The 68,507-nt window shown below is 35.8% G+C and overlaps 4 protein-coding genes and 1 pseudogene across 5 annotated transcripts in view; 3 read left to right on the top strand and 2 right to left on the bottom strand.

Moving 5' to 3' along the window:
* LOC109722383 lies at positions 116 to 2,084 on the top strand (annotated as a pseudogene).
* Positions 7,967 to 11,598, top strand: LOC109722345 (mitogen-activated protein kinase kinase kinase MLK4-like). Of its 2 annotated transcripts, none has more exons than XM_020250377.1 (3): positions 7,967 to 8,182; positions 8,577 to 10,546; positions 11,087 to 11,598. In XM_020250377.1, exons 2-3 carry the CDS (start codon positions 8,662 to 8,664, stop codon positions 11,236 to 11,238), a joined length of 2,037 nt encoding a protein of 678 aa, XP_020105966.1. In that variant the 5' UTR covers positions 7,967 to 8,182; positions 8,577 to 8,661; the 3' UTR covers positions 11,239 to 11,598. The 2 variants fall into 2 exon arrangements, with proteins under 2 accessions (XP_020105966.1, XP_020105965.1); XM_020250376.1 differs by having other exon boundaries at positions 7,967 to 8,185.
* LOC109722359 (mitochondrial adenine nucleotide transporter ADNT1-like) lies at positions 12,089 to 41,363 on the bottom strand. The gene is made up of 8 exons (XM_020250396.1): positions 41,193 to 41,363; positions 15,749 to 15,797; positions 15,314 to 15,477; positions 14,879 to 14,916; positions 13,858 to 13,970; positions 13,600 to 13,713; positions 12,990 to 13,337; positions 12,089 to 12,591 (listed from the first exon to the last, which is right to left on the bottom strand). Exons 1-8 carry the CDS (start codon positions 41,345 to 41,347, stop codon positions 12,508 to 12,510), a joined length of 1,065 nt encoding a protein of 354 aa, XP_020105985.1. The 5' UTR covers positions 41,348 to 41,363; the 3' UTR covers positions 12,089 to 12,507.
* On the bottom strand, positions 60,023 to 60,707 carry LOC109722537. Its single transcript, XM_020250629.1, has one exon. It carries the CDS (start codon positions 60,611 to 60,613, stop codon positions 60,287 to 60,289), a length of 327 nt encoding a protein of 108 aa, XP_020106218.1. The 5' UTR covers positions 60,614 to 60,707; the 3' UTR covers positions 60,023 to 60,286.
* LOC109721885 overlaps positions 64,738 to 68,507 on the top strand; it is a 4,456-nt gene continuing 686 nt past the window's right edge. Inside the window, exons 1-4 of the mRNA XM_020249695.1 lie at positions 64,738 to 64,952; positions 65,106 to 67,464; positions 68,021 to 68,081; positions 68,161 to 68,384. Coding sequence (XP_020105284.1) covers positions 64,820 to 64,952; positions 65,106 to 67,464; positions 68,021 to 68,081; positions 68,161 to 68,384 — 2,777 coding nt within the window. The 5' untranslated portion in view covers positions 64,738 to 64,819. The remainder of the gene's footprint in view (positions 64,953 to 65,105; positions 67,465 to 68,020; positions 68,082 to 68,160; positions 68,385 to 68,507) is intronic.

Below are 68,507 nucleotides of genomic sequence, written 5' to 3'. Positions count from 1 at the left end.
TAAGCGGGAAGAGAGGGGCCAGGGGAGTTAAAATGAAAAAATAAACTTAGATCACGGACTCAATTAAAAAAATTCCAAAACTTTATTATTATTATTATTATTATTATTTTTTGTGGGTTGCGCTTCGGGGGTTACTCATCCTATAAAACACCAGCAAATCCCCAAACCCCACTTCTCTTCCTCTCTTTCCCCATTTGCGCTCAAAACCCCACAAAAACCTCATCTCGACATTTAACGAGAAAGTTTGAGCTTCTTCTGCATCATCAATCACTAAAGTACTTAGTAGTTAGTAGTACTATTTGTTCTTCATTGGCTTTATTTTTTTCAATTTAATCCCTACTCTTTTCTGTTTTTCGAGTACTTTCCTAGAAATTACCCACTCTTTTCCTTCTACGTCTCCCATACGGAGATTCGCTGTTCCCTCTCTCTCTCTTTGCTCTTCGTTGCTTTTAATCTCGCCTTATCTAAATATGGTTATTTATTTCTAACGTTACTCTCTTTTATTGCCCCCTTTATTACTGTTACAATTTTTGCCCTGCTTTAAAACCTTTATTCCCCTGCGAAGTCTCAGAGGAATCCTCTTTCTCTCTTCTTTTTTTTTTTTATTTTTCTTTTTTCGTTGGGGGTTGGGGGGAACTCCGCGATTCGTTTTATATGCTTTGTTATTGGTGGGTTTTGTTGTTATCCGAATAGGGAGTGAGCGTGACTGTGTAAAGCGGGATAAGGAAGGAGATAAAGTGGGAGATACGAACTTACTTGTTCGGAGGGATCCGGTCACCGAGAACGGTGAGGTTACTGCGAGAATGACGAGGCCGAGGACGCTCAGAATCTTCTGGAACGATCCGGACGCGACGGATACCTCCGGGGACGAGGACGAGGGCCGCCGCGTGGGGAGGGTTGTGGTGAGGGAGATCGCCGCGGAGGCGGACCCGTGCTCCGCCGCCGCCGGAGACCGGGCGCGAGGAAGAAAACGGCGGCGGCGGCGCAAACGGGGGCGGGGGCGGGGGATCGGAAGTTCCGGGGGGTGCGGCGGAGGCCGTGGGGGAAGTACGCGGCGGAGATCCGGGACCCGGTGCGCGGGGTGCGCGTGTGGCTCGGCACCTTCGACACCGCGGAGGAGGCCGCGATGGTGTACGACTCCGCCGCGCTCCAGCTCCGCGGCCCCCGCGCGGCCACCAACTTCTCCTCCCCCGCCGCGGCGGCGGCGGCGCCGCCGCCGGAGAAGGCGCCGGCGCCGGAGAAGAAGGCCCAGGCGCCGCCCCAGGGCGGCGACCGCGGCCTCGCCCCTGCTGCTAAGTAAGTGGTGGTGGTGGTGGTGCTTTGCGAGGGTTTTGGGAGGAGATCCTGTGTGGATCTCTCTCCCCCCCTCTTTACCCTTATCTCTTTCTAGGGTTTTTAACTTTAGATGTTGCAATTTTTCTGATTTTTTTTTTCTTCTTTTTCTTTTTTCTNCCGGCGCCGACGAGCTCCGGCGGGTACGACTCCGGCGGAGAGTTGCACGCGCTCCCGTCGCCCACCTCCGTGCTCCGCAAGGTCTCGTCCCTATCTTCGTTCTCGGAGGAGAACCCTAGGGCCTACTACAACTACTACTACGAAGAGGACGAGGAGGAGAGGAAGGAGGGTGAGGTTACCGGGGAGGGGGAGTGGGGGAAGCTTATAAAGGCCTCGGAGGGCGCGCTCTATGACGATTTTTTCGGGGGGGGCTACGACTACTACGGCGGGGTGTCGGAGCCGAGGATTTACGAGGCGGCGACGCGATTCGGGTTCTACGCGGGCGATTCGAACGAGGCCGCGGCGCTGGGCTCGGGATGGGGCGACCTCGGATCGGTGACGTGGCAGGGCGACGATTATTTCCGCGAGATCGGCGATTTATTCCCGATCGACCCGCTCCCCGCCATGTTTTGATGCGCAACTTTTTGAAAACCGTTATCAGTGTAACGAATTTGTGCCTTCGGGGAGAGAGAGAGAGAGAGAGAGAGAGAGAGAGAGAGAGAACTTAGTTGGCTAAGTTTTGCGTGGTTTTTTCTCTTTTTTTTTTTTTTCTTTTTGGGTTTTTCCAAAATGTATCAGAGTTTTAGTTTGAATAAAAAGCTTTTAATTTTAGATGGTTTATTCGATTAATTTAAATAAAATTATTTTAGAAGCCAGATTATAAAATCACTCTCGAGTTCAGACCAGTATGATTGCATTATTTATACACTCTATGTATATCTTTTCGTGTGTAGTATATGCGTGAATAGAAAATACAAAAGTAGAGTCCTACTGGTTGCCATTCAGTATTATTATTATATGTTCATATAATGATTTTCTATTTTTTTAATTTAAAAAGTTAGAGTTATTAACATTGATTGAGTTGGATTATAAGAAATGTGGGCTCTAGGCTACTACTTAGATCTTTAAGTTGAGCCCAATATTGTTATCTGAAATGCGGGGAAAAGTAGGGCAACTCTCACGATTAAATAGCCTAAAAATGATTGGTTTGGTTGGGTAATCCAGGCGAACCCAAATGGCCCATTTGAGGAAACTTAAGACCCGTTTGGTCCTGAAGTTTATCTAACGCTAGTAAGCAAAACGGAGTTGAAACAAAAACATATAGAAATAAGCATCTCAATCTTTTTTTTTTCTTTTTTCTTTTTTCTTTTTTTAGAAAGAGGTAGACTACTTATCTGCTTCATTCATTGAGAAATGAACTAGGCGAAACAGTATGGAAGCAGCTAGGGCTTTCGAGTCAAGAGACAAACATCAAGAAAGAACAGAAATCCAAAAAAAATCAAAAAAAAATTGGGAAAAAGGCGAAAAGGTTCCAAGAAAACTGAAAAAGTTAAGCAAAGAGGATTAAAGGTGGTGATGTGCGTTGGGTGATGCCTCAGGTTCTGTCCAAAGCTTCGTAAGTAGGACAGCACACTCTAGCGCACGGGTGGCGTTGGGGCTCTCAATCTAAACTTCATAAGCATCTCAATCTAAACTTCACTTTCGATGAAACAAAAGGCATTTCCTTTTTGTGCGTCCAAAATAGGCCCCTACACGAAGGACTTGAAAAAATAAAATAAAATTTGATGGGAGCAGCCCATTTAATTCGTTGTCCATCACGCAAAGAGCCGTAATCTTGCATATCTCAGCTAAGATGAATGATGAATTTGATGATCTTAACATGAAATTAATCCCTGTTGGAAATATTCCATTAGAAATGAGGATTCAGAATATCACACATTGATCGATCAAATAGAGATTCAGCAACTAAAAGAAAGATCGATTCTTTGGGATCCTTCCTTTCTTCAAGCGGAACGAAATGCCTTTTGGGATCTTCCTCAATATCCCAGCTATTCACGGAACGTGGTATCAGAGTAAATCACGCTTCTAACAATCCCCAAAAATATTTTTTGTTCAAAGGTTGCCCATACAACTTTTTTTAAAAAAATTTCCATGCATTTTGTTGGTGGACCATGCATGAATCTGTGAGATTTGACTAGTTAAAATCACGTATTTTGATTTGGTCCCGACCCGAGGGAGCAAAATGTCACGGTGAGTATGTAGTCCCATGCTGGGCATGTATGTAGCATTTAATAATTCAACATTATTTTTTTTTCCCAATCAGTTGCTTGTTGCATGGGATTTTAAATTTCGATTTGACGTTTAATCTTGAATATAAGATTTAGAAAACGCATTTAATTTTGAGTATTTAAAAGATAAAAATTTGATAAGCTTGGTCCTTGAATGAGAATAGCAGTGCCCTATATAGAAAGGGTGCATGAATGGAAGGTGCATTAATTATATATTCAGTTGAATTGAATGTGCGAAACTGAATCAAATTTTTTATTTTGGTATTCTTAATTATAGAGTTTTTCTTAATACTATCCTATATTTATTTAATTTTTTATTTTGTATTTTATTATTGTAGTTATGCTAGAATGCTTCAAAAAATATTAGTTTATATATGAATAACTTTTCTATTTTTAAATTTACTATTACTCCCCATTAATCTAAAGGACGCAAAAAAATAGATGTACATAAATAGTAATTCTTTTAGAAGTATTTTTAGTAGTTAGTGTTTTAGTTTAATACAAGAATCTTTAATTAAACTTTTAGTTAGTAGTGGTGATTAGGGATGCCAATCCAGCTTGTTGTTCGTTAGTTAGCTTGTATTCGGTTTGAAATTAGCTTGAGATCGAATCACTTGTTTAGTAAATAAACCGAACGCGAGCGGATCGAATTTTTTAACTCGTTTAATAAACGAGCTGAATATTTTGACTCAAATAATTTAACAAGCTAGCTCGTGTACGGCTCATACTCGCTCGTGTTTCGCTCGTTGACACCCCTATAGAGTGGCTTGTTTGGGATTTGTGATAGGCAACCCGCGTAATTCGGTGGACAACTGCACTCCCAAACTTGGCCTTAGACGTGAGCACATTTGGTGAGGCAACCCCACACATCATCTCAATAAAATATTATAATCTAGTAAATTCAAAATAGTTTGGAGAGTAGCGTTGTAACGACGGAGCCAGTAATATTAACAACTTATTTAACTTAAACCAACAATTCAAGCAATTGTCGGTAGAATTATCTTTTAAAGTCTTTCACACTATCCGATATAGAGTTTTAGCGCATTACAAGTATGGTACAGTTTGCACTTAATTATTTCGATGCTCAAAAGTTCATATATTTTTATTTTTTTATTTTAACGATGTAGAGCACTGACTTCAATATTTTTGAAAAAAAAAAAATGATGATACAGTGGTAATACACTAAATGAGGAGAAATTTTGAATTTTTTTTTATAGTAGTATAAAAAAAAAAAGAAAAAGAAAAAAAAGAAGGCAACCATGATTGAACGCACCAAATTGGTTCGGTTGGGGTTGTGGGTTGGTCGAGCCCGGTCGCTGGAGTCGGAAGCAACAGCTTATTTACAACTTTGCCACAAAGTGGGCGTGGGCCCGACCGTTACAAACTTAAGTGTCACGCAACGGTCGCATTAACTCCTCTGCCCCAACCGGCCAACCCCCCACGATGGAACGACCCCTTCAACGGTACACACGTGGCGCTCCCCCATTGGATGTCACGTCGCTCGGTGGTTAACTCTCCCTCTCGTTCCCGCGTACGTGATTATAAGAGAAAGGAAAATAAAATGCAACCAAACCAACCAACCAACCTCTTCCACGACCGGGACGTTTCGTTTGTCGTAGAAAACTATATATATATATATAGAGAGAGAGAGAGAGAGAGAGAGAGAGAGGGAGAGAGAGAGAGTGCCACAACTATACGCTTATGAGTATAATTTTTTTTGTATTTATAAATTTTCGACCATTAAATTTAATTTTTTAAGCATTTCTATCCGTTAGATTATAATATCCAACTAATCACATGCTCAACCCTAAAAGATCATTATCATTCTAACCACACATCTTTTCATCCAATGTTGGAAAACTTATCAGTACAAATGGGTTAATACTCATAAGAGTATAGTAATCTTAGTATATATATATATATATATATATAGAGAGAGAGAGAGAGAGAGAGAGAGAGAGAGAGAGAGTCCGGCTATTATATTTTTGTGAGTATTGATTCCCTTATACTCATAAGTTTTCGGCCCCTAGATTTATTTCATTAATCATTTTCATCCGTTAGATGATCATACTATTTAACCAACTATCCACTCAACCCTAGGGGACCACTATCATTTTAAGTGGGGATCACCATCATTCTAACCACACATCTAATCAATCAACGGTTAAAAATTTATGAGTATAAGAGGGTCTATGCTCATAAGAGTGTAGTAGCCCCAGCCTATATATATATATATAGAGAGAGAGAGAGAGAGTCCGGCTACTATGCTATTAATAGCACAAAGCACTTGATGCTACCAAGTTTTCCGCCGTTAGATCTACCATTTTGATCACTTTCACCCATTAGATCATACTATTTAACCAACCACCCACTAAACCCTAGGGGGGCCACATCATCCTGATCACACATCTCTTAATCCAATGGCCAAAAACTTGGTAGCACCAATAACTTGGTGCTATTAATAGCATAGTAGCCTAGTTATATATATATATATATATATATATATATATGCACTAGGGTTACTATACTCTTATGAGTATAAAGCCCTTTATACTTATAAGTTGTTTTCAATGATAGAGCTTCCGAATCGATGATCCACTCCGTTAAATATGATCTAGAGTATTTGAAACTTATAGAAAATAAATTTCGTAATTTTTGAAATCATAATAAAGTTCATCAAGTGGGTATAAAATGAACAATCAAAATCGAACGACGTCTTAAAAATGGATGATAGGATCCTTCAATTTAAGATCGGAGTTATTGATCTTTATCTATATAGCGAATAGAATTTTCTATAAAAAATTTAACTTATTCCGATTTTTTTACACCGTTAAACTAGTAAATATTCCATACCGGTCGTTAAAAATTATTAATTTTGTGACCTTTTGATCATAAAGTAAATGATGTCGAAAAACTATAAAATTTTATTTTTAGATGTTTTAAATGCTCTAGATAACGTTTAATGGTGTGAATTATCGATTCAGAAGCTCTATCATAATCGAAAACAACTTATAAGTACGAGGGCGATCGTACTCATAAGAGTATAGTAACCGGACTCACTCTCTCTCTCTCTCTCTCTCTCTCTCTCTCTCTATATATATATATATATATATAATTGAGCTAGAAAACTCTCAAAAGCACTAACCCCTGGTGCTTTTGAGTTTTTAACCCTTCGATCTACTTTTTATTACTAATAACATTTGCATTAAATACTATTCTACCTACCACCACCTACCACCATCATTTCAACCCTACATCTCTCCATCCAATAGTTAAAAACTCAAAAGCACGAACCTGTTAGTGCTTTTGAGAGTGTTCTATCTCAACTCTCTATATATATATTGTTAAAAAGGGATAATTGAAAATTAAAATGTAAGTTTGTGTGTGAATCAACCACACCGAAATTCAGTGTATGGTGGGCTGCTGATGAATCCCTATTCTCCTCAGCGACACGTGTCGCAACCTCACAGCCATCTCTACCAGAAATTAATGCCTAGTCTCGTACTATTTTGTTTCTTTTCGTAAAAATAGATTACATTGTATAGGTCGTAATTACTTCATTACAGCATAATTTTTACAGTCTCATCAGAGGATCTAAAAATTTATTCATGCATATAAAAATATATTTTCAACTCATTCAGATTTAAAATTATTAGATAGTTTTTAATACCAGAAAATTCTAAAAGAATATTATATTTTTAGTTCTCAAATTATGAGATGCGTAATATTTAAATTTTTAAATTTTAATTTATTATGTTTTCAGATAAAATCTGATGCAAAGTTGTTATATTTACAATTCTATTCTTTGTACAGCCGTTTTCCTGCTTCGGTGTAACGTTACGTATATTATTACTGACATGTGGGACCCACGAGAGTGGGGTCCACGTGTCAGCCTGATGAGCAAAGCTCTCTTCGTTGAAAAACGCTTCGGCTTCGTCAACGCGCTTGCCCACGAGAAGGGGACGCGGTTTTTTTTACTGCCACGTCAGCAGAGCGCTTCGCGTTTTGGTCCACCGCCGGTTCAAAGCCGTTATCAGCAGTTGGTAAGCACGACTTTTCTTTTTTCCCTTTTTTTTTTAAAAAAAAGAAAAAAACAAAATGTTTGTAAAATAGACGTAATATATATTTTCTAAAAATCTTACAAATAAGGGAAAATAAATTATAAAATTTTAGAATACGTAATAATACCACCAAATTATCTCAATAATAATTAATAATTAAAGAAAATTAATAACACTTGTACTAGAATAGAGCGAAATAATGAAGAAGCAATAAATAAATAATAAATGTTTACAATAACGTAAGCCCAAATCAAACGCCGGTCGTGGTGGGGCCCACTACGAGGAAACAAACCGCCACGTGTAAAGACCGCGCTTTATCAAAACGTGTATTCTTTTTTTTGGTTTTTTTTTCTAATTCTCTTCTTTATCGCTCAACACTAATTTCCTCAATTCCCATTCGCCCTCGGAAACACCTCCCTCTCCCTTGTCCCGTTTCCGCGATTTCGCGATAAAATTGAGGATCAAAATCACCCTTTTCGTGATCTCCATCGTCGACTCCGATCGAGAATCGATCTCTTTTTTAGGGTTTCCTCCCGGTGGAATTCGCTTTTGTTCATCGAGGTGGTGAGAATTTACTCTTTTTTTTTTTTTTTTTAGTTCAATTTCCATTGCGCTCTTAAATTGACGCAAATGGTTCAAAACCCTAATTTTTAGATTCCGTGCTGTAACAACGTCAAATTAATTGTTTCTTGGAGGCGTTAATTGATCAACTAGACGCTGGAATTGGTTCTAATTCGGTTGTAATTTCACCTGATCTTAATTTTCTAATAAGTTTTTAACAAATTCGCTTCATTTCTCCTTATTTTTTAAAATTTTTTTTAGTAAGAGAAATATGTAATTTTGCGTTGCTCAAGCTCTTATAGCTTCATGATTCTGAATAAAAAGTTTTTTTTATTATTATTTTTTATGTAGATTTGCTTTTGATTTTTCATTTATTTTCTGTTTCTTTGCTCAGAACCACACATAAAAGGAATCAATTCACATATACAAGAAGAAGAAGGGAAAAAAAAAAAAAACATCCCCATCTCTAGTGATTGGGGATGGAGCAATTCCGGCAAATCGGAGAAGCCCTGGGGAGCATCAGAGCATTAATGGTGTTCCGCGAAGAGCTCCGGATCAACCGGCGGCAATGCGCCCTCCTAGTCGACGCCTTCATCCTCGCCTTCGAGATTATCGCCGGCGAAATTCGCGCCCACCTGCTGTTCGATGAAAAGTTCGCAAAGTGGAAGGCCTTAGAACACCCGCTCCGCGAATTACACCGGATCTTCCGTGAGGGCGAGCAGTATATCCGCCACTGCCTCGAGCCCCGCGACTGGTGGGCCAAGGCCGTGGCGCTCAACCAGAGCGCCGACTGTGTCGAATTCCACCTCCACAACCTATTGTGGTGCGTTCCGGTGGTTCTCGAGGCCGTCGAGAGCGTCGGCGAGATTACGGGTTGCGACCAAGAAGAGATCGGAAAGAAGAGGCTCCTTTTCTCGAAGAAGTACGAGAAGGAATGGATGGACCCGAAGATCTTCCAGCTCAAGTACGGAAAGACTTACATGGTTTCTGAAGAATTTTGCGCGAGATTGGACTCGGCGTGGAAGGAGGACAAATGGGTTCTCTCTCAAATGATAGAGGAGAAGAGAAGCTCGGGGTTGCGGACAAAGCAGGAGAACCGGCTCGCGGAGATCCTCCTCGGCCTGAAGGGGAAGCTCCACCCTGCTTCGGTCTTTACGAGTGACTACCAAGTGAGGAGGAAATTCGGCTCAATAGGCCAATTCAAGGAGGTCCAATGGATGGGGGAGAGTTTCGCAGTAAAACACATGATCGGAGATATCGAGCCGCTAACTAATGAGATAGCCCTCTTATCCTCGATCAATCATCCGAATGTTATTCACTATATGTATTCGTTTTATGACGAGGAGAAGAGAGAGTGCTTCATTGTTATGGAGCTGATGAGCAAGGATCTCTCCAATCACATCAAGGAGATATGCTGCCCAAGGAGAAGGATCCCCTTTCCGTTGCTCGTGGCCGTCGATATTATGCTTCAGATAGCTCGAGGAATGGAGTACTTGCACTCGAGGAAGATTTACCATGGAGATTTGAACCCGTCGAACGTTTTAGTTAAGGCGAGGAGTTCTTCTCCTGACGGGTACTTACATGTGAAAGTTGCTGGATTTGCGCTATCGCCGATGAAGAACACCACCAAAGTATCAACAAACCAAGGGGCGAACGCGAACCCGTGCATTTGGTACGCCCCGGAAGTCCTCGAGCAAGAGCAGGTGGGCGAGGGAAAGGGGTCGAAGTGCACAGAGAAAGGGGATGTGTACAGCTTTTCGATGATTTGCTTTGAGCTCTTGACGGGGAAAATCCCCTTCGAGGACAACCATCTCCAAGGGGATAAGATGAGCAAGAACATAAGGGTGGGCGAGCGGCCGTTGTTCCCGTCCCAAACTCCGAAGTATCTGACTAGCTTAACGAAGAGATGCTGGCATGCCGATCCAGCCCAGCGCCCGACCTTCTCTTCGATTTGTAGGGTTCTTCGATACGTCAAGAGGTTCTTGATCATGAATCCTGATCACGGCCAGGCGGATTCACTGGCGCCGCCGGTGGACTACTTTGATCTCGAGATGAGCCTTTCGAAGAGATTCGCAAGCTGGCAGAGGAAAGAGGCCCCTAGGGTGTCAGAGATCCCCTTTCAGATGTTTGCTTTCAGGGTTTTGGAAAGAGAGAAAACTAGTGTGAATGTTAAGGACCGGAGTTCGGAGTCGGGGAGTGAGGGGGCATCGGTTTATGGAGATGAGAATGGGTTTGGCGCAATCCTGCATGATGATGTAGTGTCCATATCCAATGGCTCTGTGAAGTCTTTGCCTCATATTGGTTCTGACAACAGCAAGAAAATATCGGCGAAGAAGGTGGATGGAAAGACCAACAAGCAGACAGGTAATTCTATCGATCTCTTTTGCTTCCATTTGCTATGTTGGTAGTTTGATTGAATTTGGTTATAATATATTCTGCTCTTAGAGGAATCCGATATTAGCTATGCACAAAGGCTTTTGAGCAAGGGTTAGCCCTGCAGATACCTTGCGTGGTAGTAGTACTAGGGAAAATGTTTTACCATTCGACACAGATAGGGCGATTTAACGGCTAATGTAAAATCATAATTAGCCATGCCAGTGAGGGAGGTTGTCAGATTGCGAGACCGATTGATCTTTGTCTTCCTTCCTGTAAGATAGTTATGTTTTAATTATACTTCTGAAGCAAAGATTATGTTAGTTGAGTATCTAGTACTCCCATTGATTTCGTCTTTTTTGCTTATAGATGTCTCTGCATGTCATTGGTTACTGTCGGTTCATTAGTGTTCAATCTGGACTCCTGATTAAGACCAATCGCTTTCTAGCAATGACAAAGATGAAACAGGGGAAGTCCAATCTGTACACTTTTCAACTTTTTGATCATTGTTTAACTCCTCGGTTTTCCCAGGCGTGCAACAAAAGGCGAGAACAGTGAAACCTCCACAGCTAACATCGAGGCGCAGCCTAAGGATGAACTTCGACAGTCAGCTACAACAAATGGTGATGAGCCCAGGAAGGCGGAGAACATCAGGCCACGCCTCGGACTCGGAGCTAACATAAATCTTCACAAACTCGAAGTTCGATCAGAGTGCTCGTTCAACAAGCGGCGCACGTGCCTTCATAGTCCTAATGCTAGATTTCTTTCCTGCAGAGCCTCGCGTCTTTGTGGTGGTTTCCGATTAAGGCGACTTTCCGAGCAATATTACTGTGGAGGGTTCTGATTTCTCTTTTTTGCAGATAAAGGATGTGATATTAGACATCTTCTTGACGTTTCTTTCACACTTTTTGAGCCCTCCCTGTAATTGCCGCCGCAAATAGTGTACAAAACTTGAAGATAAGAAGCACCATCATAGTTGTATGTTCTACTGCAGCATTTGTAATACTCTTTATTTTGATTTGAAATAGTTTCTTTCTCGATCACCAAAGTATATACCTGATCATCCTTTTGAGTTTAGTAAGAAAACTAGAGGCCATACAGTTTCAGTCTCTACGAATAAAATGGATGCATGAAAAAGTTAGAACTCTCGTATGTCTTTGGGGGAACGTTCACCAGTGCTTCGGAATAAGTTCATCCGATTGATCGGTAGACGCTCTCAATTACCCAAAATAATAAAAAAAAAAATTCTCGATCATACCTTAAAACTGATATGTCCTGTCAAAAATCAGTATCAGATACACATAATGTAAAGACCGATTAGCCATACTGATGCACCGCCACAAATACATGTAACTCACCATCACAAAAACAGGTATTAGATGTTTTGCGTACAAAAATCACATAACATACACCGCGTATATGACACATAACATACGTCGCATATACTTGTGCCTTAGGTCTGTAGATTTTACATAAATCATGCACAAGGTTTTGCGGGAGGAGAAATAAATAATAATAAATGTTCTTCGTAACTTATTCACCGAAATTGTCGCATATAACAAAAGCACGACATCTTGTACTTACCATTCAATCAATTGTTAGAACATGGAAACAACTTGAGGGATGGCAAATCATTAAAATACAATAGCAAGAATGCTAGAATTCCACAACTAAACAGAAAAGTGAAGTTGCAGAGTGAGTCAATGCACCGTGTGATCTTAAATATGACACACCGAATAATTGGTGAATTTAGATAACTACAGAAATTCGCCTCCCTGCGGTACAGCCGATTTATTTCTTCTACGGTTCGAGGTGGAAATATTCCAGCCGTAAATTGAAAAGTAATTTAATGTATCAACATAGGCTGAGAGACCTTAAGCTGTTCCTACCTGCAAAAATGGCGATCAACGTCCCGACAAGCACAGCTCTCGAATTTGGCCTGCTTCATCCCTTCAGTCCGATATTCTCATTTCGACTCCAAGGATATCCTTCACAACCTCATACGTCACAAAGGCAATCGCAATGGACGGCACCACCTGAAATAGCAACAAATCAGAAGTTGTGAATTAGCACTAGAACATAGTATGCATTACTGCGTTGATTACTCAAGGCAGTAAATTGCACCAGGTCCAGGGATCGCGGACCTTTTCGCGAGGTTTCAGTTTGGTCCCCAGCTTTTCAATTAGTCAGAGTTTGATTCCTAACCTTTGCTTTTGTTTTATAACATCCACTGAAAGGATGCAATTGCAAGTTGCAACAAAATGCAAAGATTAGGGAGCTCAATCATAACAGCCGAAAGGTTCAGAACTAAACTGAAATAATGATGGTGATTGGAGAAGACCCCTGGTGCAATTTACCCTCATCCAAAGCCTAATTATTATGATACATATTAAGATGCCTCTAATAATGCCAGAACAATGTAAAGATAGAATACCTTTACTGAGTTCGGAACAAGGCCCTTGTATAATGCACCGAAACCTTCGTAACGGACTGTTTTCCTGAAAGCGTCCACCATCCCAGTGTATTCAAGCGGTTCTTTGCTCCTGCCTTCAGCGGTGACGATAGAAGCAGCATCCTTCCAGCCCACCATCTGCATTCTTCTCCTGATGACATCAAGAGGGTAGGCAACAGTCTGTCCCACAGTTCCAGCAGCAGCTCCACATGCGAGCCTCGTCACCACGCTCAGATCTGAGTCTTCACCAACAAGGCCAAATGGCTTGGACTTGACTAACCAGTCTTTTAAAGATTCATACACAGCAAAGTTGAGGCCGACATACGGAATCTGTAAGGAGGTGTAAGTTCCAGAACATGCATGATATCAGTGGGGTAGAATAACGAGGCTTCAATTTTCCCAGTGAAAAGTTGGATTGTTAGACTCTCTCTTAATAGCAAAAGCAATGTGGCATCAAAGTTCAATTTTTTTTTTTTTTAGACCTTGGTATCAGTTTGGTAAAGAAAAGAGAAATGTGAATTTAAGTACGTGTCACTAAGTAAGTTTTTAATTAACAAATGTTTATGAATTAATACAGAGGAAGGTAACTTACAACTCCAATAACAGAAGGAAGCCAGCCTTTGTACAGAGCACGAAAGCCTTCTTCCCGGTAGACTGTGCCTAACGCATGAAACATTCCTCGGTACTGATAGGGGGATTTCTCAGTCTGCATAGGAGTATTAATTGGAAATATTATCACAGATGTGAAAAAATACAGAAATTACAGCCATGTGCTTGCTTCAGTGCATTAAACTTAGCAAAGGTACTAGACTGGGTGAAAGCAATCCATCAAGCAAAACTTAAACAGAACCTGCACTGTAATCCTTCCTCGAACCATGTCCATGGGGTAAGTAGCAGACATAGCAATGATTCCAGCACAAGCTCCAGCTCCAAGTCGCAATACAGGAGTCAGTTGAGCATCTTCTGCAGGAATGTCAAAAGAAAGACAAGAAAAAAGGTCAGATCTCAATCAGATAACAGGAACGAAATTAACTGCCTGCATAGATGTGGTGAACTCAAGAAGTCTATTTATGCTGTCTATAATAGTGAACTGACTTGTATTATACAACTAAATAGCGGTCCCTGGCAAATGTTGAAGGATAGTGCACAAGGAAATAGCATACAAAAGAAAATCTCACTAACCAAGTCAAAGTAGCAGAATAAAAGAAAAGGAGCAACTATAGCAAAAAACCACAATTGATTTGCAAGGTATGGGTACTCATGCCCTCTATGTGAAGGTACGAGCGTTTGAACTTACACTTGAATGTGTTTTTCGGGTGTTTTCTATATCAGAATCCATTCAACTGCACGGAACAGAGGTCAAATTGGCAGCTTAGGTGACACCAGTATATATTGAATTATCCACATATGCAACCAACATCCTCTTAAAAGCATTAATAAGATCCACAGATCTTGCCAATGAAAATGTAATATGGAACATCAAAAGAATAACGTTCCCACAGCAAATCCATAAAGCTTCATGAGCTAAAGTAGCATAGCATCAATTTTGACACAGATAACCAAAAAGAATCAGACGGAATATAAATAACAACATACTTTAGATACACTCCTGATTTCTGATCAAGAAATTGATCTCTCTCTCTCTTTGTAACAACCACAACCTACTTTTCTAATTATAAAGCTAGTTAAACATTAATTGATCAGAAAATACATTTTAAAAGGATCAACAGCTTCATGCAAGAGTGCGTGTGTAACATCAAGCAAACAGATACACATACAAATGTTTACACATTGACTTGTGCATAACTATGTTACATGTAGCACTATGTTTCCTGATATTGAAGCACAGAGATATTGGAGAAAGGTCATACCATCCCCAGATTGCCGCCGATAAAGCCACAAAATTCCACTGTCACAAAAGGCATATATTAGTAACAAGGAAATACATCTGTACAACTGCATATAACTTCAAATCTTCCAGAATATGAAAATAAGTGATGGACTCGATATATTCAGACGAGCACACTCCAGGATCTGAAAACAAGTGATGGACTCAACATTTTGAGACAAGTACAATTTGACTACTATCTATTATAAAATATACATTCACACAGACAACAAGAAAGCAAAGATATGTAAGCCAGTAGTTTATTGTGATGCATAGACAATCTGTTGATATCTTGATGAATACGTTAGCATAGGAAGAAATATCCTAGAGTACTGTTTCACTTTAATCATGGGCTGGGAATGCTTCAGATGCATAAATCAGAAATAAAGGAAAATGCATTGTGCTGTGTACAACCCACCTTGAAGCTTGCTCATAACTAAAGAACTTGACTGCTGAGTTTGGAACTATTCTCGCACAATTAGTACCATTTCCTTTGAAAAGTCCACGAAAGCCCTCCGTTTTCCATATATATTTGAGACCATGGATTGTTCCATTATACTTGATATTGTGAGGATTTTGGACCTGCATAAAGCAACATGACGCAGCAGTGTTGACATGCGGAATTGATGAAGATATCAGTTGAAACTCAACTACACTTACACAGACATTTCCAACAATGAAGATGTTATCTACAAGCCAGAATAAAATATATGAGAAAAAAAGTCCAACTTAGGGAATTATAAAAAACAAAACCGTTCAAGATTAAAACGTAATGTGCAGATACATTAATCCAGTTACAACAGTGTGTAGCAATTATAACCTCAAGAAACAAGAATTATAAAGGAAACTTCACCTGAAGCAAGATTTTCAAGCGTTCAAGTGGAGCAACGGCAGTTCGCGATCTGCATGAAAAGTCACATAGCATGGGATAAAATGAGTTTGAAATGCAGAGAAAAGACAAACTTATTATAATGCACAAATGTAAAAGGCATGTTGGAGCAGTGCTCATTTATAGCAGACCCCTTGGTGCAGAAAGTTGCATCCTTTTCCCAAAACCAGAAACTCTTTGCTTGCTTCAATTTTGCAGACTTATTATCAGCATGACCAACAATATACTTACCTATAAACCTTAAGCATAACTAAATCTTCGCAATGCCATCTGTAATTTTAGTTTTGCCATGCAAAGTAGTATGCACACAGATCTCTTTTTGTTATAAGAGGCGTACAAATGCGGTTAAGGAAATATGTGCAGCATTTAATAATGATTTGATGAATCGTATATGCCAAACAGTTATTACAAGACTTCAACCACTTCATAAGGCTTCATCCATTGCTGGTTGTGCATAAAAGTTGCCAATACCATAATCTAGGAAAAATTTCATGCGATAACCTACAAAACCAAAATCTACAAAGAACCCCTTAGGATAGAACACCCTAAGGTCATAAGAAGTGGCAATTAAGTGAGATATATCTTCGTGAAGGATGAAGATTAATTTTGCTTTTGCCCAAAAAGGGGGGAAAAAAGAAAGCAAAAGAAGATTAAAAGCTGAAGGAATCAAGCTAGGTCCAACTTTCTTTTTACCGCTTACGATATTGCTCAATGAAAAAAAGTTAAAGATGACATCTACCCACACTATTATATCATTAATAATTTCTCAACAGATTGAAAGAATGGTGAATCATCTATAATCAGCTATCTTTCAGTAATAAATTTTATGCTCAACCACTTCGGCATTCTTCCTTACTTCCTTTCATTCTAAAGGTGCGCCAAGTACTAACAGGAATGAAATGTTAATCTACTACATCAATCAGTCCCATAAAAAACAAAATTAGGATGGAGATTCCGGCTTAAAGTAATTATTAGAATCTTAAGATTATGAGATGTAACTATCATCTCAAACCCCCTTATAAGGAGATCTATAGTAGCAGCCATTTGATAAGGCAAAGATTTTACTTAAAAAAGACTCCACTTGCTATATGTTATTCAACAAATCAACTACAAGTCAAATGCTGCCATCACTAAAACACATACATTTATTCAAGTTCCACCTAACATGTCACCGTGACAGACCCCACAAATTATACAAAAAGCAGCAATTTAAATGAAGGTAGTTGGCAAAATAAGAACATGGCATCAACTTAGAATAACAAAGCCATATGCCTTACTTGATTTTTTTTTTTTTTTTGATAGTCGATTGTCAGACGAAATACAGAACTAAATTAACCAAATATTCAAACATATTGTTTAGCGACACCAACATTTCTTTACATAACATGTTGTTTTTTTCTAGTAAATTACCATCATGATTGTAGTTAGGGTTTAAGGGGGCAGAATCGAACCGAATCTTACCTCGCGGCAAAGAGAAACTATCATTCTGAACAAACACAATTAAAAACCCCAAATTTCCACCCCCCAACAACCCNTTATGTCGTCTATTTCCGCCGTTTGAAAACTTGTTTACTACCCGAAACATCCTAATTACAACCCTCTAGATGTAGTTCAAATAATATGACTTTTTAAATAGGGACCGGTGTCCGATGTAAAATTTATAGCAGCGTGTAATTTTTTTTTTTTTTTTTTTAGTCTAATAAAACTCCACTTTATCAAAAATTCCTTAACTCGAGTACCGAATGACTACCAAGAGGTACTGTAGAATCAGTTCTTGCTACCAATTATAAAAAACGAAGAATGTATAAACTACACCCTAGCTTAATATTAATGTAGTTAAGTTTGTGGAGGTTTACTTTTCGGGGTTTTAAACACCTAAACAGAGGAGATAAACTTCGGGTTTTTGTTTTACCCTAAATTGAATTAAACCTTCGTAATGTAGAGAGGATAGTATCCTCTTTAAAGAACCCGAATCTGGGTAAAGCTCGAGCTCGGATTGGAACCTACTAAACTCAAAGTGTTGAGCATAGTATGACACAGCTGTAACGCCGCTTAGCCGGACAAATGAGATTCAACCCAATCAATTCGAAACAGCCGGATGAGCCGGGTAAGATTAATTACACTGAACATGTGAGATATTATTTTACATTTAAAATATGGGATTATAAATTCTTAAAATTTTTGAACAACCCCGAAAACCATTTTATTCTTTCAATTATTTTGTGTCCACATTTAAGATTAGAAACTCACCAATCCTACTTTTATAATGTGATTATATGAGCCCATCATAAACCAAATCCATATTGCACCGATTATTCGAGAATGAGGGGGCGACAAGATCAGCTTATTAACTTTGCGATAAAAGGAACAAGTATTTTTATTTTTAAGTTTAAGAGTAGATTCGTATTTTAAATTATATAGTTAAAATATAGTCCTTATTTATTCTTATTAAATAAAGACTTAGTTTACATTAGTATTTAAGGAGGAACTTATATATTTATAAAATAAGGCCTATATGAAAACTATATGAGTTCGTAAACATTATGAATCATCTATTTTTAATACTAGTTTGCACATCTTGCCTTATTATATAAGGTGAAAGATCAATTAAAAAACTGTATTCTGTTTAGTAAAATATCTATTTTAAAGAATAAAATGGTTTAATAATTACTATTTAAAAAACTTTCTCTTTTTTAAGTTTAAAAAAAGGAAGTTAGTATGTCTCTTTTTTTTTTATTTTTAGTACGGTTTATACAATAAATTCCTAAAAACTTTGAGGGAAAGGGACCACTAAAGGACTCCGAAGAAGAGGCGTACCAGTTTTTCAGTGGGTGGTCCGAACTTCATTTTATGCATAACTGTGTTAGTTTCCGGTGATTTTAGGATTAGTGTCGACTGCACCTTCTAATATTAATCAGTTTCTAATCACCAAGCGTGAGAACTCTTAACCAGAGCAATTAATAGGGGAAGAGGTAACACTTATGATGTATGGATATCTTGTTCAGTTACAGTTGAGGATTAATTTCTCTCAAGAGGATGTGCCAGTTGTAATCTATAAATTGCAATCAAGTACGCAACTAGAGCAAGTGACATCACACAGATAGTAAAAGAGTGACACAGCACGTAACGTACTTGATTGTTAATTACGACTCTAGAATTACAATTAATAAACTAGAGGAACAAACGGATTAATTAGTCAAAACTTGTTAAAACAAAGGTAAACTTAGCTCAGAAAATCAAAATTATGAGTATTCAGACTAGAGCTATAACAAGGTGTAAACGTAGTATAATTAAAGGACGTAAAAAAGTTAAGTAAACCATATTACAAAACAAGAATATTAAAACTGATGTAGATTAAACGATACTCTTAATTAATGAGGTTTTATTATGATCCAGGTTTTTTCCTCTCCTCTTTGACTGGCAGGGATCTCGTTCACCGTTTCCTAAAACACCAACCATGGGCTCTGGGTTCAAGCTTAGGCTCAACTAAGTGTAAAGGTCGATTCAAATAAAAATTTACTTTATTTGCTTTGCCTATCGTACGATAGATAGAGATTCTTCTTTCAAAATAAAAAAAAAAATTTAGAGGAAAAAAATTAATCCTTCAGTTTTACGTTCGGCCTCTTTTTTTTATTATTATTACGTGCCACCTCAATCGTTGGTAAATCTACTCCCCTTTAATAACGGATATATGATATATATTTAGCGCCGTACTTATATGAAATGTTTATAAACGGTAAAAAAAAAGGTTAATTTGTTTCTATATAAGTAAACAAAGGAAATTAAAAACTTCATATGAAAATTAAACTCTTAAGTTGAGGTGCATCTTAGGTGCATTAATTCCTTTAGAGAGAGAAAGAAAGCAAAAAAACCAGAAGCAAGAAAAATATTTTAACTTCGTCCCGATAGTAAATACTTACGTGTGCTTATGATTATGTTATAAAAATACTAAGATATACTAGTTACGTTAATTAAAGCGTGTTTTAATAAAAAATTCACTTTCAGTACATTAGATACCTTGGCCTCCTAGGGTGATCTTTTAAGATTTTTCTATTTTTTATTTTTAGAGCTGAGCCTTTCAATTGATGTTAAAAGAAGTAAAACTGTATTCTCCAACTTTTCATCCGAATGAAATTTAGTACGTCTATTATTATTGTATACCACCTCATCAACCGTAGAGTAATGGTTAATTAACAGTTAGATATTAAAAAATCTTTTTCTATCATATGATAAGTGAAACGAATAAAAAATTTTTTTATTTTAATCTACTTTTATACTTAATTATTAATCTTTCCTAAGCTTGAACGCTAGAGCTCATGGTTGGTATTTCGGAATTAACTTAAGTTTAAGCTTGTAAACGAGTTTACATTACCCGACAAGTCTCTCCAGCCTTAAGCATCTTCAACTTTGAGTTAGTAGACTGAGGAATTAATACATTAGAACATTACCGCTTTGTACGTACTTACTCCGTTGTAATTAATAATCGTCCTCTTAGCACTCATGAGCGTAGAATAAAAGGAACAAGTATAAAAAAAGTCGTTTTATCCTCTCGCTCATTTTAACTTATTAGTTTTACTATTATCCTCAACAGAGGTTGGTGGTGGCGGTATCACAATAAAGCGCAAGTGGACTAGGCGCGGAAAGCACAGCAGTGGCAAGTCAAGGGTATAGTAAAAGTGATTCAAATAAACCAGCGGGAAAAAGGAAACAAAAATTACGGCTTCTATCAACATTACGGTTGTTGGTAAATAAACTGGTTTTTAATTGTTTGGTTAATATTCGACAATTGATTAGTAGTTAGCAGATGATTTTCTTTGTTAGTGTACCAATTATTTACGGATGTTGTTTATAATGATTGCATATAATATTAAGTACACGCGTCGTCGCTTCGGTTTCTTTTCTCTCTCTCTCTCTCTCTCTCTCTCTCTCTCTAATGTCGACCTTTTGTTAATAATTAAGTATTAATATTATTATATTATAATGTAGGGTGGTTCTCGACCGGGTAGCTAGGTTATTATTATGGTTATTTTATTATAGTTATAGTTTGTGTTTTTCTTTTTTCTTTTTTCTTCTTCATATGTTCCCTTAGTTATCAAGTTATGGTTATAGGGTGTTGGTTTTTTTGGGGTAGTTTGGCTACGTGCAGGGAGGAGCTAGAGAAGAATCAAAATAAGGCAATATACTCAAATTAAGGGAAGACCCTAGCTAGCTGGCTGGCTGAAGTTTTTTATAAGTTTTTTTAGCCCCACCCTTTTTTTCTTTTTCTTTTTGATTTTATAAAACTTGTAAAAAATTAATTAATTAATAAATTTTTATTAATTAGGTTCAAGTTGTACCGTAGCACCTTCCGCCACTCCAACACCCCGCGTTGCGTGACCCACTACTCCGCACGCGGCCCGAATACCCGCCTCCCGAACTGCTCATACGTGCACCGCTACATCAGCTCCAACCAGTTCCCCTGCTGCACCTGCCCGCCCGGGGTCGGCATCAGCTGGAGCCGCTTCGGGTCCGCGCAGGTCAGCCTCTGCTCGTCCAACGCCACCAGCCTCCACTAGACCATCCCCAGCGGCGGGGCTGGCCGCCGGGTCGCCCGCTTGAGCTCGCCCTCGGCGAAGAACGGCAGGAACTACTCGGCGTGCTACAGCTGCTACCTCCGCGGGCGGTGGGACGGCGACCACCTGCTCTGCGCGTACTACATCATCGTCAACGGCATCTTCGGGGGCCGCCCCCCGTCGCGGACGGGGTCGTCGCCGGCGCGCAAGTACCGCTTCGTCTCCACCTACAGCCGGAGCCGCCCGTCCGGGTGGCGCGCCCACGCCGAGACGGTCCGGAACCGCTAGTCGTGGAGCTTCCGGCTCGTCGCGACCGGGCAGACGAGGTCCTTGACCCAGAACTTCACCCGCTACATGAGGCGGCTCTACAGGTAGCGGTCCATGAGGTCGGCCTGGGGGCTGCCCGAGCCGTCGCCCGGGCCCCGGTCGGGCGCGCCGAGGCCCTAGCGGAGCGCCGTGGTGCGGCGGAGGTGGCTGCCGGCGCGGCGGGGCGCGCGGTAGAGGGGGTGGCGGGGGTACTTGACGCGGCGGGGGCCGGGTAGGCGGTGGCGCACCGACTTGGCCTTGGGCTAGTGGCAGGGGGGCGTCCATTTGGAGCAGTGGATTAATTAAATAATTAATTAATTCATTAATTAGGTTAGGTGTTATGTATATATGTATATATATATATAGTAATCATTATTTATTTATGTGTAAAGTGTTAGCTTAGCTGGTTTGGTTAATTAATCGCGCACATGTCATGTAGAGACGCCCTTCTCTCTGTCTCTGTCTCTCTCTCTCTCTAATATTCTCTCTAGATCGATCCGTATATACGTCGATCCATCCATCGATCGATCATCGATCCCACCACCACCACCACCACCACCACGAGCCTCTAAACGCATGGACCTGCTCCTCCTAGTCCCAAAGGAGGCGCCGCCCCAGGTCAAACCCAACCCCTACCCCGTCGTCGAGCAGGAACCCCTAGTAGTCGCCCACGAGGTTCATCAGCTGCAGGAGGTTCGACGTCGAGCGCCTCCGGAGCTACTTGGTCTGGGGGAGGGGGCACGTCAGGTGGGCCTCGAGGGGGAGGAGGCCGAGCCGCTCGGCCGGCCGCTCGCCCATCATCATCTGGTCACGGAACCGCTCCCGCTGGGCCTAGTGGGCCTGGCCCAGCCCCGGCGGGAGAAACTTGTGCACGTCGCTGAGCTAGTCGCGGGCGACCCAGCCCATGGCCAGGTCGGTGCTCTCGGCCTCGCCGGGGCAGCCTCAGCGGAGGCGGCCCCGGTGGTGGCTGACGCGGTGGGCCGAGTGGCGCTACCGCGAGTACGAGAGATGTCCGGCGCGCGGATAGCTCACAAGCTATCTTACGGAGACAACTGGGGGAGGCGGGAAAAGGGGATAAAACAAAAAATCGAATGTGACTTCCCCCTCTCTTCCCTCACAACCCTAAAAACATACGGTATTACCTGAACAACACCCATGAAATATCGATCCCAAAAAAAAAAGGAAGATAAATTAAAAAAAAGTTTATAACGTGAGTGTATGATCACCTTATTTCTTTCCCAGTTCAACGATTCCAATTGTGCGTTCCTTACGCCTCCGCACAAATTTGGTTTGGCCCAGGTTTAAAACTCGTTATCGCAACCGCTACCACTCGAGGTGTAGGGTTGTTGAGGCCGAACTCCACGCTGGGTGAGATTACCAAGAAAAAAAAAAATTAAAACACCCTTTATTTATAATTATAAACTAAGCAAAATCATAACAAATCAAGAACAGTCTCCATATGCGCACACGATAAATCAAACAATCAATCACACTTAATTAATGTTTCCAACGTATAAGACATCAATCACAAATTTGAGCTCCCAATCCACTGTTTATTAAGGCTCCACGTAATGTTAGCGTAAATGTGTTGTAGTAGTCATTATTTAATTAATATATAATATAATTTTTTATATATTATTTTTATAAAAAAATAGTTAATACTACCTGGCTACTTAAGTTTTCTCTGTTAGAATAATTAATTTCTACGATGTTGCAATCGCTATATTAATCATATAAGATCTAAAAAAAAATGGTTCGTCGAGTCAATCATCTATGCTAAGTTTATCTTTAAATTTCGTGTTATACAGTGCCATGTTGACTCCCGATGTAGCTGTGGCCAACCCCTTATGTTTAGTGTTATACAGCATGCTCGGCTAATTAATATTCAGCATTAATCGTGCTTAGAGCTACTTAGAGAGAATGGGCAAGAGAAAACAACTCTAACTACCCTCTTTATCGATCGCAAGTAATCCAGTTCGAGGGAACCTTTTCCAGCATTTAAACTGGGAATTAATGAATGGAACTATTTCATCAATTAATACGTTTACCCCATAAATTAATTATATCCGTGGTGCGTTTAAAGTTTAAAGGGGAGAGTTCACTGTCTCGTTAATTATGACCCCCCAGTCAGAGTTTAGAGTTAGCTCGCTCAGAGAAATCACGCCCAGTTCGGCACACTACTGATCCTAGACGTACCTACCGCTCGCCAACCATAATAGAGCGGCTGTAATAAAATAACAAATAATTGTGAAAAACGGATGAACAACTCGTACGATTGAGTACTACGGAATATTTTTAAACTCCGTGTTTACATGGACATACCGCACGGAACAATAATTTTGAATCTAATTAATGGCTAGTAGGGGTCTCGTTCATCAATTCCTAAATCACCAACTATAAGCTCTGGGTTCAAACTTAAGATTAAAAAAAAAAAACTCTTTTTACATCGTATAATAGGCGAAGTAAATAAGTTCTCTACTTGAACTGATGTACCCGCTCAATTGGTCTGGAGGCCTCTCTATTTTTCGTCCCACCTCTGCTTTTTTTTTTATTTTTTTTATTTTTTTTAGTTACAGAGTGGTGTCCTGCTACAAAAAAGGTGTCCCTGCAGTCGACGAATTGGAATATCGTTGATGCCTAACCTAGTTAGACTAAGGAGGATTTCTAGTGTAGTAAAAACCAGAAGGTCTACTGGGTGGTCGTCCGATAATCAGATCTATTTGGTAGCGAGTACCTGGCACGAGGGAAGGAAGGCGAGGTAGACAGGGTTTGGTATACGTGTAGAAGCGGGTTTAGAGGACGAACCTATAGGAGGTTACTGTGGTGGTGTTTTTTAAATTTCTTATGTGTTACTCTTTTTTTCGCTAGATGACAAAGGTGGAGTCTAGGTGTGTCGTGTGTTAAGCACAACGGATAGGTAGGAGAAAAATTATTCAATAGATGTCATTCTCCGGAGAAAAACTCCTGCTCGGTTGTTTTGTGTCAAGCTTAGGATCAACTAAGTATAAAGATCGATTCAAATAAAGATTTACTTTATTTACTTCGTCTATCGCACGATAGATAGAGAGTTTTTTTTTTTTGAATCTAATTAATGTAGTAACCAGGGATTCAAAGCGTGTAAAAGAATGAACCCTGGGATTTTAAATTAACATTATTTTAATTTTCTAATTCTTGAAATAACAATTTTTTCCCCAACCCTGGTTTAAGTTTTGCCACGTTTCCAACCTCTGATTACCACATTAATCGAGAATTTTGAAAAACGGATAAATAACTCGTTGAATACAAGGGATTTTTATTACTCCATGTTTACATGCACGATAGTAGATTAACCTCTTTAATAACTCTATAAAAAGTTGAGTAAATAATTACTACGCAACTTTTTAATTAATTATAGTAACAAACCGTCAAATTCGAATTAAAATTTGTTTAATTAAATCAAATATAATATGCTAAAGTTTTTGGTAATTAAGTTTTAGGCTTGAATTAGTTAACGATCTTCCTAGCTGTGGGTTAATGAACAGGAAAAGAATAAGCGATCTAGTGAAGTAAAATAAAAGAATAACTAGTGTTTAAAGGAGATAAAGAGAACCTATCCTAGGTTTAATTGATGTGAGTTGATGAATTGAATCAACTTTTCATTCGTTAACTTGAATTTAAACAAGTACATTGATAAAACTAGGCACATTTTACTGTTCCATCCACATATATATAATTTAGATGCCTGTGTTGTAACATTGATTGGGCACTACCCGGATAGGGTAGGCAAGGGAGTTGTTTGTCTTTGATTGATTTGGCCCCAAGAGTTCGACCAATTAATGGACATCATAAAAGATTCTATGGATTAAAAACAGATTAAATTCTTAACCTAGGTCCTGTACAATAGATTAATATAAATTTACGTGTTCGGAAACGCAACAGCGTTCCAAATTAATCTTATACAACCTCTTTGCAAAAACCTCAAAATAAACATCAAGTATCAAATATGTCATATATACAATACATAAACAGATAACTTATGCGCGCTGGTGATTAACATATTATATAATATCTATGTTCGATGAGATTATGATATACTTTATTATACTTTATTAGCAAATAAAAACCACAAATTATAAAAATATAAGATAGCAAGTTTACACTGGTGATGAATAACTAGTTTATCATGGATGAACCTAGTTATAGTAAACAATAGTAATTATTTATCTTCTATGTATTGAGTATATACCATGCCAACCACGTTTCTAGATGAGAATTGACCAATTCAAACGGTCACAATTTATATTTATTAATTTTCGTAGTGTTAAAGAAATAATACTCAAATTCAAAGATATTGTTGTTTAATTCATTAAAGTGTATAAATTAGTATATATGGAGACGTAAAGAGAGTAATTGAAGCACAAACCGAGCCCATTATAAACACGTAGTACTAGGCGAACTACGTTCAACTTAATTAATTACAACGGGGAGGCCCCTTATATTAATTAATCATAAATCATCAATTAATCATGGACTAGACCCCTGACTTAGAATTTCTGTTAATTACATGAAATTGTTACCGACCAATCTAGTCTTATCTTTGTATATATAATAGGTTAATAGGTGAAGAGTACCAAACGTGATCAGAATAAAAGTTACCTAGTGGACAGGTTCCTACTTTACCAATGTGCATGATACAGGTTTAAAAAAAATGCGATGTTTTTAATTTAACTCAACACCATTTTTATTTTTTGACTAGTATTTGTTTAATTTTTTATTCTCGAGAACTTATTTACCCTATATTTTATATGAGGAATACATCCCTAAATAAAGATTGTAACAAGTAGAATTAATATTTAAACTCCGTTTAATTAACTAATTATGTTAACGAGAGAGTGTGCGTTGGAAAGCTGCCAGGTTACTTGCGCCCTAAGACACCTCGACAACATATAAAAAATCACCCGGTAACCTTGATTACGGTGTAGATCGGAATAACTCTTTTTTTTTAAGGGTTAGATCGGAAGAAGAATTTTTTTAAAGATTAGATCAGAAAAAAAACTACCTAATCTTTTATTTTTACTGAATTCTCGTAAATATACAATTAATCCTCTCTCTTTTAAAAAGAGAGAGAAAGGAGAGTTAATTAAGGATATTATTATTGTTATTAAATTTTTATTATAAATTATTATTACTGTAATAATAATGACTTACTATTAAAAAAATAATAATAATAATAATAATAATAATAATAATGATCATAAATCATGTTCACCATTTCATGAACCACCAACCATGAACTTCAAGACTCAAACTTAATAATAATAAGGTCGATTCAAATAAAAGATTTTTTTATTTATTTTTCCTATCGTAGTACGATAGAAAGACTTTTTTTATAAGTCATTATTATTATAAATAATAATAATTTATAATTAAAAATTATTTATAATAATATTGTTTTTAATTAATAAAAATTTATAATCATCCCACTCTCCTCTCTCTCTTTTTTTAAAGAGAGAGGATTAATCGTATATTTATGATAATTTTAATAGAAAATAAAAGATTAATAGTTTTCTTCCTATCCAATTTTTTTTTAAAATTTTCCTCCGATCTAACCCTAAAAAAAATAGATTATTCTGATATGTACCGTAATCAAGCCTGGTAACGTAAATATTATGTATGTATGTGTTAGTTAGTTAGTTAGTATATTTCCAGGTGCAGTTTATACCTCCTCAATCCACACGCAGCAATTAATAAGGTACGTTAAATCGGCGGTAGCGTGCTATGTAAAAGAAAGCGTAGATTATAAATTAAAATCCCCGGGACCAACGGGGTGAAAACATCGGATTAAGTAGATAGGTTACTTACTTCGCCCATCGCACGATAGAAAAAGATTTTTTTTTTTTTAGATTATAAATTAAAATTCTTTTTGAAATGTTTATTAAATATTTGCACTGGTTAATATATATATATCATTCACGATTGTTAATAACGAATTATGTTACCAAGAATAAACAAATTTTCTTCTCAAAAATTCACTGCCTCTAAACTTGATATGTACGCCTCTATATATAAGCCTTAACTTAAACTAGGAGTTAAGAAACCTCATATCCAATCAAACTTCACGCCGCTTAATGTCCAAGAAACCCTTTTCCAATTCTGTTGTCAGTTTTTTTCTTTTCTTTTTCTTTTTGTCGTTCACGAGTAGAATTTACTTATTCAAACTCTTTGTTTTGTTGATTTTAAAATAGACACGCGCGCGCACACATATATATATATATATATACGTCTTACAAAAAGTAACATAACCGCAAACGTAACGAGTACCCCTACGTTTTCCCTTACGTATTAATGTTTGCCTGCTGAAATTCAACTAGTTTTAACGAAAGTTATACTAAACAAAAGAGTACAATTTAATTGAAACTAATTTAAATTAACATAGCTTAGATAGTTATTTTACAAGACGTGATGACTAATGTCATTTGAGGTAGCTAGTTCTAACTATGATCAAATTAGAAGCTTGTACCTTGTAGCCCATGACTGCAGGTAGTTCGAAAATCAGTTATTCACATATCAAACACAATTAAACCGAGTGGAGTAGAGTATTGTTCACTCCACTTGTAGTAACCATGCACTCGCTATAGATTATTAAGTAGCTAAACAAGACTAATACGAAATGTAATTGCGGATCAAACTTAAACTATGAACTGGAGAAAATCTAAACTAAATCGGTATGTACGCTATAATAACCGCATATTTTTTCAATCCGTATATATACGTAGAGTTAATTCGTTGTAACCGGAAAAAGATCAACTACCAAGTAGAGTAGATGATTTGCTCCCGGCAAGTGATTAATGGAGGGTTTAGTTAAATATTAGGGTACGCACGTGTAGTTTATTTTAATTGTTTTTACCACATCATCTGCAAAGTTCAAGAGATATTTATTTTTACATATCATGTGGTGGATTAAAACTAGGTAATTTACAGTAAGGGAAGGTGAGGCAAAGGATATGAACTAGGATCGATAAGTTGAGTAATCTCAATACCTCACTTCATGTTCAATTCGAAAAACTTCGGGTAGAGTTTAAGAGTTATATATAATTGTATGGTTATATGTATGGTTCCTGTTTAAACATGCCCTTTTGTCATGACTAACACTTCCTATCAACAAAGGGTGAGCCTGAGTAATCTGTATATTTTGTCACAGAATTATTAGTATATATTATGACTGGCAAGGATCTCGTTCACCATTTCCTGAACGACCAACCATAGGCTCCAGGGTTCAAGCTTAGGATTAACTAAGTATAAAGGTCGATTCAAATAAAGATTTACTTTATTTGCTTGGCTTATCGCACAATGGATTCATGAATAGAGAGAGTTTTTTTTTTTTAGTATATATTAGTACTAATAATATATCAATGTTCACAGGTAGTTGACATCTAATTCTGCAAACGAAGAGATGTGCGGTTCCGGGAGAAACAAAAACGTACGAGTAACTATCCTTGGACGTGACTAATTTAAACTTGATATATAAGTTATTACGTTATCTCACTGTTCGTTGCTCTCGTTTTCGTTTCATTACCTAACGTTGAAGCTGCACCTGAGGTGATGATGGGTATACTCTCCAGGTTTAATTCTCCATCGCGTATATGAATCCCCCTCACGTTTAAGCACATTTACATAGGAGTTTATTGGATCGTTATATCGGTAAGGATGGGACAGTGCTAGTTAGGGTGTTCGGAAAATAGATAAGAACAAGCTAGTGGCGCCCCTCGATTCCGTTTTATCTTATTTACATAGGAGTTTATTGTATTGTTTGATATAAATTAATGACATATCTTAAAACTCAAATAATCAACTTATAAAAATAGAAGATCGATCATCGTCAATGTAAAAACAGGCATAAATTTACTATAAAAATATTAAAAGAATTTAGTTTACGTTAACTTTCGTGCGTCAAAATCAAACGTTTATTTGAGCAAAAGAAGAAGTTATTTTTTCCCATTTTATAAATGATAATAGTGGTGATAAGCATTTGACATCAAAATCAAAATTAAAAATTAAAAATTAAAATAAAAAACAAGCAGCAAATAATAAATAAAAACTCGGGTCAACGGAGTAAATACATTGGATTAAATAAAAAAATAACTTACTTTCTCTAGCGTGCAATATAAAAAAGTTTTTTTTTAATGATGATAATAACGTCATTCGAATTATTTATTTCCAGTTATTGAACCACGGAATTTAATGTTGATGTATTAATTAATGTATACATATTGAATTTGTTTCCGTGTCATTCTTGTGTTTTTATACGATTAATAAACTACACATAAATAGATAAATAAATAAATAATTTATTGGTTTAAACTCAACCGGAACTGTAGTGCCTGAGCAGGTAGAGGGCTCATTGGCCCGTTTTTCCAAAAAGAGTTTTTTGTGCTGTTTTATCAACCAAGTTACTACACGGGCAACCTACCGCTTTATTAATTTATTACTCATAATACAAATTTTTTTATAATAAAGGTATGAAAAAAAATATACCACGTACAAATGTGGAAGAATAGGCATTAAATTTTAAGAAGAAACTCATGAATGATAGTTCTTTTTTCAAGTATTTTAATTAGCTTTTTATATATTCGACAAATCTCGAATTCCCGATTCTAAATATCGGTACGTATAATATCCACATATGTTACATAACGAGTACATATATTACGAACACCATAAGTCATAAAAGTATATTAATTACGAATACATGTTATAAGTTATAGAGTGCACGTACATATATACGTCTCATCCCGATGATATGAAAATATTCATAATCCGGGAAGCATGAGTATTCAACAAAAGCTACTACCTCGAAGGCTTAACTACTAGGTAAGGCAATTTATACTAGATCTTATAAATTTTAAAAATATTTTATTTAAAGCATTAAAAAGTTTTAGTATTATTTTAGATAGTTCGCTCATATTTTACTTGTCAGTTTTAGCTTGCTGCAGGATTTTTATCTACTAGCCTCAATAACTTGAAATAGATCTATCACTTATCTTAAAAGATAGTTTTTAAGTTAGATATGGCTAAGAAAACGTGGCAATTTTATCGTTCATAAAATATGGCCGGCAATTTTTAACAGTTAAAATACTCGAAAGCTAGCATTCCATTTACTACAGTTTTTTAATACCTTAAACTAAAGATCTTCAAAATTTACAAGATCTTTTACAAATTGTCCTACTTAGCAGCTAAGCTTTCAAAATAGTAGCTTTTGTTGAATACTCATGCTTCGGCTAGCATGAGTATTTTCATATTATCGGTCTGTGTGAGAGAGAGAGAGAGAGAGAGAGAGAGAGAGAGAGAGAGAGAGAGAGAGAGATATATATATATATATATATATATATATATATATATACTCTAGGCACACATACAGGGTGTATCTTCGGAGCGTTCCTTGGTAAAACCACCCTTAATTACATCTCCTTTACTCTTCGAAGTTGCGTCATTTGTACCGGGGGTGGAATTTTTAGGCGCATATCATTATCTTCACTTACCTTCTACTCCACACGTTTCGTTGGTTTCTGAAGAAAAAAAAAAAAAAAAGAAAGAAAGAAAGAAAAAGTTTATTTCCTTTCCAAACGTACCTTACTGAGCCTCAGCAGTAAAATCTGGAATAAACCAACTTACCCAGTGTGTTTCCTCTGTAATTCAGAAGATTGTTTTAAAAACGTTAATCATATTAACATATTAACATGCTATTAGAGTACAATTTTTTATCGTTTCGTTTCGCAACGCATAACACATGAAGAAATAAAAATCGTATACTAAATCTTAGCTATAGCTTGGTTGAGTTAAAAAAGCACATTAAGCTCCCATGATTACTAAATTAAAAAGTAATCTAATCTCCTACAACATACTGAACCATCTTTATATTACATCAACACCACTATTTTTTCCGGAAGTAGTTTAATTTCTGTTAAGAAAGCAACAACATTTTGTTACGTGTGATCGATCACCAAGAGTGTAACGTACTAAACTATGGTTAGGTTTGTATTAGATTAATTGAACCTGACCTGGTTCGAACTGCGACAAATCTGATGTTATTAATTACAATCCTGGTATAGCTAAAGGATTGTATAATTCTAGATTTAGGGTTTTAATCTACTTCGCTACTTATTAGCTGGCTTTTATTAACTTGAATTAATAAAGTGGTAATGATGGTCGGTATCCCTAGCTCTTAGAAAGTCCCACTAACTACCATAGACAAAGAATGTTTCATTACTGTTGAATTTTCGCAAGGAAAGAGGTTTTTGAGGTTATGCCACTCAAAATTTTCTGTATATATATATATATATATATATATATATATATATATATATATATAGTCAAATAACATAGTACAAGAACTATTATTATAAATAATATATTCATCAAAAATTATCACAGTTAAGAATAATGACAGTGAAATGAAAATCCTTATTTTAAACCTTTTTATACACAAAAGTCTGGATTTATTGAATTTGCAACGTAGTCTTGATTACTAAACATAAATCTTTAAATTCTGTACTAGAACTAAACTCTACTAAATCCCAATCACTCTACCACCAAGTCTACAGAGGGAGCTTTAATCGACATGTCATAATAAGAACAGCTTGTGGGGGTTGGAGAAAGAAGAGTGCCCGGGGAACTTAGAAAACTCCAGTGTTGTACGAAGAGGGGGCCAGGAAAAAATCCTAAAAAAATGTTTTATTAGTAGATTTTAAAATATTAAATATTTTATTAGGATAGTTTAAACATAAACCATTTAATTGAGAGTTTTGCGCTACTTAGTAAGTGGCGTAAGACTTTCAGAGATTCCAGAAAATTTAAGAAGTATTAAAAAACCCTTTCTCTTTTTTTACTTTAACAATATTAACATGCATCTAATATGCCCTTTATTTTTTTCACACCAACAATCCTAACACACACCTTACAATCTTAAAAACAAACTAATAATCTTAACATACCTATCTAATAATTAAAAAAAAACTAACAATCCTAATATACCTATGTAATAAACCTAAAAGTTTAACAATTCTAATATACACTACAAACTAATAATGCTAACATATCTATCTAATAATCTTAGAAAAACTAACAATCCTAACATACCTATCTAATAATTTTAAAAGTCCAGCAATTCTAATGTACACTAAACAACTTTATAAATACACCAACAATCCTAATATCTTTCTTTATTATTTATTCACCTTCCGCCACTGAAAAAACTTTTTAATCCTAGAAATATTTTTGCCACTTAGTAAGTGGCAGAAATTCTCTAATCAAAAATTTTATATTAAAACCGTTTTAATAAAAAGTTTATTATTTTAAAATTTTCTAATAAAAAAATTTTTTTAGGGGAAAAATTGGGAGAGATAGCAGGAGTGCGCCGTTGGTATAAATTTTCTCCTCATTATGAACGACGTATAGATAGATGTTTTACATTTAAAATGTGAGATAAGTACGTTTCTGATGATAATAGAACAACCAGAATAGTTGATAAACATATTAAATAATATTTTTGAGTTTTCTTAAATACTCAAAATCTTGTTCATCTCACATTCTACATGTGGCTCTATGTTCGCATGTGTATTACAAAAAAAAAAGAGCCGTTTAAATACTAGAGGGAATAAAGTGAAATTTAAACGATGAACTATACTTCGAAGATGTTTGACAAATCAGTTTCGGAATCTAAGGAGGGTTGAGACTCAATTTCACAACTAAGACCCGTAAACCGCATAAGCGCCACCTCAAGTCCAAACACGAATTACCCGACTAGTTCCGCGAGCACGCCGGATAATTTGATAGGGACCGGGTCGACTCGTAATACCGGACTAAACCATTCTCGAAATCCGGGTATTATTATAACAGGGAAGGGACATTAAAAGTAGACTTATGAAACCAAATCCAGGTTTGGTTAAAAAAAATTTCAAATAAGCACAAGCTTAATAGACTTTATTCGCGCTGTAAAATATACAATTCTCTCATTTTCTTTATTAATAAAGTACGTTTATTCATCTACTTCATTTTCGACTCAAAGGGAAAGGAGAATTAGACCATTTTAGAAGCTGAATCCAACGTAAGCTCTAACGTCTAGTCTACACAATGTCCCCTCTCTTTCACTTCTATTATAAATCGAACCAACCATTTATCTCTTCGTATATAAGCAAACCAAAATAGGGTTGAGGAATACTGCGTCGTCGCAGTTCGTTTTGAATTTTGATTTGCCCGGGCTAAAAACCCGGCTGAGTATGAACCCAGTAATATGATTTTTATGCCGGGTTTTGCACCGGACCTGGCCCGTGACTCTTCTAGACGGAGCATAACCCGGGTTTTAAAATAGGCCGGGCTATAAGCACGAGTGCGGTGCACCTGTAAAATTCACCGTAGCATGTTGGAAAGGGGAGGGACCGAGACAAAGGCGCTAAATGTAAAAATTCGGTGACTGCAATAGATTACGGGATTAGAGCAGGAGCGCGAGCGAGTAGCGGTAGCAGACGAAGAAGCAGGGTCAGAGAGAGGAGGACACGCGAAGCTTTGGGATTAGGCTAGAGGAAGGGAGTTAGGGTTAGAAAGCTTTGGGATTAACAGAGAGCTAGGTAAAGGAGTAATGTGCAGCAGGGAACGTGCTCTAGAGACAGAGAGCAGGGATTGGACTATAGAAGCGGGGACAAAACTAGACCTTTAAAAGCTTCTTGGCTGCTAAAACATGCTAATAAAAAAAAGGGGGACATTAGAATGTTATTTTAGAGGAAAGCTTCCCGATTAGCTCGAGTTTAGGTGTTAGAGCTAGCCGCTTAAGTATATCTCCTAAACCTTTGGAGCCACAACTATCTAGACATATGAAGAAGACGCAGCAACCTTTGGGATCGACCTAGCACTTCCTCTACCAGCCCCCACCTTCGTCCTCCCTGTTACCGGGGGACTTCTAGCCCTGGTGCTTGCACATGCGCCGCGAGCTTAGGGACTTCTTCTTCTTCTTCAGCCTATTCCTAAGCAGGTTCTCGTTCCCGAGCAGCTTCTGGGGCTGCTTCCTCGGCCTCTTCGTCCACAAGACCCGGGGCTGCGGCGACTTGCAGTGGAGGACCCGCCTACAGCTGCTACTGCTGCTGATGATGCGGTGGTGGCTGGGCGGTTTCGGCCAAACCCCGAGGAGTCTGGTGGTTCTCTCGTTGCTGTGACGCCGCCAGCCTCTCCTCCAGAGAGAGAGAGAGAGAGAGAGAGAGAGAGAGAGTTAAAATGAAACATTTCGACACTAATAGAGTATAAAAGAAGTCATCACGTACGTAGAGAAAACACACAATGAGTAAACATCGATATACACAAGCACTATTGATATTATTCACCTAACACCTGAATAACGTATAGACACGGAACGTAAACAACAATTTACTTTTTTAAGTACAGTTGTCACTGACAACTTGTAAAAACGGGAAAAAAAAAGGATCAAAGCTACTCCCATGGTGCAGTCGTAACTCGAAAGCGACCAATATTTAAATAGTGAACTATTTGATGAACGACTACAACAACAGCGATCAATGAGGCCTGCATTCCTATGTACGAATACACACAAGAATAAACCTTACATCGTTAATCACTGCTTAGAAATGTGCACAACAAATAAACAAAATCGATATATGAGTAAGAAAGCATAGTTGTAAAACTAATAAAAATCTAGCTATATAAGTTATTACGAAAATTCATACGGAAAAATATGTTTAGTTCCTCTCAGTTAGAACCAACATTAAATGTGTTGTATTCTCACGTGAGAAAAAGCAATAAAAATAACGAAAACTATTTGTGTCAAGCAGGAACATCATTACGCTGATAAGATCCTGGATACAAAAGCAATAAAAATAACACCATTAAGTTGACAGTAAAATATCTTCGAATAAACGGTAAACAAGTACGGATTACCGTTGTATCAAAATAATTACTCATAAAATAACAAGATGACATTTACACACGGGATAAAAGGAGTCGACGTGTTGATTCGAAATCCTCGGGAGCGTGGAACTACGCGGACCCGGAAAATTTTGATACCGACATAACGATAAATAACAACGATCACGATTACACAACAATAATGGGCAACAAAAACGGGGGGATGTACAAGACACAAAGACTGTGAAAAAACAAGAAAAAACTTAAATTTTTGACCGTCTAAATAGTCGAAAACGCACAACGACGGAAAAGGTAAACCTGAGGACGAAAAGAAAATTTTTTATTGATATAGACCGTTAACCATAATCAAGAGATCCAAAAGTTATTAAAACTAACCCGAAAGCCCGCTCCAAGTCGAGTCTTTAAAGGAGAAAAAAAAAGTGGATGTTCCGTAAGAGTGGGGAAGATGAGGAGAAGGGAGGGAGGTGGGGAGAGGAAGGTGGGTGGGTGGTGGAGGAAAGAAGAAAGATGAATTTGGTAAGAAGAACCAAAGACGAAAATAAGGAAGAAGAAAGTAACTTTTCAACTAAACCTTCAGGGAACGTAAATCGACAGACGATAATCAAAAAACCCGATCCCAAAGGTTGTGTTAAAGAGTTTAACTCTTGACGTAGATAACCATAGTCATCTACAAATTGAACAGCGGTTCATATCCTTAACTAAGTTTAACCGAAATATATAAGAACCAGGGTTTGGAACGATACCTACTACGGAGCCTGACCCCGACGATCAATCTTAAAAGATAATATTCTACTTTGGATGTACGTAAACTGTTGAAGTTCCATCTTATCCTCAATAGACACAGTACATAAGTACACACTATAAGGATTCTAAATGAAAATCAACGATTTGATCTTAGGTAAGAAGAAAATATAACAGCAACAGGTTAATTGAATGTAATAATCGGACATAGATCCCGATTTAGAAATATTACACTCCCTCCGATTATAACTAGCATTATGAAACAACCAAAAGAATAAATACAACAGTCAATTCTGTTCCTTTGTACTAATACACTGCGGATAGACTTCTTCACATCTGCAACATATACAAAATCACGTAACACTGTTCCTAATCAATTAAAAGAAAGTATAATTGGAAGTTTAGTTAAACAACTGGTATACAAAAACCGTATATATTAGGTAAAAGGTGTTATGTACGACGTCCTTTCACTTTCACTTCTACTACCAGAACTTTAACTACTCCCACTACTACTACGGCTCCTCCTTGGACTCGTACTTCGACTTCGACGACAGGGTCGACTTGTTCTTCACTCATTCCGGTGGGGACGAGGAGACGACCAATTCCTATGTCTCTCCGTCGATAGCTTCTTCCTCGACTTCTTTTTCCCCAACCGACTCAACCTACGACAAAACCGACTCGACCCCTAAAGATGATTACTATTTTTAAGATGAAATTTTCTTCCTTTACCAGTCTCGATATAAGAAAAACGTTATATATAATAATTACTTATCACGGAACTAAGCGTTGGTTACCGATATGATCAGGGTGAAGATCTCCCCGAATAAACAAAGCCCTATGATAATAAGTCCCACTTAACGTAACCCCAGGAGTTGGGGAAGTAAACAAAGAAGAGGTTACAAAGTTAACAAGACTATCCCAGGAAAGGAAAAACTCTTTAATACAGTACCAGCGATTGGAAACTTAGAAGAACGTTAGACTTGGAAGACTAATTTAAGCATCTCATTTACCCTTTGTTAATAGGTACATTTACGATAGTTTGATAGCAAAATCGGAAAAAAACCTAAGGAGTAAATATCTATCTACTAACGGATTAAATTGGTTTCTTTAATTACTTTCCCCATTCTGACTGCCTTACGTTTCTTTCCAACCCCTAGACACCACGTTAAATGGGATAAAACATAAGGACTGACAGTCATTTACACGTTATAACGTTCGTTTTGAAGTCGTAAAATTAGCACGTTAAAAACGTCGGCTCTGTTTTGGTCATCTCGTTTAACTACTACCCCTATTTTTCCTGCTTTCGTTCTCACGTTTCTTCTTCTTCCGATTCTTTCTCTTTAGCAGTTTCCTTCGATTCCTCCGGGTTCTTGTCAGGCTACCACGCCTCTAGTTATTTTAGGGACTCCTCCGTTGTCCACAACTTGAACTCCTCCTGCGACGACGCCAACTGTACTTTCTTGCCTATTTTTTTCACCGTAGCTACTTCTTCTTCTTCAGTTTGTTCCTATGCCTAAGTCGCCGTTTTCGACGACGCCGTCTTCGACGACGTTCCTCACGCTCCGAACGACGACGGTTCTTCTTTCTCTTCTTGGTGATGTTAGTTGTCGGCCACTCCATTCGATTAGCGAAAATATAAGGGGCTACCACTCAAACTATAGAGAACAAACAAAAACAACCTAAAATCTTATTTTGATAATACAACAGTCATATCTACTGGACACGAAACCAAAGGAAACCTATAAAAGATCCGGAAAATCCCGGAAAAAACATACTTGTCACATCTTACTGTACAACGAGCGTGGACAATCAAGACAGCCTTTGGACACGTACAATGTAATGTTAACATCAATTAGACTCGACTTGATAATCGAACAATCTAAATACCAATTAAAGATGAGAAAAATACAAAAGTGAATAGAATTGATGCAATATGAATTGTATGCTGCTAGTGGACCCAACGGTTTTGTCGATCATTATTACCTTAACTTACCGTACAAGATGTTATAAATTAAACTGAACTTTGTGGTTTTCTCAGGAGAAAATACCCTTCTTCGCCTTATATGTCCTTATAGACTTGATTATAGCCTTGTCTTGTACCTTTAAAACACTAAACTAAGATCAGACAACCTTCCAGGAACTACGTATTAGTACTAAACCTCCTATTAGTACTTGACAGGTAAAACCCGGATATAAATACGGTTATCCTCTACTGTACAACCTAAAGTTTACCCTTTGCGAATAATTCGGACCAGTTTTCGAGATGTCACTAAACCGAGAAACGTATAATAGATGTATTAAAACCGAAATAATGGCGTATAAGAAAGCTGGTTATATTACCTATCCATAGAGTCTCTACACGTCCCGTTCTATAGGTAGGCCGTCTTGTTCGAAAAAACTAAATAGAGTAGTAAGGTTAGAAAAAAAAGCTAAAAGAAGAAATAACGAGTTTTGAGAGTTTCCAAATCTGAACCAGTATAAAAACCCCAAACTATCTTTACAGTCTTCGCCTTTTGTATGAATAGAACACCCCTAAGCGATAATCAAATAAAAAAACCTTTCTATCCATCATACGATAGGCGAAGCAAATAAAGTAAATATTTATTTGAATCGACTTTTACACTTAGTTAATCCTAAACTTGAATCCTGGAGCTCATGGTTAATACTTCAGGAAACAGTGAACGCGATTCCTGCCAGTTACGATAACCAAATAAAATTCCCATTTGAAGTTTATGGTGGAGACACCAAAGCGTGAAATAGTAAAATCATGGGACATCAAATTTCACATAGTTCAATCATAGTACACCAAAATAAAAATAGAAAAACAATTAAAAAGATAATTATAAAACAATTTAATATACGTTTTTTAAAGACTGTGAGGTAGATCCAAATAGTTTATAAATAAAATCATAGGAAATCAAAATTGAAACAGTAATTAAATTGTTTTTTTCTAATAACCTTAGCTATTATTTTACTATTTTTACTTTGGTGTACTGTGATTTAACTATGTAAAATTTAGTATCTTATGATTTCACTCCTTCACACTTTGATATACCCACTATAAACTACAAAAAAAAAATAAAATTATTCCCTTAATCGTACACAATCATTATTACCTAAATGAAACCGAATAAACCTCCTCTTCTCCTAATATCCTATAAAGGAGGGTCAGACACAGTAGTCCGTGCACCACAACCTACTGAAATATGCTCCGTCTTCAAAAGACTCGAGAAAATATTTATATAATAATATTCTTTTAAGACCTATAATTTTTTTGAGTAAACAAACAATAAAAAAAAAAAAAAAAACATAATCTACTCTTTTAGAAATAAAATTACAAGTTTAATCCGCACAATTTGCTTTGCAATTCTGTGGACTATAAACGCTAACCAACTATTCCAAAAATACGGACTGATATGTAAGACGCACTCATTGCACTCATTGCCGACTGGTTGAAACGTTCTAAAAATCTCATATACCCTCAAAAAAAAAATGAAGAAAAGAGGCCTGAAATATAACTTCACAACTTCTTATCTCTTTTTATTTTTTTTATTTTTGATATTATGTTTTTTTTTATTATTTTTTTCCTCAACAGGAAAGTTCAAATGTCTTTTTTTTATAATAAAAAGTATTATTATCTAAATTTGACAGTCTCTAAAGGTATACGTGGCACTTTTTTGTGCTTCCACGTCAGCTGCTTCCACAAATCCCTCTCAAGCACAAATGGAATAGTCCAATAGCTTCTTGGCTCCTTCCCAAGGTTTTACCTCCTTCCCAAGGTTTTACCAAGCTGGTCCAATAGTTTCTTGGACCCTTCCCAAGATTTTACCTCCTTCCCAAGGTTTTATCAAGTTGGACCAAGAGTTTTCCAAGACAGCTCTTTCCCAAGGTCTATTCCACACCACATGGCACCTTTCCAATAAGGTGAGGTCCACACAAAAAAAAAAATAAAAAAAAATCAAATCACAGCTGTGAACCCCCTATCTCTCTCTCTATGTCTCTACTCTCTCGCACACACTCTCTCTCTCTTCCCCCTCTCCCCTCCTCTCTTTCTCTAAGGTGGCCCCATTCTCTCTCTCTCTCTCTCCTTCCTCCTCCATCTAACCTGTCCCCATTCTCTCTCTTTCTTACTCCAACTGCCCCCACTCTCTCTCTCTTATCTCTCCTATTTCTCTATCGCTCTCATCGAAAACCTTTTCGTGCAGATTCAGCTGGCCTTCCGCGGTGACGCTGGTGGCGGCTTAGGCGGCGACGGCAGTGGCGGTGGCAGCTTAGGCGACGGCGATGGTGGCGGCTTAGGCGGCTCTGGCGGCGACGGCAGCAGCGGTGGCGGCTTAGTTATACATAGTTTTCCAGACTCTTTCCCTCGCACATGCACGCACTCACACACTCTGTCTCTCTCTCTCTAACCCGCTTTTTCTTCTTTTCCTTGATTTCCTGCGCCCTCCTCCTCTGGCTAATTTGATGTAAGGCTATAATGATTCTTCATGATGAAGATAGGTATAAAGATAAATATAAAAATGTACAGTACTCCTCTGAACTACACCGCATTCTGAAACAAGTACATGAGCTTTCAAAAGTTTTAATTTTACTATCTAACCTCACAATGCTTTTGAATAGGCACCCCAAATTCATAACTCTTTCATTTTACTGCCTAAATTTAGTTGTATTCATTAGATTTTCACCAGATATTTCATCGCGTAATAAAACATTGTCCTCAGATTAAAGTATATTCCATCAAAATTTTATAAATCAGGTAACCACGTCGAAAACACAGTAAGATCAGATAGTAGAAAACAAAATTTTTGAAATTTACATATCTATTTCAAAATTTGCTATGCTTCAGATAAGTAACAATTGCAATATAAAAAAATCTAATCGGGAGAGATCTAAGAGCTCACACTCCGCCTGCGACGCCACCGGTGACGAGGCACTTGCAGATGCTGAGGATCGCGTGGCCGGGGGCCTTGACCCTCTCCCTGGCAAGCTTCGCCTCCTCTGTCAGGCTCACGATCGTCGTCACCGCCGACTTCCCCACCACATCCTTCGACGCCATCCAAAATACCCTAGCAATCCCCCGCCCCCCCTCCCCCACCTACACAAGGATCCCAAATTAGACGAAGACGAAGCAGCAGATATCCTCTTCGCCGACCCCGAAGAAGGCGGCGGCAGCGGCGGCGTCGGCGACGGCGGAGGGATCAGATCACGGCGAGCTCGCTGTGGCGGCGGGGGAGAGGAGGGGCGAGAGAGTGAGAGGGGGAGGTTAGGGGTTTTGGTGGGTGCGGCGATCGAGTTCGTTGCAGGACTTTTGTTTTCTTTTTATTTAATATTAATATATTGTTTGTTTAGATTTTGTTTAGGTATAATGTCCTAGATTTTGAGTTGCTGACTTACATATTTATTTTTTATTTAATATTAATAATTTTTTTTAGTGTTCCAAGGCCATTGTAGACTTTTTAAGCATGTTTAAGCCTTCGGGCTCAGGCCATGCCCACTATCCGAGCACGGCCCAACGTTGAACGTTCTTTACGGGGAAAACTTAAGAGGCATAAGAGAGGAGAAAAAAAAAAAAAAGTTGTAATATAGTTTGAATGGCTAGCAGGGATTTCGTTCACTGTTTCCCGAAATACCAACCATGGACTCTGAGTTTAAGCTTAAAATCAACTAAATGTAAAGATCGATTTAAATAAAGATTTATTTTATTTGCTTCGCCCATCGCACGATAGATAGAGAGTTTTTTTTTTTTTTTTTGTAATATAGTTTGAAAGGTTTGATCTATTTTCATTTTAAATTCTTTTTTTTAATATAGTGCTTCTTCAAACGTTTTTAATGGTTCGCTATTGGGACGTGTAACGACGAGTTAGCACCTCATGAGCTTGACATTATGTCGTTCGCATGCATTCAGTATTTAAATTATCGTCGTTCACAGTACAGGGCTCTAGGTTCGTTTTAGCCCTCGTGGCGTTGAGACGGAATGTACATGTCCTCCCTAAGACAAACACGCCGGCTAATCAATCCGAAGGCACGACCCTGTGCTGTTATTCTTATTAGAGATAGATATATATGATCAGACCGGGCCTGGTGAAGAAGAACATGACTGTTTATTGTCGGGTACTGTTAATGTCCGGTTGTTTAATTTCTATCCGACCCGGTCCCGAAGACCTGGATGTAACCGTATACCACTATAAAGTAGGGTCTAGATTTTGGGAGTAATTTCAGTTGAGATACGAAGAAACATCTCTACATTATTGTAAGTAATCAATAGTCAACGTAACATAACGTGTCTTCGTTACTTACTATCTAACAATCCTGTCCTCAACATGTAAAGCCAGGAACTAGAAATTTAAACTCGTAAAGCGATGCATTAAAACGTCATCACAAAACTACGCTAGGTAAATAGTCTCAACGATCACACATCGCTCTTACGAACGCTTCCCTCATGATGTACATGCGTGTACTAGATAGGCTGAATCAAGTAAATGAACCTTATCTTCTTCCTATTTCGGAACTTGATAACTAAAGAATATCCTGTGACGAAGTTTGTGAATAACTGACAATCGTATTATTCAACGAAAACACTTGTAAATAACGACAAGAATTTTCTTTTCCCACAGAACAATCGACATTTCGTTGAAAAAATTGGTGTCAAAGCTCGGGTTGTTCCCGGGTACATTAAACAGGTGTTTATTAGACACCTAAATGTCAGCCGTCGGGTCAGGTTCGTTTAGCTCGGTCCGGCCGAGTTGATTGTTTTAAGGTTAGATCTGATTTTGCTATTTGCCTTTTATTTTCGAGTTCTATTGCTGTTGCCTATTGCTGTCTATGTTTTGTCCAACTTTAAAATTAGCATAAAAAGCAGGGTTGAATAGTGAAATAAATCCTGTTATTGTCGAGTGAAATAAATCCTGTTATTGGCTTTCCCTACTCTCACTTAAAAATCGTCTAAAACTATTTAGATTCGCATATTTTTTTTTACCACATGGACGGAGGACGAAGTAAAGAGTCACCTATTTTAGTCTAAATCTTGCACGAAAAAAAAAAAAAAAAAGCAATAAAGATTGAGGTTGAGTGTCAGAGTAAGACTTGTCTAGCTTTATTTTAGAGGTGGTTGGGCCTAGCTAAAGGCAGGGGTACAAGTTTAGCACGGAACTTCTTATTTTCCTTGTTTAGGATCGCCGCCCTGCCACGCGTCTCCTATTTCTTCCTCTCTTAGATTCCCATGCTTAGTTTAAGAAGTTTTTTTTTTTTTTTCTTTTTTTTCTTCCCTTTTCCTCTCTTGCGTACGTATCTACGAGTACGAAACCTTAGGGGGAAGCACAAGAACAGCGCATATGACGCTATCTTCCAAGCGATAGAGCCCGGAGGAGAAACCGTGCGAGTTTGCTGTGTAATTGTGCACACCCACGCGGTGTACTAACCTAAGCCCCCTTACCCACCAGAGTCAAACACAAGAAGCATATAGATAGATACGAGGAATTAATTAAACGAAAAAGCTGAAAAAGGTGACGTAGACGAGCCTTCAACGATTTAACCACCTCTCCGCACTCAACAGTTTTTTACATGAACACTAACAACACGTTTATACCAGACTAAAAAAAAAAAAAAGAGAGAAAAATGGGCCAAAACTAAAAAGAAAAGACAAAGAACCTACCTTTATTATTGTAGCTAGAATAAAAATTATTGAAAAAAAAAAAGGACGTTTTTGTTTTTAAAGATTAAACCTCGAAAGCTAAACTCAATGAATTAGAACAAAAATCGAAAAACAATACTAGCCTATAATCTAAAGCATGAATGGATTACAAAATGACCTCACCGTTACACCGTACGTTGATATATATATATATATATATATATATATATATATATATATACCCGCTTTATTGGTGACAAAAGAAAAGAAAAAAAAGTTTATATACATGTATCGGTGATTAAAACTGGATTACCACGTTGTTCCTGTTATCATGTGCATTCAATTCATCGTATTGTTCGTTTCAAGATGTAGGAAAGGAACGATATAAGAAATATTTATTTAGAAGGTCTTTGATTCCGGGTGACAATGCATGGATGAGATGGTGTATTCTATTCCATTTTTTTTCTTTTCTTTTAGCACTGTTAATTAATTAAAATGATTTACTTATGGGACGTGCTCTATTCGACTAGGTACGGCACTATTTAGGTTTCTGTACCTGATTTTGTGACAAACTTTAACCTTTTTTTTTTAGCATATTTTATAACAGTTTTTTATGTTATTTTTTTTTATATATATATATACATATATATATAAAAAAAGCATGCATTATAATATAATATATATTCATATAAAAATATAAGAAAACACAATTTTCGGGATTTGGGTTTATGAAAAATCAAGTGATTGGAATAGTGTTTTGTGTGAGGCGAAGTTAGTAACTTAATTATTTTTTTTTAATTAATTATGCAAGTAATATAGCTAGTGAGGTACATAGTCCTAGTGTACGTGCAAGTGCACTATGCGACAACACAACAGAGAGATTACAAGGACATTGTAGAGTTGATTATGTGCTGTTGTAATCCCGTTTATGTGAATTGGATTGATGCCTTATAAAGTGGGACAAATTAAGAAAAAAAACGTTTATTTTAACTTTTTACCAGAGTTGCCGATAAAGAAGCACCTAACAAGAGATTGGGAACAGGGGAGCTACGTGGTTTATCAGCGAATGCTATTTTATTACCACATAAGCAACCTAATAATCCTTTAATTCCTCTGGCTTGTCGAGTAGTGCAGGTGTGATACAAAAGAAGCACAGGAAAACTAATACAGTAGTAGTGACGTAACAGTTTCCACCCCGATATGGGAACATTAATTGATCTTATTCCGTTGCACCCGTAATTAATTAGTTTTTGTGTTCTTAGTTAAGGTTAAGTTTTACGTAATGGGTAATGGGTTAGCTTGGCTGATTTGAATCATGTAAGGGTTAAACTAAGCCAAGCTAAAATGTTCAACTCTCGGCCGGTCTTGCTAGCTTAGTGTAATTGGTTTCAATGCCGTTTTTTTTTTTTTTTTTTTTTTTTTTAAAACATCTATTAAATACGAGAGGTGATTTTTCTCGTTATATATATATATATATATATATCGTACTGACGACACGAGGACTCGGTAAAAGCTACTACCTTAAAAGTTTAACTGCTAGCCGAGGCAATCTGAACTAGATCCGATAAACTTCAAAGATCTTTTATTAAAAACGCTAAAAAACTATAGTAAATGGATCACTAGTTTTCCTAAGTTTCAGTTATTAAAAATTACCAACTATAGACGGCAAAAATTCAAATTGCCACATCTTCATAAGTTTAGTCTACTTTAAAACTATGTTTTAAAAAATATGATAGATGTTGTTCTAGTTAGAAAGACTAGCTTTTAAAATCACGATATAGTGGTAAAAAATATCTTAAAAATAAAAGTCGGCAATTTTTAATAACTAAAACTTAGGAAAGCTAACGATCCATTTACTATAGCTTTTTAGCGTTTTTAATAAAAGATTTTTGAAGTTTATGCGATCTAGTTCAGATTGCCTCGGCTAGCAGCTAAGTCTTTAAGGTAGTAGCTTTTGCCGAGTCCTCTCTCGTGTTGTCGGGACGATATATATATATATATTAACTCGAGGATATAAAAATTTTTATGATTTAATAATCACGAATATCTAAAAATCGGTAACCTAATTCTCTACACGCCAATACTACTACATCCGGAGAATCTTAAATCACCCAACAACCAGCTTATCTTATTAGATTGCCCACTTTTACTAGTTTCCGCATCTAGATTGCCATTTTTTAAGTATTTGTGTTTTTTGGACCACGAAAATGTTCTGATATATATATATATATCCCGTTAACGAATATATGGGGACTTTTTAAAAGCTGAAAGGTTAAATGGGGAGAATCTTCCGATTATAACTTTTATGGGAAAAATGCAAGGTTAGATAAATATTATATGGAATCTCAATTTTAGACAATTAATTGAGATAATAGAAACATTTTAATGATAAAACAGAAAAATTTATAAGGGAAAGTGGTAGTGACTGAAAGAATAAACGGGAATTTCAGTCTCCGTGTTTTTCATCAAACTGAAAACCAGAAAAAGTTATATGGGGAGATGGCAATGGTTGTAAAGAATAAACGAGAATTCAATTCCCATTTTAATCGTAAAATTAAAAAAAATTGACATAATCTATAAATTGAATGCAAATTGGGTTCAATTGAATTATCCTCTATTGATGCCCTCATAAAACATTATTACCACTTTGTATACTCCTTATAAAATCTTTCTTTTTTTTTTTTTTCTCATTTAGTTTATAAAAGTTTGGACACTTCCTATATATTCGTTAATAGGCATACATACATATATATATTAAAATTACATTTAAATCAACTCGTATATTTTATCGATTTATAACTCGAACGTTAAAGTGTATATCTAAAAATTTAAAAAATGGTGCATGTGGATCTTTACTAGTATTAAATATGGTTAGAAATTTAATACTAAAAAAAAAAAAAAATAAAAAAAAAAAAAACCAACATTCACCCTATTATCCACCTCATCAAACCTAAGCCTTTTCCGTTAACAGCCTCCCAATACCCCGGGTGCCCTACAGCAGCAGACCTCCCCTAACCTCCCATCATCCATCATGCCCCCTCTTCAGGCTCAGGCTCAGGCTTAGAGAGGTATAACCCAGCCCAGACCAGCCAAAGTCTCTCTTAAAAAATTTTGAAATTTAAGGTTAAATAGATAACTTTAACTTGAACTTTAAGTTTGTACTTGCTATCTAGAAAGAATGAATCGCTGGCAATCAAAAAAAATAAAAAACTCTTTATTTATCGTTCGATAGACGAAGTAAGTAATTCAGTTTACTTGACTCGCATGTTCAACCTTCGTCGAATCCGGAGGCTCTTTTGCCGTTTTTCACACTTTTCACTTTTCTTCTCCGTCCCATTTTTTTCTTTCTCCCTGTAGTTTAAGCTTAAGCCTAGGCCCATTTCAGAATCTTATGGACACGGGCAAATGTGGGGATGGATTTTCAGCCGTTGCTTTGCACCCCTATCTCTCTCCTCTCCTCCTCCCCTATTCCTGATGTGCACCACACGGCCTCTCTTCCCCTCTTCCCCCCTTTGGCGTTCACCCGGGTAGACCCGGGGTGAGTGCCGGGCGATAAAACAGCGGAGACGAAGCACCCCTCTTGTAAACCAGGCCGGGTGGAAACTGAGATGAAAACCCAGAAAGGATCACTTTAATGTGTTTACGGGGACGAAAACTTCTAAACAGGTACCCGACGATAGTGCTACTCACGCACGAATAACCTAGACTCAGTACCAAAATAACCTAGACTGAGTACAAAACTAAGGTGAACGGGTAATCCTGAAATAAACAAAACTACATCAAGCACGAAAACGAATGTAGGCGTTGGTAGAGGTCATCTAAAAAAAAATTTTTTTTATTATTATTTTTAATTTATAAACTTTTAATATTCGTTTTTATACAAATAATCCTTAACTAATTTACACGACTTAAATAACTTTAAGTCATCTATTTAATACTAGTCTAATTTAAGCAGTAGATGAAATTATTAATCTCAGGGCGGTTTATAATTTTTTATAGTAATCGAGTATTAAATAAAAAATACTTTTTTATTAATAAAATATCACCATCTTTTAAGTTTGCTAAAATATAAGATCTTTCCTTGGATATATCATATATTTATTTTTAACACGATTATCAAACTTGTTTTTTTTTTTTTTTCATCGCTACAGAATAGGTTTTTAAATTATATTTATTATGGAACTGCTTGTGAGGTGACTCTTTTCTGTTCTGGAATTAACTCTCGTGCGGTAACTACAACGCAAATATGTAATTTATAATACTTCACCTAGCGTTAATCGGATTCTTTGGTGAGATGTTAAATCGATTATAAATTAATTAATTATCGATTGATTTTTTTAAATCCTGATCCTAAACAAGGAACGAAAAAATTAAACCCCCTTTCTCCGTTCCCGTTTTACCAGTAAATTCTACTTGTTCGGTCCAAATTAAATTGCTCTGTAGCGAGAGTGCACCTGGTGGGGGTTGTGGGGGTAGGTTACTCGGATAAATTGTGGAACCGAGGAGAGGTGTTAAGAGGTTTAGTATGAGGCTAAGTAACAAATCAGGTGTAAGTAAGTTAAGTGAGGAGAGAGAGAGAGGAGTATATGGTATGTCTCGATCTCGATACCGAAGAAGACGCAGCAGAAGAATAATGATGAGACGCGCCAGTGCCGGCAGCGTCTTCAGCCCGGACGCCGCCGCCACGATGTGCTACCAATTCGTCGTCTTCTGCGCCAAGATGTATGACCCGGCCACGCACAGCTACGATGAGACGACCGTGCGGGTGCTAGAGAGGCTGACTCGGTATAACCCAGGCCGGACAAATGCTTAAAGGCCAGTTCAGGCCGGGCCCTGTACCTTTTCCTCGACGTGTTCATTCTCTAACTTCTCCCCCGTTAAGTGTTAACGCGGACTTTTGCGGCTCCTACTCGAATCGTTCATCTAATTACCGATTAATTCTAATTAATCGGTAATTAAAACCCAGCTTCTTCAACTTTACATGACGATTATCACCTCTAGAGTTGCAGAAAGAAAGAGAGTTTTTTCTCTTACTTTACAACATACATTTTTAAAACATATCATATATAAAATACAATCAGCTATCAACCGCGGAAAACAGAGGATATATACGTTTAAGAGACGCTAAAGAGCATCAATCCTGATTCGCGGACAAACCGATCCAAAAATTAACCGCTCGCAATTATTTCGCAAAGCATTCCAAGTCCTGGATTTGAAAAGAAAGAAAAAGCAACTTGTTTTCGATCTATTAAGTTGTCGCACACTCATTAATTTTCACCAATACTCAAACGAACAAAATAACTATCCGTTTAACGTATGTTAACTCATTTCGGTATAGATATAGATATATATATCATTATTAGAGCGTCATCTTAAAAATCATGAGAGGTATTCACCTAACCGGAAGCTATCATTTAGTAATGCAAATTCTACATCATTTTACGCACTTAGTAAAACCACGCACTGTCTTATTACACCTCGGTATGTTGAGTGGTGAAGAGCTCATACAAATCCCGAACAAACCGGAGTCCTGGTGTGGTACAACGTTCCATACTCTTAGAGATTAAGTTTCTTAATATTACGATTTTAGTCACCATTGTCTAATGTCTCGTTTTTTCTACACGTGTTGGTTACAAAGTGACAACGTTAATAGCCGATGTAGTATGTTTTCTCCAACACTGCTTGTTGGAAAACGCAAAAGCGTTTTACAATATCCTTTCTTCGCAATTTAACTAACTAAAAAAAAAAATTCTTTTTTATTGTTGTTCAAAAGCTATATATTAAATTTCTCATTGTCAAATATCAACAGACTTGATGAAAACGGGACGAAAGAACAACGAAAAAGAAAAGAAAGAAAAGGAGAAAAAAAAAAAAAAAAAAAAAAAAAAAAAAAAAAAAAAAAAAAAAAAAAAAAAAAAAAAAAAAAAAAAAAAAAAAAAAAAAAAAAAAAAAAAAAAAAAAAAAAAAAAAAAAAAAAAAAAAAAAAAAAAAAAAAAAAAAAAAAAAAAAAAAAAAAAAAAAAAAAAAAAAAAAAAAAAAAAAAAAAAAAAAAAAAAAAAAAAAAAAAAAAAAAAAAAAAAAAAAAAAAAAAAAAAAAAAAAAAAAAAAAAAAAAAAAAAAAAAAAAAAAAAAAAAAAAAAAAAAAAAAAAAAAAAAAAAAAAAAAAAAAAAAAAAAAAAAAAAAAAAAAGAAAAAAGAAAATATGATAGTCATATAGCATAAACGACCGATAAATAATTATCCAATTTTACCGAAGTTGAAAGATAAAGCACTGTTATTCAAATCTTTTGATTATTCAACTTAACTTACTTAGATTGTTCAACTTATTTCGACGCCAGGTGTACTCTGGTTTGCCGTTCTCCGGATTGTTATTTAGATTGCAAGTCTATTCAACTTAGCCCAGTTTAGGGCATTTGTGACACTAACTTGAGAATTCATGCTACTCACACAGAATATATAGTCATGCATAAAAACTTTATCAACCAATCGCAAATACCAGGTGTCTTAACGTTTCGTTTAACACGCCTAATTTGAACATTAAAATAAAGATTTTCTCATCTAATCTATGTCGTCTATTTCCGCCGTTTGAAAACTTGTTTACTACCCGAAACATCCTAATTACAACCCTCTAGACGTAGTTCAAATAATATGACTTTTTAAATAGGGACCGGTGTCCGATGTAAAATTTATAGCAGCTTGTAATTTTTTTTTTTTTTTTAGTCTAATAAAACTCCACTTTATCAAAAATTCCTTAACTCGAGTACCGAATGACTACCAAGAGGTACTGTAGAATCAGTTCTTGCTACCAATTTTAAAAAACGAAGAATGTATAAACTACCCCCAGCTTAATATTAATGTAGTTAAGTTTGTGGAGGTTTACTTTTCGGGGTTTTAAACACCTAAACAGAGGAGATAAACTTCGGGTTTTTGTTTTACCCGAAATTGAATTAAACCTTCGTAATGTAGAGAGGATAGTATCTTCTTTAAAGAACCCGAATCTGGGTAAAGCTCAAGCTCGGATTGGAACCTACTAAACCCAATTTGTCAAGCATAGATGCCGCTTAGCCGGACAAATGAGATTCAACCCAATCAATTCGAAACAGCCGGATGATCCGGGTAAGATTAATTACACTGAACATGTGAGATATTATTTTACATTTAAAATATGGGATTATAAACTCTTAAAATTTTTAAACAACCCCGAAAACCACTTTATCCTTTCAATTATTTTGTTTCCACATTTAAGATTAGAAACTCACCAATCCTACGTTTATTATGTGATTATATGAGCCCATCATAAACCAATTGCATATTGCACCGGTTATTCGAGAACGAGGGGGTGACGAGATCAGGTTATTAACTTTGCGATAAAAGGAACAAGTATTTTTATTTTTAAGTTTAAGAGTAGATTCGTATTTTAAATTATATAGTTAAAATATAGTCCTTATTTATTCTTATTAAATAAAGATTTAGTTTACGATAGTATTTAAGGAGAAACTTATATACTTATAAAATGAGGCCTATATGAAAATACATGAGTTCGTCAGCATTATAAATCATCTACTTTTAATACTAGCTTACATGTCTTACTTTATTATACAAGATAAAAAGTCCGTTAGAAAACTTTATTCTATTTAGTAAAACACCTATTTTACAGAATTAAATGGTTTAATAATTACTATTTAAAAAAATTTCTCTTTTTTAAGTTAAAAAAAGGGAAGTTAGTATGTCTCTTTTTTTTATTTTTAGTATGGTTTATACAATAAATTCCTAAAAACTTTGAGGGAAATGGACCACTAAAGGACTCCGAAGAAGGGGCGTACCAGTTTTTCAGTGGGTGCTCCGTACTTCATTTTATGTTTAACTGTGTTAGTTTCCGGTGATTTTAGGATTAGTGTCGACTGCACCGACTAATATTAATCAGTTTCCAACCACCAAGCGTGACAACTCTTAACCAGAGCAATTAATAGGGGAAGAGGTAACATTTATGATGTATGCGATATCTTGTTCAGTTACAGTTGATGATTAATTTCTCTCAAGAGGATGTGCCAGTTGTAATCTATAAATTGCAATCGAGTACGCAACTAGAGCAAGTGACATCACACAGATAGTAAAAGAGTGACACAGCACGTAGCGTACTTGATTGTTAATTACGACTCTGATCATATCTTGGGCGCGAAGCGACGCCAATAGCTAATTAAAATATAGTATCAATTCATTTTTTTTTATTTTGTTTCTTTGAATCTCAATTTTTTTTCATTTGTTTTCTTCCAATGCATTTATAACCCGAAAACAAAAAAAACGGTTCTATTCTTCTTCTTATGTACGGGGTCTTATTTAACTTTTCGTACACTAGTAAAGATAAATTGTTTTTCTTTAAGTGGATCTATAACATAAAACATCAATTAAAATGTGATACCAATTCTTTTTAATTCTAATTTATTTTATTTTTACCTAGTATACGAGATATTTAAACTGTTTTTTTTTTCCCTGTTTTTAATTTCATCTTTTTTTTATTAGTCTCCAAGTGGATCTATTATTATGAAAAATAATATTTTTTTTCTGTAAACTTGAAAGGACAACTCCTTTTTTTATTATTTTTTTTTGTAATATAGTCTTTATTTTTTTTATTATTATCTATTCTTCAACACTTCAATATAAAGTCCGGAGAAAAGAAGAAAAAACTCCCATATACTCTAAAAATCTTGCAAAGTTGGTCAGCCGTAAGAGAGAAAGATATATATATTAGCCAAAATAAGTTAATCATTAAAGTATACTCTTTTTTTTTATATAATTTGATAGCTTATTTAAAATCTTACGGTTTAACAATTTTAGTTTTTAGCTAGTTAATGTAAAACTTATAAAGTTTTCTAAAATTTAAAATTTAATTAACGAGTAGTTTGATATTTATACTATAATTTCTAATTATAATTTTAGTTTTATTTATTATATATTTTATAAAGACTTGATACATACTTGATAAAACTTAATCGATAGGTTAGAAAATTTTAAAATAAAAAAGATAGGTCGAAAAAATATACAACCTACACACTATCAGTTATTATAAAACTGAAGTTTTAAATTTACGCAACTAATCGAACTATTTAAATCAATTATATAAAATATGATAAGAACACATCGATTTAAAACCGACATAACCTAAAAGGTGGCTGAGGTTTATATAGGTAGCGTGGCTTTAATAAGTACTTCAGACATATCATAGAATGCTGTCATTTTTTTTTTTTTTTTTTTTTTTTTTTTTCACAGTCTATCTACGGGATTCTAAAATTTATTAATAAATTTTTNAGAGAGAGAGAGAGAGAGAGAGAGAGAGAGAGAGAGAGAGAGAGGTGAAGGAGAAATTTCGGGGAGAGTTTTTGTGTGCGTGTGTGTGAGTGTGTGTTTGTGTGTGGAAGGTTTGGGATTAACCTTTTTGTGGAAATGGGAAACCTGGATCGGATTGGAGGATGGCTCTGGAGCGAAATTACTAAAACACCCTCCAGAAAGTAATTATAAACTAAAAAAACTATTTATGGTTTCGACCATAAAGATTTAAAATTTTAAATTTTAATTAAATACAAACGTATCTATTCTGGTAATATCAATTCTATATTTTGTAAAAAGAAAATGTTGAATTTACGAACCATTTGTAAGATTTATAAAATGAATGACGCTTTTATTAGTGGATGAGAGTTCATTGTATTAAAAATGTTTGGGTAAGTAATGAAAATAAAATTTATTAGTTTCTCACTCTATTAGAGACAAATGTTACAAACATTTATTAGTATTTTAGAATATCTTGCTTTTCAGAGTATATTAGCTAATTTATATGTCAGATCGCACTAGGCGCTAGCTGCATATGAAATGTATAAAGAATTTTTGTATGGAAAAAATTATTTTTTACTCGGTAAAAATTTGGAGGTTTTTTTCTTTTTGACATTGGCTTGAAATACTTCAAAAATTTCGAATAAAATTATTTCTAGGCTGAAAATGGATAGACATTTTTTCCTTTTATGTTGCTCAGTCGTCATCATTTGAAAAGAATGTAAAGGGAATACCGGCCTCTTCCTCCTTATCACGATTGATGAAGGAGAGGGAGATTATTCTGTTCTCAGAAAAGAAACTGAGGTATGTTAAATATAAAATATTAAAACATCATTCTCATACTCTAACAAATCGATTCATTTTTTCCTTCACCGTAGACAACGTCCGCAAAAGGATAAGAAGAATAAGTCTTCCTTCCCCTCTACCTCCGATGAGTTTGGTGTTGATTTGTCCTCACCTCCTCCATTAACAATAAAGAAGGAGATTTTTCCTCTTCTTCCTATGACTAGCATTATTTTTCTATTCTTACTTTTTTTAAAAAAAAGATAAATTTGTAATATAACTGAGGCCAATTTGAATAAAAAATTCATTGGGTTTTGAGATTTTGCAAAAGTAGACTACTATTTTGAATTTTATGGATTCCGACCAAATTTTTAGAAAGCTGACTAAAATACCGTTATTCACTTTCCTCTCTCCTATTTTTTTTCTCTCAATTATTTTTTTTTCTCTTCAGTCCTCCTTCACTGCCTTCGATGCCCTCCGCGATAGTAACGAGAGCAACGACCGACGCCAACTCGTGCGCCTTCTCCTTCTCCTTCTTTCCCCTCACTTTCTCGTGTTTTTTCTGCATCCATCTCCTCTTCGCCCTCCATCTCCACTGCAGCAAATCTACCACACACCAAACCCATCTCTAGCACCTTCACTCGTGCACCCTCGGCCCTCCTTACCTCCGGCCTCTTCGACTAGCGAATTTCTAGAGATAGGTTTGGTGGGTAGCAGATCTCCTGCAATGAAGGTGGAGAGCGAAGAGGAGATGGATGCAGAAAAAACACGAGGAAGCAGAGGGAAAAGAGGATGAGGAGGAGAAGGAGAAGGAGGAGCACGAGTTGGCGTCGGTTTATCGTCGCGGACGGTCGCAGAGGCGATGGAGGAGAACTGGAGAGAAAAAAATAAACGAAAAAAAAAGAGGAGAGAGAAAAGTGAATAAGAGTATTTTGGTCAGTTTTCTAAAGATTCGGTCCGAATCTACAAATTCCAAAACAATTGCCTATTTTTGCAAAATCTCAAAATCGATGAATTTTTTATGCAAATTGGCCTATAACTAATCATAGCAAAAAGAGAACAATTTATTTTTCACGACACTCCTGGAATTTGGCTTTACAAAATAAATAAAAAAAGAGTGAAACCATCTAAAATAAAAATATAAATAATCCACTCAAAAATATTTTTCCACTCAAAAATGTTTTGAGATGCTCCACCCACTATCCTATAAGAAGAAAAGCAAGCTCAAGTGCAACACATTAACTAAGCAATAAACTTATAATTTGCAAAGTTAACTACTTATCTCCTCCGTACTCAGTCACCAAGGTACATTAATAAATACCTAATATTATTAAAAAATAAGATTAGTTTTATTAAAAAATAAGATTAATTTTATACAAGTCTCTGCAAATATAGTAAATAACAAATATATCTCTATAAAGTTCAATTTTCATATGTTGTCTTTATAAAACTCCTGATATTTTCAAATATATTTTTGCTATTAGAATCCGTTCGAAAAATTTAGTTAGTCATAGATTAAATACTTAACCCTAGTTAGTTTTTGACATTTTTACACATTTATGTTATATTGTTATGATTTTGGAAGAAAGATATTTGTGATGGTAAAATTAAAAATATAAAAAGTTCTCTAACGATTCTTTAACGGTAACAAATCAGAAAGACATATTTGAAAACATAAGGACTTTTATAGGAACAATATATGAAAGTTGAACTTTGTAGGGATATATTTACCGTTCAATATGTTTATAGGTAGGTGAAATTAACCCTAAAGAATATATAAAGAGGTTCGAATGTGACCAAGGGAATCTGATTGATTTATACAAGTGATCTGATTCTTATTCGAAAGCCCACTCAAATGTGTAAATAAATGGATGAAATTTGCTGACATATAGTTTTCAAATATTAGGTCACAAACAGGTTGAGCTTTAAGCTTTAGTCCCCACCACATGTATTCAAAAAAAGGGAAAAGAGATGGGCCAGAGACACACTAGCAAAGTGGTGGTTAGATCTAGTTCTCTTGCTTTTGCCCTTTCATTAGGAGAAAAGTCCTTTACCCCTACCAACCAAGAAAGGACTTCTCCCAAACAAATAGGCAGTGTTTGGTTTGGAAACAAAGAGGCTGGGAGGGGACAGAGTCTTTTTTTTTTTTTTTTTTTTTTTTTTTTTTTTAACGCTGCGTTTGGTATTCGAGAACAGTAAATTTTGAGTTTCTGAAATAAGCTGATATAAGGTTGGAACTGTTGTTCCACCTTTTTTCTTGGAACAAGTTTGTTCCCAGGTGGGAACAATTAAGATTAACTAAAGTCTAAATTTAATTTTAATTATGGTATTAAATTATTAATTAATCACGAGAAAAGTTAGGTTTTCATGTCAGTAATCAACATTTGCTTTCAAACAGTTAGATTTTCATCTTTAATAGATATTTATAAATTTGTAATTATTTACTTTAGTGCCTTATGATAGCAAAAACTTTGGGCTCTATTTGGATGTTGCAATAAATTATTGTGAAGTACAAAGAACGTATATTCCGCCTACAAAATTCATCAAATATAATTTTTAAGAAAGAAAAATGCTGCTTATACATGCCATTTAAAGTGTATATCTTGTGATGTATTCTCATCAGATATATTGAGGTGATCGATGAAAAAGCTTTACACATTAGATAAGTGAGGTGTAAAATTTACACTAATTTTAAAATGTATGGATAGTATTGCTTACATTTTTTTGATAGGCCTAAATAATAGGCTCTCTAGCAATAAATCAAATAGATTGAGTGCACTACAATAAAATAAATCATAGATTTTTAGGCTCCATTTGGTATTGCAAATAAATTCATATCATTTATAGTGAGAAAGTATAATAAAATAAATATTATATTTATTTTATCATGATAAAAAATATTATATTTATTTTTATAAATAATATTTTATTACATATATTACAATAAGTCGGTTAAGATATAGAATCATACGAGTAGAAGATCAGGACAATGTTGTACGTTTTGACTTTTGACCGTTTGGATTTGTCATTTGGATATGCACACGTGAGGGGCTGCTGCGGATACCTCTATAGATTTTTTTTTTAGTTTTTTTTTTTGAAATTTTTTAGGGTTAATATTACACGGATTCCTGCAAACATAATAAATTATAAATATATTCTTATAAAGTTAACTTTTATATGTTATTCTTATAAAAATTTTAATATTTTCAAGTATGGTCTTCTATTTTGTTACCGTTAAAATACTGTTTATTTTATAAATGAAATGACCTTTTTGTCATAACAAATATGTCCCTCTAAACATTTCAACTGTTAATTGAAGAGAGGTAAAATGGTCAATTCACCTCATTAATTAACTAGGATTAAGTATTTTATCTACGGTTAACTAATTTTTTTCTAACAGACTAAACATATTCGAAAACATCAGAATTTTTATAAAGACAATATGTGAAAATTAAATTTTATAAAAATATATATATAATTTACTATATTTACAGATACCTATACGAAATTAACTTTTTTTTTTTTAATTCAAAAGGATCAAAACCTACAACAAAAAAACTACGTAAGAGTAAGGTTTGGATAAGCCATGAGCGAGGGCCAAAAGAAAGGCCTTTAATAATAAGGACTTTTGTTTCTCCTTCTATTTTAGTAATAAATTAGAGCCCGCACGATACGACGAAAAAATAATATTTTTATTTTTAAAAATATTTACTTTTTTAATACATGTATAATTTTATAAGTACATAAGTTCATATATGATTTATTACGTTTTGGCAAATAATATGAAAAGATTTGAAACGATAATGTAAAATGTCTAAAAACATAATCATCTATTGTTTGATTTGAGGTTCTAATCATGCAGCATATATGTGTATTACACAGATTCTACAATATTAGCTAAAACTATAATTATATAAAATATCATCTAACGAAAAGAGATAGAACATAAAATAATACAATTTATTGAAAAAGGAAAAGGTTAATACCAACCATCTATTACAAAAGTTAATGCATCTTACAAAAAACATATTTGATTTTTAAAAACTATTTTTTTCCCGTCATCTGTATTCTTCTTTGGTATCTGATGCCGAACTTTCGATGCGGCTACAAAGAATAAAAAGAATTCACATATTTTAAATTAAAAAAGAACAAATTATAGCAGTCAAATACTCCTTGTTACCTAAAAGGTCTTTTTCTTTTTTTTTTTTCTTTACCAAAGAGATTTTTGAATTTACTCGAGAAGATCTAAAATAAAATTATAAAAAAATTCGCTTCGCAATAAGTAGATAATATTTCAACCAATTAATATGTACATATTTATTAAAATTTTAAAATAAAAAACTATAGCTAAAGGAAAAAAAAATCTATAAAATAGTCTTATGTGCATTACAAAAATTAAATTTTTTTAACTTTTAGTATTTATATAGTTAAATTATTCTAATAACTTTATTTAAAATTTTAATTAAATTTAATAATTTTGATAGTTATTTTATAAATAAATTTTTAACTAAAGAATTAAAATTGGAGGACTTATATTAGATGACTTGATCTTGTTAAAGCTAAACTTTATCTATGTTAAAGTTAAATTAAAGAATTTGTGAGGATATCTTATATACTGGGTGCATAACTGTTCTGCTTTCCAAGTTCCACAATTTTAATATTTATATAATTAAATTATTCTAATAAATTTATTTAAAAATTTAATTAAATTTNTATATTTAGATTTTTTTTATATATTATAGATTGTATGAAATTTTAACTTTATTATATTAATTATTAATGAAGCTTTAGATCTTATGTAGCCAAAAAAAAAAAAGAAAAAAGGTTCCTTTAGAAGAGAGAGGAATGAAAAAGTGGGCCTCAACTTTTTGCCCCCAAACCGGGAAAAATTCTAGAATGCAACGGGTATATTGGTGACGTGGCGTAACAAATCAATCAAATATCTTCTTTTAGAGGTATATGTCCCATCATGATTGTAAAAAAATATTTTTATTGTACTTTTATTTAAAAAGAAGGAATGTGATTGGCTTGTTATTAATGACGTAGTGCAAATGTGATAGTGTAGAATTCCTTCCAAACCGGAGAGCGCGGCCGTACGCTTTTCAGGTTCCTCTATCATGTATAGTATATAGATTTGGCAAATAATAATAATAATAATAATAAAATTTTTAATATGATATTTTTGATTCTACTACAAATTCGAGTTTCTAAAAGTAAGTAGCTTCAAACTAGAGTTTCTGAATTTCTGGTTATGGCGAGTCCATTTCAAATTTTGATAAAATATAATTTTACGGTTGAACGTTCCGGCTTCTGCTTTGCGAGTAGAGAAGTTATTTTAGAAGCCAACACACGTGGACATGCAATTGAGCGTAAACCGCCTTGGCCCATTTTGTAAAAGCCCATGCCCAATCCGAGAAGACACAGTTAGGCCCATTAGCAGCCCAATATAAAATTCGTAGGTTAAAGTCGGCAATCGCAGGTGTGTCGTCAACGATTTTAGAAATTACTATTAGGTTCCCTCATTCGGACCCTCATGGAATCGGCGAAACTGGTAGTTTCGTCACCGACTCCTTTTACACACATCTGGTTCTGCGACTTCAGGGTTTTGATTGGGCCCGAAAACAAGTTGGATCTTATGGACTAAGGGCTGGATCCGACCCATTAGTTGAATGGCCTAGTTACTTAATAGCAAACTATTCTCCTATTTGTTTGGCCTTGCTTTTACTGTGAACCGTGCAAAAACCTCTGAGTTCGAAGATCCTTTTTTACTGCTCATGATCTTGAACCACACCTTAATACTAGAAGTCGGCGCCAAAAGGACCGCATATCCTAGATGTGATAAAAATATAAAAGCGATTGTGTTTGGAACAAAAAAGAATTAACTATGATAAATGAAATTTAGCTTAACTTATAAATCATTTTAATATCAAGATTTTTAGAATATGAATGCATTGGAATAGAGATGTGTTTATATATATATATCAAAGTGTCAAATAAATGAATGGCTCCTGTTATTATTATCTTCCATTACAACATTAGATCATATAATCTTTTTTGCTGGGGAAAAAAAAAAAAAGAGGCAGAAAAATCCACATATCCATCATTCCTCTTTACATCTCTCATTTTCACCCCTTTTATTTTTTCTTTTTCTTCAACAAAGATATATAAACACGCCTCCCTTTTAGATTCTTAACAAAGTTATATATGTATTGGCTCCTAGTACATGTAAGATGTTCAGAGTGGCAAAGACTAAACCTCTTATAATCTTCTCCAGAAAACAATGGCTTTGAAAACAGCGCGCAATCGCGCCTTACTCATCTTCTTCTCCTCCTCCTCTATCTTCTCCTTCCGCGCAACAACCATCAACTTCCTTCTCCTCGCGCTCTCGCTAAACTCTCCTCGCGACCGGCCGGCAAACTTTGCACCAGAGCCCTCCGAGAACGACGGCAATGCTACGACGTGGCGGTCGATGAGGCTACAAAGAGAGGCAAGCTCATAGGAGTCATATAAAGGGCTCCCACAATCCCATATTGAGAGCCTAATCTCTTCTTCTTCTTCTTCTTTGTTATTTTGGTGCCTCTCCATGTATCCAATAAAGAGATGGCTCAAACCATATGTGTTGTGTTCCTCATCTATAAATTAAGGAGATGTTTGATTTGGCTAAGTGTGGGGACAGTGACAGGTGCATTCATTAAATAAATGATAAAATTGTGGTCAAAAGAGGGGGATAGGATCTAGACCTCTATTTGGTGAGCATGTTGTAAATGTTTCTTGAATTGGTGTGACTACAATTCTTGTAACCTTTTTGATGTTCATTATACCCTACTAGGTTTGTTCAACCACACAACTAATGTTTTTCGGTTAAATGAAGAAATGGTACATTGAAACAACATTAACTTTTCGCTAAAGCATCGTTGATCACCTAAAATTTTGAATTTTATGACTATAAATTCCTCACCTATCCCCTAAATTTAATCTGTGAAACATCATAAAAATGTGGTGATTAATTTTAGAAAGTTAATCTCATAGATTGGCAGATAAATCAACTACTTTCGGTTGTTAGAATTTATAATTCTTCTGTACAGAGATGAGGTTCGAGAGAAAAATAACATAAAATTTAGATATATATTTTTAGTGGAACAAGCAAAATTATAATCCTTGGACCAAATTATGGTGTGTGAAGAAATAGAGAGTATTCAAATGAGAAGAAGTGTGAATAAATTCCTTGTTTTCTTTTGACTCGAGGATTGTTTACTCAGAATTTTTGTTTCTGAAAGCTTAAATTGTTAGGGAATGGCGTTTCAATATTTTACATGGCGTATTAAAAATATAAAAATATCGTTCGCTACTAGTTTAAGCTTTTAAAGAATAACGGTAGATCGTTTCGTGTTGTTTAATATGGTATCAAAGCAGAAAAGTCTGAATTTGAATTATGCTGACTTTTTAGTATAAAAATATCATTCTTTGCTAGCTTAAATTTTAGAGAAAATAATTGTTTCGCATTATTTACCATGACGCCATAGATTAACTTATAAGAATCTTGATAACCAAATTTTATTTTAATTAATCAAAGAAAATTAATATAACTATAGTGGCTTAACTAGAGTAGTCCTTTGTGCTTGGCCTAACTTGTGTGTGACTTAGTTGAACATATGCATGTGGCTAACTACCATGCCGACCACCCAAGTAATCTTGTGTTGTCCTTCTTGTTTGGCCAAGTCTCCAAATTCATATTCAATAAACTAATGATTATTAAAATGCAAAAAGATTTTCTTTTTTTTTTTAATCACCATTATCTTGTAAGATTTAGTAGTTGTTTCATTGGATTTTTCTTTTTTGTTTTTTTGTCTTTGTTTTGTCATTTGTCTTTTATTTTCCCTTTTTTGTTTTTGCTACATTTGTTGCGAAGGCGAAGATAAAACCATAGAAAAATATTATTTGTATACGTACGCTTAGGTGTAAATTTTACAACCCTTCTATCCTGAGGCTTGTGAATCCTTAGAATAATTAAGTAGAAAATATATCTCCTGATGAGTGGGGTGTAAGATATATGCCTAATCTAGGAGTACACAGATAGCATTGCTTAGAAAGATACGTTTTAATGACAACAAAGTGGTCCATTTTATCTTTTAATTTTTGTTTTCTCGTAACTATGGCCATTAGCTAGCCTGTTTGGATTTTTTGTTGCACATAAGAAGAGCTTCATGCAAAAAACAAAATGTTATTTTTACTTAATTTTCTCTCATCAGTATGATATAACAGTTCAGTCATTTGTCAAGTTTTCTAATTGATTTAGAAATGTTACTGAAATAACATCGAATTTGGATCCACGCATGCAATTGAATAATCATATTTCGACAATTTCAAAATTACGGTAGTTTAATGCATCAATTATAGTAAAAATCAAAGTTTGGCGGTGGACGTACGCTATGGTAAAACTCAAAAGTCTCACATTTCAATCTAAGATTTTTTTAAAAAAGCAGTTTTGGTGAAAATTATTAAACCACCTTATGCTTAGAACCCATGGTTGGTTTTAACAATAAATAATAAGAAAATAATTGAAGTTTTGTAAACATATTTCATGCATTATAAACACTCTATCAAATGGATAAGCTGTAACTATTTTGAATTAGAACCCTCTCTACAAATAAACATAGATGTTCTTTTTTAATTTGGTATTTAAATGGCCATTTTTTTTTTGTATATTTTGTTAATTACTCAATAAATCAAATTAATATCCAATGCTTAAACATATGAACTTTAATTGTAAGTGACTGAGTCATCTAATCATCAACCATTTACCTTCTAATTAAACTCCCACTCCAACCAGTTATTAGTTGTCACAATATGACCAATTCCACATGCTCTTTTGCAATGCTTCTTCAAGATCCACACATGCTACAAGCATTTATTTTTGCCACCTAATTAAAAAAAACAATATATTGCTTGGATTTTATAATTCATATTGAGTTATTATAATGAGTTTGAAAGCTCACCAAAAACAGCTGTGTTTTTGAGACTTTGACTTGGTTATTAATATATCTCTTCTTAAACTGGATCTTGCATTTTTTTTTTTTTTTTTTGACAATTGTTTCATATATATATATATGAATGAATGTTTCAAAGCTATGCAATTTACGCCTGTGACACATTCCAATAGTCCATGATCTACATTTGCAATTGGTTAATTGCAAATTTATTTCTTAATCTTTGACTTTTATTTAAATTGTATTCTTGTAGTTTCGGTTTCGACAGTTTTATCTCCGGAGTTGGTTTTGTATAACAATTAAGTCTGTTCATTATTCGAAGAATAAGATGCGAAATGAAACTTTGATAATGAAATTGATATTCAGGATAAATTTGAAAGCTAAATTACACTTCATGGCAAATAATTTTTTTGATATATACCGCACTCTAAGTATGAATTTAAAATTTCAATCAAATTTAGAGACTAAATTTACAAATAGTTCTTGGAATGTTATAAAAGAGAGACTATGTCAATTCATCCGGTTAATGCCAATATTCTTATAATAAAGTAATTTTCTGAATACGTATGTTACTTGAGATATATATATTTATGCACGTTTCGATATCAAAATTAAGTATTTAATGATTTTACCAAATTCATGCCTTTATTTTTTCATAAGCCCTTTTGTTCGTACCGTGTGTATTGGTGGTTTGCGTGATTAATAAGTTATTAACATACTTTTTCGCTTGATTAAGATTCATTAACACAAAATGAAATAATCAAACCATGTAAAAGCAATGAAAATATAAAAGTTTACTATTGTCCTTTCTTTTCTCTAGAGAGTATGCTATTTGGGAATATAATAAGTATATATAATTATAAATTTAAAAATAAGAAATTACTTGAAAAAGGTAAACATGCATTAAAAATTTATTAAAAATTCTCAACATTTTCTAGAATTTCTCCACCAACTTCATCTGCAAAACCAAGAATAGTTCAAAGATTTTTTTTTTTTTTTTTTAAGAAAAAAACACTCACCTTCCTCTTCCTTTGTTTATACTCTTTCACACCAATCATGCTTCAAACGGCTTTTTTTGCATTTAGACTCTTGACAAATTTTTATTTTAAAAATAGTCCTGTCAAAATTTAATTTACAAAAATGGCCCTGGGCCTGTCATGCAGGCGCCATGTCAGCGCCACGCGGGCAGGGTTGGGCCCGTCACCGTGTTCAAACACGGTAAATGGTTCACCGTGTTTAGTACGTATTTTTTGCTATGTATTTTTTGTATATTGAAAAGTGGAATAAGGAGTAGGGATGTCGATAGGTATGGATATCTGAAATATTATTCGAATTCAAACCCGAATAAATTATATATATATATATATATATATATATATATATATATATATATATATATATATGTATATATATATAATTTATTCGGGTTTGGATTCGGATAATATTTCGAATATCCATACCTATTGACATCTCTACTCCTTATTCCACTTTTCAATATATAAAAAATACGTAAGAAACACGGTGAACCATTCACCGTATTTAGACACGGTGAATTATTCACCGTGTTCAACTTAATACCCTGGCCCAGCCCTGCCCGCGTGGCGCTGACGTGGCGCCTGCGTGGCAGAGACAGGGCCATTTTTGCAATTTTAATTTTGATAGGACTATTTTTAAAATAAAAATTGCTCATGGGGCTATTTGCAAAAAAAAGCCCTGCTTCAAACGATCTCCTCTCTCTCTCTCTCTCTCTCTCTCCACCATTTCGCAGTCGCTTGTGAGAACTACTGAGTAGAGAAGCTCAGCAATGGCGCACTTGGGTGGAGGAGGAGGCGAAGCTAGGGTTCGAGTGGTGCGTTGCCCTAATTGTGACAAGCTTCTCCCGGAGATCCCCAATTTAGCACTTTATCGTTGCGGGGGTTGCAATGCGGCACTCCAAGGTACGAATCTAGCGTCTGGCTTAGTTAAAAGTTGTATTTTGAGAGCGAAGTTAGGATTTTTCCTAGCAAATTTTGAGAACTTTGGTGTTTTGTGCTTCTATTGATGCGCGATGTAAACAGTTTTGTTGGTTTTTACTGCTTGTGATGATACAGCGAAGAAGCCGATTCCGCCGCCGGGATCTTTGCCCCAGAGATCTGGTGAAGGTAATGTCGATTACTTCGGTAAGTTGGATAATTGTTTGGAAAGGAAAAGTGGATTTACACGGGAGGAAATGGTGATGGTGAATTCAAGGGAAGGTGATTATAGTCATTCTGAATCTGTAGTTGGGGATGAGGATGTAATTGGAGAACCCAAAACTGCAATTTTTGATGCTATGGGCGATGATTCCGCCTCCGATTTTGAGGAATTGACCAAAGAGAACATAGTGAGGAACCTTTTGAAGAATCATAACTGGGTTGGAACAAGTAGGGTTAACTCTCCCGGCCAAGATCGCGTTGAACTTCTAAGGAAGCTCGATGAGCTGAGAGACCACATTAGTCGATCTTGCGAAATTGCCGATAGGCCGAAAGAGAGGAGGCCGGTAAGTAGAAGAACGGCCTCGTCTTCGTTCAACGATAAAAGCCGTCGAACTGGGTTTCCAGGAGAGCGTTCACCACTGCATCGCGTTCCGGCGTGCCATTCACATTGTGCAGAAAAGCGTGATATGAGTGTTTCGAATTGTTGTTGCCCTTCACATTCTCTGAATGGCTTCCCCAAATACGGGGATAGATTTCCAAGGGTGCCGTATAGCCGAAGAACACAACACAACTATCGTTATACTCATTTAGATCCAAGTCCTGTCTTTTCTAATCATTATGATAGTTCATACCATCAGAGTGTGTGCTCGTGTTTGCATTGCTACGGCCAACATTTGCTACCACCAAGGCAAGTTCCTCTTAATTACGTCACTAATCAGAGGGCTAGTTATTTCAAAGAAAAGTATGGGCTTTACCCTGTTGATAGATCTTCAATGCCTGGTTCAGATTATGATGAAAGGTCTACGAATTCGCCCTTACATTCTCACGAGTTGCAAACTAAGAGAAGGGCAGCATTACTTAGGAAGAGGCCTGAACGCTCTTTTCGCCCTATAGGTGGCGCTGCTCCTTTCATTGTATGTCATAATTGTTTTGAATTGCTGCAGCTACCTTTGGAAGTTCTCGACATGCCTAAGGGAAAGAATAAGCTGCGTTGCGGATCATGCTCTCAAACTATGATATTCAAGCATGATGGAAAAACATTTAAATTGTTCGATTCCCAACCACCCATGCCAATGAATGAAACTAGCGAAAACTCAAATAGCCTGAATAACCAAACTTTGTGCTATGAAGATATTTTTGATGGAAACCCTGCCATCTCCTACTCTGAAGATTATGATAGTCGAGGAGATAACATACATTTAGCTGATTCAGTTTCTCCTGCAGCAAGCTGCCAAATGACAGAAAGAGAATACGAGTTGAGCTATTCAGCAAAAATGGAGGGCATCTCCAAATCATCCAGTAGCTGTAAGGATGTGGAGAGCCCAAAGGCTAAAAATGATTCAGGATATGAGGAGCTTATTGGTGTAAACCCTATCCATTCCTACTCTGAATATTATGATAATTCACAAGATAATATACATTTAGACGATTCAGCTTCTCATACAACAAGATATGAAGTGACCGAGAGAGAACGGGAGGTAGACATGAGCTATTCACTGAAAATGGAGGGCCTGCCCAAATCATACAGTAGGCGTAAGGATGTAGAGAGCCCAAAGAGTAACAAAGATTCAGGATGTGAGGATCATGATGGTGGAGATTGTCTTGTCTCCTACTCCAAAGATTATAATAGCCGACAAGATAACATCCATTTAGTTTCTCCTACAACAAGTTCTAAAATAGAAGATAGAGAATGTGGAATAAACATGAGCTATTCAGAGAAAATGGAGGGCCTATCCAAATCATCCAGTCGATCTAGGGATGTGGAGAGCCCAGAGAATGTAACATGTCAAAGAGATTCAGATAGTCACACTGAATTGCCATTTGATGGCCAAATGGCTTCGCGTGCTTCATCCCTCCGTGATTATTCTTGTTATCCATTCATTAATCAGGAAATTGATGGTTTTGATGAGGAAAACATGAGCGAAAATTTTGACCACACGGATGCTGCCGACATTAATGATGATTTTAGGCGGCAATCCAATGATGATTTTCGAGTGTCAAGTGAGATGAATTTGTCGGGCAGTGAATATTCGCATTCTGGGTTTTCCCAAGATTCTCGTGAACTACGACGAGGAGAAGATCAGCCTTCGATTGCTAAGAATGGTGATTCATCTTTTGCTGGTATTTTCAAGAAGCGGTTCAAGGACTTCTCTTTATTCAACCAGTCTGTCGAGAGAAGTAGAACTAAAGTTTCAGTTAATGGTTACCCTATTTCTGATCGCTCGCTAAAGAAGGCTGAAAAGAAGGCTGGACCTGTCGATCCTGGTGATTATTGGTGAGTCCTTTCTCCACATAAATTCAGTGTCTACTGATGAGCTTTATATTTTGCTGTCGCTTGCATTTTCATATAGACAACAAATTTTTATGCTCCATATATTTTGTCCTGATAAATAAGTACCTTAAGAACTACCAGGCATATGCTGCTATTTGTCAGTACAAACAGATATAAATTTAAGAATATTTTGACTTCTTTTAGCAATATTCTATTTTTACTATATGATACAGTACCTGCATACCATTCTAAAGGAAGAAGAGCATGTTTATAACTGTGGGACAAGTCTCAATAGGAGAATCGGCTACAGTAATTTTTGTAGTTACTATTATTATGCCAAACCTTTAATTTTTTACTTCTTTTGTAATTTATGTATGTCGGGAACTTCTAAATTGCTGTTTGGCAAATTTAACAGTAGTCTCTTGCAATTGGCTTATTCTGCTGTTGTTAAAGTTTTGATATAAGAAGCACAACATTTATTCTGCATATATTTTATCCTAACACCTTGACAATTGGTGATCATCTAGAATGGCTCATATTTTCCCTGTTTCTGAAATAGGTATGACTACCATGCGGGATTTTGGGGCGTCATGGGGCGCGAATGTCTTGGCATTATTCCTGTAAGTTCACCTTCTTTGAATAATATTATCCCAGTTTCTGATTAAGCCTTGAACTTACAAAATGGTTTAAAACTTGCAGCCCTTTATAAGAGAATTCAATTATCCCATGCGTAGAAACTGCGCTGATGGCGACACTGGAGTCTTTGTAAATGGGAGAGAACTTCATCAAAAAGATTTGGAATTGCTCGTAAAAAGAGGACTTCCGCCTATTACTGGGCAATCTTACGTTGTTGAGATTTCGGGAAAAATTATTGATGAGGCATCTGGCAAGAAGTTGCGCAGTCTCGGCAAGCTTGCACCAACGTAAGTTTCACGGCAGTTTTCTAGCAGTATTTCAATGTTTTCTTTTTTCTAGATTCATGTTTCGATAAACTAACTTGCTTACATATATTTTGCTATATTCTAAATATCCATCTCCTGTTTAAT

This window comes from Ananas comosus, linkage group 16, assembly GCF_001540865.1.
Source record: "Ananas comosus cultivar F153 linkage group 16, ASM154086v1, whole genome shotgun sequence".
Lineage (NCBI taxonomy): Eukaryota > Viridiplantae > Streptophyta > Magnoliopsida > Poales > Bromeliaceae > Ananas > Ananas comosus.
Note: the sequence above shows the minus strand (reverse complement) of the source record. Positions and strands in the feature narration are given on the sequence as shown.

Excerpts from the sequence above, each read along its gene's own strand:
- LOC109722345 (XM_020250377.1), top strand. The coding sequence starts at position 8,662 with ATGGAGCAATTCCGGCAAATCGGAGAAGCCCTGGGGAGCATCAGAGCA. Across the intron at positions 10,547-11,086 it reads AAAGACCAACAAGCAGACAG|GCGTGCAACAAAAGGCGAGA; the intron begins GTAATTCTATCG and ends CGGTTTTCCCAG.
- LOC109722359 (XM_020250396.1), bottom strand. The coding sequence starts at position 41,347 with ATGGCGTCGAAGGATGTGGTGGGGAAGTCGGCGGTGACGACGATCGTG. Across the intron at positions 14,917-15,313 it reads AGTTATGAGCAAGCTTCAAG|TGGAATTTTGTGGCTTTATC; the intron begins GTGGGTTGTACA and ends CTTTTGTGACAG. Across the intron at positions 13,714-13,857 it reads GAGGAAGGATTACAGTGCAG|ACTGAGAAATCCCCCTATCA; the intron begins GTTCTGTTTAAG and ends ACTCCTATGCAG.
- LOC109722537 (XM_020250629.1), bottom strand. The coding sequence starts at position 60,613 with ATGGAGAGGCACCAAAATAACAAAGAAGAAGAAGAAGAAGAGATTAGG.